This window comes from Erythrolamprus reginae, chromosome 11 (assembly GCF_031021105.1).
Source record: "Erythrolamprus reginae isolate rEryReg1 chromosome 11, rEryReg1.hap1, whole genome shotgun sequence".
NCBI lineage: Eukaryota > Metazoa > Chordata > Lepidosauria > Squamata > Dipsadidae > Erythrolamprus > Erythrolamprus reginae.
Genome location: NC_091960.1, coordinates 14,631,290 through 14,703,378, shown reverse-complemented (window position 1 = coordinate 14,703,378; position 72,089 = coordinate 14,631,290). Strand labels below are relative to the sequence as shown.

The window sequence follows — 72,089 nt, the reverse complement described above, 5'->3', positions numbered from 1 at the left end:
GTAAGGAGCAAAGAATCTCGCTCATTTCTGCTGACTTACTCATCTCTTGTCACGGAGAAAGCTATTACCAAACTTGGTGTAGGAGAGATGCCAACTGCAAACCAGTTAAACTCCCAAATTTGCATAACAATACCCTTGGCAGAAGAAAGAGTAATTGGGAGGAAGAGGGAGGAAAGGTGAGAATGAAGGAATGGCAAATGAAGAAATTGGTTTTGTTCAAAGCAAAAGTGTGTAAAGTGCTCACGCAAGATCATCTTTTAATCTCTCTTGGCATCCTTGGGCTTTGACTTATTATGAAGCTGGCCAATGAAAGGCAACTTTCATTGTATATAGATCTAAGTATTGCCCACAAGATCATATGCTGCAACGTTCTACCTGTCAATGACTACTTCAGCTTCAATCGCAACAACACAAGAGCAGGCAACAGATTCAAACTTAATATTAACCGCTCCAAACTTGACTGTAAAAAATATGACTTCAGCAACCGAGTTGTCGAAGTGTGAAACTCATTACCTGACTCAGTAGTGTCAACCCCTAACCACAAACATTTTTCCCTTAGACTATCCATGATTGACCTCTCCAGGATCCTTAGAGGTCAGTAAGGGGAGTGCATAAGTGCACCAGTGTGCCTTCCGTCCCCTGTCCAATTGTCTCTCCTTATCTCATTTATCTTTTCTTCCTTTCAAATATGTTCACCTATACTTTTATATCTTTTCTTCTATTCTTTTCTTTATTTATATTATTACATATCTATTCTCTTCAATGTGTATTATGTATTGGACTAAATAAATAAATAAACAAACAAACAAACAAACAAATAAATAAATAACTGCAACCCACATTCAAGTCATAATCTTATAATGGCTGCATAGAAACTAATGCAACCATATCAGGCTTTAAAAAAAGAAGAAGTCAAAAGTCTGCAAACTGATGAAGGGAAGTTGGATTTTATTTACGGATAGATAGGCCTCCTTGATTAACTGGCACTACAGGTAGTCCTTGACTTATGACCTCAATTGAGCCCAACGTTTCTGTTGCTAAGTGAGACATTTTTAAAACTGGATTTTGCTCCATTTTGTGACCCTTTCTTGCCACAGTTCTTAAGTGATCACATAATCCCAGGACACTGCAAACATTATAAATAATTAATAATAAATATTATTATTATTATGTCAATACAACACAGCAAACGAGATCACTATGCTGGATTTTGTATTTCATCACCAGTCGGGCGCTTCCCAAGCACCTAGGACTGTGTGATGTAGCGGCGAATTATGTTTGCCGATCCCAGTAAAGCGGCCTTTTGCAATTGACAGATAGAGATTTAGCTAATTCCAATGGTTTTCAAATGCCCACTGAGATCCTTTGGTACTGCGCCCAGCGTGCCAAGTACCACTGGGACCACTTTCACTGGCTTATGCCAGATTCGTTGCAGCTCGATTTAATAATTTAATAATAATAATTTAATAATAATAATAAATTAATAATAATAATAATAATAATAATAATAATTTATTATCAATATCAACTTTATTTGATTAGTCAATCGACCATATCAAAGCTAGAAAAAGGACCACATCGGTCGTCATAAAACTGTGACTGGTTAAAAAATTGGCTAAAATAGAGGGAATTTGAATAAATAATAAGTTAAAATGCAGTATAATATGCTAAAATTGAGTAGTAAAACATGAGAATATAACTCGTGCAAAGGATTATATTAAACAAATCTAAGATACTGATATAAAATATTCTTAAGTGAGTTCATCTCCTTTGCATGCCACCCCAATATGTTCTATAAAACGTATTCTCATCTGAACAGCCCTGACTATAAACTTAGCGGTTCTAGAAACTACATATATATTTGTACCCTGAAGAAAATATGATAATTGTTTATTACAGTCCCAATGTATGATATTGTCAAGTAGGGGCTATAAATACTGAGGTCTTACTGAGGAGTATAGTTTACAATTGAGTAGCACATGTGCAATGTCTTCTATTTCTGGTGCACCGCAAATGCATGTTCTCTCAAAATATGGTTAGATTAGATTTGTATGCCGCAACAATAATAACAAGTGACAAATCCAATATGCCGCACAAATCTCAGCGGCTGGTTAGGTCTCACAGAGTTGGCCTTCTCCAGGTCCCGTCGACTAAACAGTGTCGACTGGCGGGACCCAGGGGAAGAGCCTTCTCCGTGGCGGCCCCGACCCTCTGGAACCAGCTCCCCCCAGAGATTAGGACTGCCCCCACCCTCCTTGCCTTTCGTAAACTTCTTAAAACCCACCTCTGCCGTCAGGCATGGGGGAAATGAGACATCTCCCCCTTGCCTATGTAGTTTTATGTTTAATATGTTTGTGTGTATGTTTTTTATGCTGGGGATTTTAGGCTTTTTAATGTAAAATTGTTCTTTTAGATTTGAATATTAGATTTGTTACTATATATTGTTCTTATGATTGCTGTGAGCCGCCCCAAGTCTGCGGAGAGGGGCGGCATACAAATCTAATAAATAAATCTAATAAATATTTTTTAAAAACTGTCATTAAAAACCATACCACACAGTCATACCATACATAAACTATATAAGCCTGAGGGTACCTCAATTTCCTCATGCCTGGTGACATAGGTGGATCTTCAGTAACTTACAAAAGCAAGGAGGGTGTGGGTGGTTCTAATCTCCGGGGGGAGTTGATTCCAAAGGGCCAGGGCCGCCACAGAGAAGGCTCTTCCCCTGGGGCCTGCCAGACGACATTGTTTAGTCAACGGGACCCGGAGAAGGCCGAGTCTGTGGGACCTTATCAGTAGCTGGGATTCGTGTGGCCGAAGACAGTTCTGAAGGTATTCTGCTCCGATGCCATGTGCCAGGGCTTTATAGGTCATCGCCAACACTTTGAATTGTGACTGGAAACTGATCAGCAGCCAATGCTTCTATATGTTATAACTCAATCCTGACAAGACGGAGTGGCTCTGGGTTCTGCCTCCCAAGCACACTTCCATCTGTCCATCCATCACCCCGGGGAGGGGACTTTTGACCCCCTCAGAGAGGGTCTGCAATTTGGGCGTCCTCCTTGATCCCTAGCTGACCTTGGAATATCATCTTTTGGCTCTGGCAAGGGGGGGTGTTTGCCCAGGTTCACCTGGTGCACCAGTTGCAGCAGGTATTGTATTATATTTTAATTTGAGGTATGTAAATTGGAATCTCTGCAAGGTGTGCAAAACTAAAAAATTTATAACCCCCCCCCAAAAAAACAATAAAAACAGTTAAAATCTAATCATAAAAATCAATAATAACAATAATATAAAAAACATACGTACTTGCAATCAGCCTAATTCCAGGCCTGCTGAAAAAGCCAGATCTTCACAGCTTTCCAGAAGACCAGTAGAGTGGAGATAATGCAGATCTCTGGAGGCAATTGGTTCCAAAGGGATGGAGCCACCACACAGAAGACTCTTCCCCGAGGTCCCGCCAACTGACATTGTTTGGCGGACAAGACCTGGAGAAAGCCAACTCTGTGGGCCCTTTCTGGCAGTAAGGGAGAAGGGAGGAGGCAGTCCCATAAATAGTCTGGCCCTGAGCCATTTAGGGCTTTAAAGGTGCTAACCAACACCTTGAATTGTGAATTCTCTTCCCCATTTATCTGCCAGGAATTGAGAGGGCCGGATGGATATCCTATTTCCTAGTTCTTCACAGCTTCTCCTTTCCCTGGCATCTAACTTTTCTAACTTTTTTTCATCTGATGTTTTGCGGCACGGCAGATATGGGAATGTAATGCTCTCCAAGAGTTGCTGATAACTCAGGAGCCATTTCTTTGGAATCAGCCTACCTCCTAGGAATAATAATAATAATAATAATAATAATAATAATAATAATAATAATAATAATAATAATAATAATAATAATAATAATAATAATTATTATTATTATTATTATTATTATTATTATTATTATTATTATTTATTGGATTTGTATGCCGCCCCTCTCCGTAGACTCGGGGTGGCTAACAATAATAATAAAAACAACATGTACAATCCAATAATAATAATTAAAAAAACCAACTAAAACCCCTATTATATGTCCCGTAAAATCCAAAGAAAGTTTACATTCCAACTTAACTAAATCATATGTGCAGAAGACAAACATGATTTTCTTTTCCCACTTTTAGACAAAATGTTTCATGGATGATTTCCAATGAAATAATGAAAATCAAAGCTTGTCACTGTTAATTCTTTTCTCCAAGATTAAATATAAGTCAACTTTCATTGGCTTTGACTGAAATTAGGTCTGGAGCAATGTAATGTGTTCCTCGGTAGTGGATAATATTTAGGAAAGCCAGCCAGGCAAGCAGATTAGAGAAGGTCCTTGTTTCTAAGATTCCACATAGGAGCTGCCTTAGAGTAAGTTCATCCAACACACATCAATGTTAACTTATCGACTTAACAACTGTCGATAAGAAAGATAAAAAGACATTGCAGTATCTGGAGATGGCAGAAAAGAAGAAAAAGCACTGGAGAAAATCACAAAACACAAAGAGTAGAATAGAATAGAATAGAATAGAATTCTTCGCTGACCAAGTGTGATTGGACACACAAAGAATTTGTCTTGATGCACATGCTCTCAGTGTACATAAAAGAAAAGATAAATTCGTCAAGAGTCATAAGGAAGTGAGAAGTAAGTCTATGGCAAAAGAAAACAAAGAAAGTACTAATAGTAACAGATAAGCATGCGCGGAAGCAAAAAAACCGTCAAAATCTCACACTTTTTTCTCAACCAGTCACTCAGAGCTGCACACGCATCAGCACCAATAGCGGTGGTAAGTTGGAATTCCCGCCTGGTAGTAGCGATGCCTTCCTCTTTCCACTGCAAAGACTTGGAGCCATTAGATAGAAGAAATTAAAATACAGTGGTACCTCTACTTACGAACTTAATTCGTTCCGTGACCAGGTTTTTAAGTAGCAATTTTTCCCATAGGAATCAATGTAAAAGCAAATAATGCATGCAAACCCATTAGGAAAGAAATAAAAGCTCAGAATTTGGGTGGGAGGAGGAGGAGGAGGAGGAAAAGGAGGACAGTCGCTGCTGAAGGAAGAAGGTGAGGTGAGGGGGAAATACTCCGTTCGCTCTGGGCTGCCCAGAGCAAAGGTAGTGTTTCTTTTCTCTGGGCGCTGGCATAGGTTTATTCCCTCTCCAAGCACCCAGAGAAAGGAAAATGCTTTGTTCGCTCTGGACTGCCAAAGCCTCCTTAAGCGCCACAGAAAGGCTCCTCTGGCAGCCCAGAGATGTCTGGGGTTAAAAGGGAAATGGCAGGAAACTGGGCCTTCGTGCCGCTCTCAAATTTCCTGGGAAATTTTTCCGGCCTCAGGTTCTTAAGTAGAAAATGGTTCTTAAGTAGAGGCAAAAAAATCTTGAACACCCGATTCTTATCTAGAAAAGTTCTTAAGTAGAAGCGTTTTTAGATAGAGGTACCTCTATACACTGCTCAAAAATATAAAGGGAGCACTTAAACAACACAATATAACTCCAAGTAAATCAAACTTCTGTGAAATCAAACTGTCCACTTGGGAAGCAACACTGATTGACAATCAATTTCGTATGCTGTTGTGCACATTCAACATTGTACAGAACAAAGTATTCAGAGAGAATATTTCATTCATTCAGATCTAGGATGTGTTATTTGAGTGTTCCCTTTATTTATTTTTTTGAGCAGTATATTAGATTCTACTTTTCTGCTACTTTGAGAATATTGATTTTCAAGTCACAGAAATCATGAGTGAAGCCAATCATCTCAAGAGTTGTTTTCCATCACCGAACAGCTTTCCCCTTTTATAAATTGCAACTAAGCAAAATTACACCCAGCATCCACAATATAATCAATTACCCAGCCTTGGGCTCTCATATTTTCCGGTACTGTAATTATCAACAAAGTGACATTTTTAGAACCTTTTTTAATGACCTTGTTAAATTTTATATTAGGATTGGTCTCTTTATCCCATTGAGCTGATTGCAAAAAACACTCAATCCATGACAACAATATAGAATAAAAGTTAAACAATTCAGGGCATGGTGATAAAGTAAATCCTGTAAAAGCTTAAGAAAAGTGGAGAAAGCACTACAAAGTTGGATTTCCTCCAAGATCATAAGAGCAATCTTTTTGACGGATAATATGGGATACATTTTTAAAATGTTTTGCAGTTGGGATTGTGTGATTTGCTTTAAAAGCAGCTATATGCAAATCCCTTTCCACTATGCAAGATTCTAAAACAAAAGGAGTTTTCTTTGGAGGAATAACCTTATTTAAGGATCTCCATCATCATTCTTTCAATGTTTTTCTCTCTCTCTCTTCCTCTCTCTCCCCCTCTCTCCCTCCCTCCTTCTCTTTCTCTCTCTTTCTCTTTCTTCTTTCTTTCTCTCTTCTCTCTCTCTCTCTGTGTTCCCTTTTTCTCTTCTTTTTTCTTTCATTCGCTCCTTCCTTCTTTTTCTCTTTCTTTTCTTTCTCTCTTGCTTTCTCTTTTTTCTTTTCCTTCCTTCCACTCTTTCATCCATTCATCCGCCTAAAACACGATTTGAGTTTTGCCCACAAGATCATATGCTGCAACGTCCTACCGGTCAATGACTACTTCAGCTTCAACCGCAACAACACAAGAGCACGCAACAGATTCAAACTTAATATTAACCGCTCCAAACTTGACTGTAAAAAATATGACTTTAACAATCGAGTTGTCGAAGCGTGGAACTCATTACCGGACTCAATAGTGTCAAGCGCTAACCCCCAACATTTCTCCCTTAGACTATCCACGATTGACCTCTCCAGGTTCCTAAGAGGTCAGTAAGGGGCGTACACAAGTGCACTAGTGTGCCTTTCGTCCCCTGTCCAATTGTCTTTCCTTTATCTCATATATCATATATATTTTCTTCCTTTCATGTATCTTCTCCTCTATTTTTACATATTATCTTTATATATATTACTTCATCTCTATTCTCTTCCATATGTATTGTGTATTGGACAAATGAATGAATAAATAAAATTATTAAAAAACAATAAAAAGAATTAATATGTTTGAGAAAAACTGATCTCACTTCCAGGAGTCCCCACTCCTCACACACACAAAAAAAGGTTCAGCATTATAGATATTCACAAATGCATCTCAGCAGACAGTTATAGTTATGGCTTACTGTTCAGTTTCAGAATTCGGTGCTAAATTCTAATCTCATTGTGACCAGCTTGCATAAAGGTAGGAACGTAGAACTGATACACCCCCTTATTTAATGCAATAAACCCTGGGATCTGGGAATTGTCTATGGATCATAGACGTGTCTCTAGAAATAACAGAGCATAGCCCAGCCACATAATTTTTGCTCGATGTTTGATTATGATAATGTCTATGATTTGAAGCTCAGCTTCTGTACTTGCCACCTACTGGTACATGGAGGCATCATCTTCCTTCTTAATCACCTAGTTTTGCCTTGCTATATCCTACTGCAGTGTTTCCCAACCTTGGCAACTTGAAGGTATTTGGACTTCAACTCCCAGAATTCCCCAGCAAGCGAATGCAGCAGGCTTTCTTGTAAAAATATATTTACTTCTCTTTTATCAAACTGCTTCTCTAAATAAACTATCATACAATACTTTCTTAAAACTCTTATAATATCCACCCCTGCAACCACTAAGCACTCACCACTAAACTACAAACCACTCTGTAACAAACCACACCATGCAAGGGTGTTCCTCCTTATATAGGATACAGCCAATCAGGTTGCAGTATAATCAGCAAACCCATGATTACATGCTGATTATGGCTTACACCAGGCTCTCCCCTGGTTTCAAACCATTTACTTGCATTGTGATATTACCTTCAGAAATGAACTTATTTCTGACACCCTGGCAATGTTTAATAGTAGTAATAATAATAATAATAATAATAATAATAATAATAATAATAATAATAATAATAATTATTAGACTTGTATGCCGCCCCTCTCGGAAAACTTGGGGCAGCTCACAACAACAATGGAACAATACAGATACAAATCTAATAATTAAAAACTGTAACTAAAACCAATTACCTTAAAAACAATCAATACAGTGTTCCCTCACTTTTCACTGGGGATGCGTTCTGAGACTGCCCGCAAAAGTCGAATTTCCGCAAAGTAGAGATGCGGAAGTAAATACACTATTTTTGGCTATGAACAGGATCACAAACCTTCCCTTAACACTTTAAACCCCTAAATAGCAATTTTCCATTCCCTTAGCAACCATTTAGATTATTACTTACCATGTTTATTTATTAAAGTTTATTTAAAAATAATGTATTAAAAGCAGACGAAAGTTTGGCAATGACATATGACATCATCGGGTGGGAAAAACCATGGTATAGGGAAAAAACTCTCAGAGTATTTTTTAATTAATATTTTTGAAAAACCGTGGTATAGACTTTTCGCAAAGTTCAAACCCGCAAAAATTGAGGGAATACTGTACTACACAATCATAACCACACATAACTTTCAATGGTCAGAGGGGGGGACACTAGTTATCCCATGCCTGGTGACATAGATAGGTCTTAAGGCTCTTGTGGAAGACAAGGAGAGTGGGGGCAGTTTGAGAGCCGGGGCTGCCACAGAGAAGGCTCTCCCCCTAGGCCCCACCAGACAACATTGTCTGGTCGACGGGACCTGGAGAAGGCCAACTCTGTGGGACCTAACTGGCCGCTGGGATTTATGCGGCAGAAGGCGGTCCCGTAAGTATTCTAAATGAACTCTTTACAAGCCAACAACAGCTAATCCAGTCAACGTAGGCTAATTAAGATCTTACTGTCCTATAGATCAATCCCAGAAAACCTGGTGCTGTTGAACCACGGTCCTGTTCACCATTGATAAATACATCGACATAAGCATAGTCATTGTTTGAGAGAAAAAAAAAGTCACAGACATTCAGCCTAGTCTGCTTCGGGGTGGGGGTTGTATATTGTAAAAAGAATGAAATTTATTTATAGACTGTTTGCAGAGCTGACGAGCATAGCCAGGATTATTATGTAAGTGTGGGAAAGCACTCATTCACACTCATGCATGCATACCAGAAAATGGAGCAATCCACATTCGGGGCCATAAATACTTTTAAGTCACTTATCTGCTGAAGTATAAACTGTTTCCCACCCTTTTTCAATATTTATATCAGGAAGACTTCTGCAACAGGCAGAAACCTACTGTTGCTTGTCCGCCTTCAAAGCCAACTTCCTTCTCCTTTCCATCGGCAACGAAAGGATTTCAAAATGAAGTCATTGAATTGTCCCGTTTCCTCCCCCCCACCATGTAAATGATCTCTCGCAACCTCACCTACCTGCGCCCGTATTGCACCTGCCTGACTCAACTTGCCCTAGAAGGTTTGCGGTCTCTGTTAGGGAGGGATTACGTATTGTCAATTGAATCCTTTTACAGGTTTTCAATAACGTTCTTCTCATTTTTCCATCTCTCCTTTTGATCCTCCAGCACCTCCCAAGAATGGATAGTCAAGGATACTTTTTCCAAGTAAGGCATTTAATTGGAGAGTCTGTCCAGTGAAGGGCCACCAAATTTTTTACTACCAAACTGAGGGCGTGGCTTATGCAGGACGCCCTGCATGTTCTTTCAACATCTTTCAGTGCAAATTGGGTGCTCTGGGGTGGAGCTCCATTTTCGCTACCCCACTGTGTCCCCCCCCCCAAGTAAGGCATTTATTTGGAGAGTCTGTCCAGTGAAGGACCACCAAATTTTTTACTGTCCCCTTTCCCACCCCCTCCTACCTGCCCCTTCATTAAAAAATAAATAAATGAAATTATCATTCACTTTTGAACCTTAAATGGACTCTGAGTTTTATTTTTCTTAAATACTGACTCTAGCAGTTGACATTTTATTTTCCTGGGCTCCAAGATCACCACAGATGGGGACTACAGCCAATAAATTAAAAGATGCAACTACTAAGATACACTACTTCAGGCAGATGGATATCCAACAACTTCTTAAAAACTTCCAGTGTTGGAGCATTCACAACTTCTGGAGGCAAGCTGTTCCAACTGATTAATTGTTCTAACAGTCAGGAAATTTCTCCTTAGTTCTAAGCTGCTTCTCTCCTTGTTTAGTTTCCATCTATTGCTTCTTGTTCTACCCTTAGAATAATCTTAGCTTGGCAGAGCTCTTGGGAGTCCCTCATTATGTGTAACTTGGGTCCTTTCAATGATGGTTCTCGGGCTGAAAACAAGGATCTTCCAGCTCAGAGGTGTCAAACTCAATTTCATTGAGGGCTACCTTAGGGTTGTGTTTGACCCTCCAGTTTTTGCTGGCAAATGCACCATGGGCCAGTCCTTTATTATTTCCAGGGCAGCCTCTTGGACCATATCTAAGCGCCCTGTGGGCCTTGAGTTCAACACCCCTGCTCTAGCTGCACAAAGCATGCATTTCAACACTGAGTTGTAATTTTATTTGTTGATCACATCCACAATAGACCATAGATAATTGCCCTTCACAATAAACACCAGAGTAATCAACCTGGCCATTGCCCAACAGAGACAAAGCCTAGAGCAGTGTTTCCCAACCTTGGCAATTTGAAGATATCTGGACTTCAACTCCCAGAATTCTCCAGCCAGCGAATGCTGGCTGGGGAATTCTGGGAGTTGAAGTCCAGATATGTTCAAGTTGCCAAGGTTGGAAAACACTGGCCTAGAGAAATCTTAGCAATAGCATAGCATTTAGACTTATATACCGCTTCACAGTGCTTTACAGCTCTCTCTAAGTGGTTTACAGAGAATAAGCATATCGACCCCAACATGCCGCCCGTCTCCGAGTCCTCAGAGAGGGGCGGCATAGAAATCCAATTAATAATAAATCTGGGTCCTCATTTTACCCAACTTGGAAGGATGGAAGGCTGAGTCAACCTTGAGCCTACTGAGATTCAATCTGCCAAACTGCTGGCAGCCGGTGATCAGCGGAAGTAGCTTGCATTACTACACTCTAACCACTGCACCACCGAGGCTCTTCCATCACTTCACATTTTTCTTAGAAGCCCTTGTGAGACATAGATGCAATATGTGTGCCTAGCTCTCTCTCGCGCTTTGGTATCTTTCTAATCTCCTCTTGTAAATTGCTCATTTCATCCCTTTCCCTCAAGATCTGCTACTCACCCGCTAGAGATTTACTTTCCAAACCACAAGAGGCCTGGCATTTTGCAGAGGTCTCTCTCTGGCTTCCCTTCCCTGAACCACAAAACAAAGGAATCCTCTTATCGAGGTTACTATAAGGGCAGTGGCTTTGTGGAATGCTGGATCCACAACCTTGACCCTGTGTGGTGGAAACAAGAAGTGTGGTTGAGATCACACACCCCTTGGCTGGCAGAAGGGTGCAGCAGTGTTTGCAAATGATGCAATGACCCAAACAACAACAACAGCGTGGTTTCTGATGGCTAGCTTCATGCGCCGAAAACTTCACAGCTAAAGCTGGCAAGTACTTAAAAGTGTGGAACAGCCAAGGTTGTTTAACCAAGTGGGCCCAGGGGGAGAATCTAAGGAAGATATGGGCAAGTTGTGAATTTGGTTTAAGCTTGCAAATGTAAGCAAAATGAACACGCATGGTTCAAACTTCACTAGGCCATTCATTCAGTAACCTGGTACCGTTTATCAGCCTATCTGGACAGGCAGTGCTAGGATGAAACAGAAAGGAGACAGGAGTACACACTTAATCATCTCAAGGACTTTGAGAAGGTGCTAGGGCTAGGCCCTCATAGGACCTTTATGTGACTTGAAGGGATGAGGCTGCCCCCTGGGGACCAAACTGGGCAGGACATTAGATTTCCCCCCACCAGCATGGATTTCCTGCTGAAATTGCTCTTCAAAACCTTAGATACATTCTCCCCACTCCCTGGAACATTTAATCCCCAAACACTAAATGCTGAGATATCCATGGGGGGAAATGGGAGGTGGCACCTTATATCTCAATGTATATTAGCCTCCCTCCCTCTCTTTCCTTCCTTCCTTCCTTCCTTTCTTGCTTGTTTCTTTCCTTCCTTTCTTCCTTTCTTCCTTTCTTCCTTTCTTCCTTTCTTCCTTGCTTGTTTGCTTCCTTCCTTCCGTGCATAACCCAACCCCCCAAAATGTGACCCTTAGACTATCCACTGTTGATCTCACCCAATTCATGCCTACTGTCCCCTGTCCTATTGTTTCCTTCTTATTAGTACCCATATCATTATATAAACAGTGTTATATCTTTGCATACTACCAATACTACTTGACAAAATGAAATATATATATATATATATGTATATTTATATATATACATATATATGTATAATATATACATATATATGTTAAAAAAAACATATCCCACATAACCACAGGCATGGTGTATGTTGATTTGTAAAGTTGATTGCTGGGAAGAAGAAGAAAAGGGCTAGAGAGAAAAATGTAGTAGGTTGCTGGAAAGCACCCAAGCTGAATTATGGTGCAGGAAGGGGACATTTTACCAACTATCACCCACTCCTGGGATGAGAACTTGCCTTTCTTTCAAGTACTAAAATCAGGGGTCCCCAAACCTCGTACGTAACTTTAAGACTTGTGGACTTTAACTCCTAGCATTCTCCAGCCAGCATAGAATTATGGAAGTTCAAGTCCACAAGTCTTAAAGTTTGCCAAGTTTGGAGACCTCTGTAAAACTAAACCATTTCTTTCCAACCCAAACTCTCTCGAACTTGGGACTTCTCCAAAACGTCGCGTTGAAACCCCCACTCCTCCAGTCGGCAGGGCTGAGGACGATGGAACTACGCTCCACAATCCAGGCAACGAATCAGCCGGGGCACAGATCGCCGATCTTCCGCTGCCCCACCCCTCCTGCCTCTAAATCCCACCACACCCAGCCCTCGGGACCGTTTCTTGGACGAAGCCGAAGATACCCCGGAGGGAAAGGCGCAAACGTCTCCAAGCGCTGCTGGACAGTCGCTTGTGGGGAGAGGAGCGCAACTTGGTCAGCCGGGCCAGAAAGCGACGCCGGGCGGTGGCGGCTGCAGTGGCACGACGGGGCGGTTGGTTGGCTCGGTGCCCCCTTGGCTCGCCAACAACCGAAGGGCGCCCCCGTCCCAGGCAGGGAGGGCGAGGTGAGAGGCGTGCCCACGAGTGACGCGCGGCCGGCCGGGTTATAAAACACCTGCAGACAAGACCTGGGACCTCAGAAGCGGCTCTGGGGAGGGAAAAGGGAAGCAAATTGTCCGCCTCTTAAAAGGATTTTAAGATAGCCACGATGGTAAACTCTCTGTCCTGTTTCTTTTCCTTTGCAGTCGCCCTTTGCGTCCTGTTGCCAGAAGGTGAGAATCGTCAGGAATTTTTTTCTTTAAGCGTAACAGTTTCGGGGCTCTGCTTTGTGCCTGCTTTAAATCCAGCAAAGTTTTTTTTTCCAAAATGCATTTTGCTCGGGAAGCAGCCTTAGCTCTTGACCATCCCCCTCCCTCCTTAGTTCTTTCTCAGCCAGATGCCAAAGCACCATCGCCATCCTCCGATGATCTCTGCAGCCAGACCAAATTTTGCTTTCGGGCTTCGAGGTGCCTCCAGGCTTGGGGGAAAACAGCTCTGGTGAAATTTGGCTTTGCAGCGATGCGAGGGTCCCCTGAGTTTACTCCTAGCACCATAAAACATTTCTCTCTGTTGGCTTGCTATTTTTTTTTCTTTAACGGGGGAAAGGGAAAAAAAACCTTGGCTTTTGTTTGCAGCAAAAGAATAATATTTTTTTCTTTTTAAAAAAGGGCTCAGTCCTATTCATAGCTCGCCCACGCTTGAGATGATTGTGGCTGAATTTAGAAAAGAGCCAAACGCATCACCACGACCGCCCTCTAGCCAGGCTCTGTCAGTTCGCGGGGGAGTGTTGATCTTATTTGCTAATGAATCCGCCTCTTCGACTGATAACGGGGAGGCATTGCAAACACGGGCCAAAGTGTACAGCTTAACGAGACGTCCACTATCGCTTTCGGCATCTGGCTTCTTGCTGAGCAACAGCCCAAAGACTCGTGGAGTCTGTAAACAAATGGAGTGAATAAATGATCTTTCAATCTCAGGCATTAACTAAAGCAGTGTTTCCCAACCTTGACAACTTGAAGATCTCTGGACTTCAACTCCCAGAATTCCCCAGCCAGCATTCGCTGGCTGGGGAATTCTGGGAGTTGAAGTCCAGAGATCTTCAAGTTGTCAAGGTTGGGAAACACTGAACTAAAGCTTGCCGCTGCTATAAAACAATTAAGCTGGAAAACCTAGGGGGCAGGCTAATCACTCTGTTTATATACCAGGTTGTGTTCTTGGCTCTTCCCAGCTAGAGCTGTGACCGATTCATTTTTTTCTCTTCTTTCTTTTCCCTCCGGGCATATGAACAGGCCAAGCGGCAGCAGAATCCCATCTCTCAGCCAACAGCAATCAGCACCAGAGGACCAAGAGATGTTCTTGCACCAGCTGGATAGACAAGGAGTGCGTCTATTTCTGCCACCTTGGTATCATCTGGATCAACACACCAAGGTAAGCAGAGCTCTTAGGTTTTTTGACAAAGTTTGGAGGGGCCTTGTGTTCAGTAGGGCAAAAATCTTTGCATGCAGAAAATTCGAGTTCCGATCTACAACATATCGAGGTTGGTTGTAGGAAACACACTTATCTGAGCCGTGGTGGCACAGTGCTTAGAATGCAATATTTGCAGGCTAATTTCGCCAATTGCAGCACTTCAGTTTTCACCAGCTTAATTGTTGACTCAGCCTTCTATCTTTCCGAAGTGGGTAAAATGAGGATGCAGATTATTATTGGGGGCAATAGACTGACTCTGTAAATTGCTTGGAGAGGGTTGTAAAGCACCGTGAAGCAATATATAAATTTAAGTGCTATTGAAACCTTGCAGCAGCTAAGACTTCCAGTCAGTGTTCCCAGTACTGGGCCAAAAGGGCCAAATTTCTGTCTGATTCCATGATAAATTTATCCTACAAAATCCATGAGAATGACTAGACTAGCTACAAAGAGGTTTGCTTGTAATCTCAGCATAGTTCCCTCTAAGCTGAGCAGTGAGCAATCGCTCACTTAAAAATCATCCTCAACTCAGAGTTTTCCAAACCTGCCCAGAAGCCGAGAGGGAAAGAGAGAGAGGGAAGGAGAGAGAGAGGAAGAGAGGAAGAGAGAGAAACAGATAGAAAAAAGAGAGGAAGGAAAAGAGAAAGAAAAAGAATGGGAGTAAGGAAGAGGGAAAGAAAATCAGAATCTAGCTTGAAACTAGCTCAACTCTTTAAGTGGCATTTTGATATTGATAGAGTTGCCCTATTATGAGCTCACTGTTATAGACACACAGGACAGTATTTTATTTTGAAATTCTCTCAGGCAAAACAGGGTGGGGTTTTTATTTGTTTGTTTGTTTGTTTATTTATTTATTATTTCTGTGCCGCCCAGTCCTGAAGGAACTGCCGCTCAGACACTATACTTTTCCGCCCACCCCCCAAAAAAATTAGAGGGAACACTGAATCTCAGACAGGATGCCAGCAGACAAGCCATGTTCACTGCTCTCTCTCTCTTTTGCAAATAACACTCTGAAGAACCCTTCAACTTCTTACCCTATCTTGATTTTGTTTTTATATATATATATATATATATATATATATATATATATATGTATGTATGTATGTATGTATGTATGTATGTATGTATGTATGTATATATATATATATATATATATATGTATATATATGTATATATATGTATATATATATATATATATATATGTATATATATATATATGTGTGTGTGTGTGTGTGTATGTATGTGTGTGTGTATGTGTATGTGTATGTGTATATGTATGTGTATATATATATATATATATATATATATATATAATTTGTGTTTTTTTACAAATATGACATACAAGACAAAAGAAAAAACATACATAAAAACATACACATACAACATTTGGGAAATGAAAGTTTCCCCACTTTTTGGATGTTTGATCAGAGAATTACACTTCTTTTATATAATATTAATTTTTGAATTCTTTTATCTGACGTGTTGCTTTGCAAAAATTTTTATTTATTTCTTTATTGTTCTTTTCTTTAGCCACCCTATCTTGATTTTGGGTGATACTTAAAATATAAATGTTTCAAAGGGCTGATTGGTCTTTGTTAGGCAGTTTAACGCTGAATAGCCTCAGATAGATAAAATTATCAAGAAGGTGTTGGCCAGTTGCACGATATGGCAAGACCCCAAGAGCTCTCAAAAAGTCTTCCTTGAGCAGTTTAGGATCCAAGCCAAACAGACTACCCTTGCGGTGTAGGTGTGGCTCTAAGTATGCCTGCTAATCTGTGGCATTGTGTAACAATCCAGTGAGGAAGGTGGATGTCATTCTCTCCAGTTTTATTTTATTTACTTTTAAGAAGGGGGAAAGCCTGGCAGATGAGACTCACAGGCCCTGCAGGATAACCAAAAGGCAGTGCTCCAAAGTTGCAAACTTTATAAGAGGTCCTTGGTTTCTTTTTTAAAAACAATTGAGCTTCTTCAAGTCCAGATTGGTCAATATGAAAAGGTACCACTGAGCAGCAGTGAATATAGATAGTCCTCAGCTTAGAATCATAATTGAGCCTGGACTTTTTATTTTATTTATTTATTTTGTCCAATACACAATGAGGGTTTTAGTGGGTATATATCTATATACACATAGTAAAATACATGATGAAGGTTATAGAGGAGATACTCATGGTAAAATGTATCTATGAAAGAATAGAAAAGAAGATATAGTAATAGAACATATTAATGAAAGAATAGAAGAAGAGATATAGGAATAGAAGAAAGGTATAGGAGATATAGGAGAGCAATAGGACAGGGGACGGAAGGCACTCTAGTGCACTTGTACTCGCCCCTTATTGACCTCTTAGGAATCTGGATAGGTCAACCGTAGATAATCTAAGGGTAAAGTGTTGGGGGTTTGGGGATGACACTATGGAGTCTGGTAATGAGTTCCACGCTTCGACAACTCGGTTACTGAAGTCATATTTTTACAGTCAAGTTTGGAGCGGTTAATATTAAGTTTAAATCTGTTGTGTGCTCTTGTGTTGTTGTGGTTGAAGCTGAAGTAGTCGCTGACAGGCAGGACGTTGCAGCATATGATCTTGTGGGCAATACTTAGATCTTGTTTAAGGAGTCTTAGTTCTAAACTTTCTAGGCCCAGGATTGAAAGTCTAGTCTCTGCAACAATTTAGTCATAAATTGTTGCAGTCATTAAGCAGGTGAGTGCTGGGATGCTGTGACATTTGTAAGTGCAAGAACTGGTTGCTATTTAAGAAGAACACAATTGGATCAGACCCAAGGCCAAGCATTCTATTTCCATCCTGATCAGTTAAATGGTGATGGAAGCGCATCAAAAGGACCTGAGTGGACTTGCTGCGTTAATGTTATGCTTTCGTGCACACCACCTCTGGTTTTGGAAATAATTCCCTATCCAGACATTCCCATGCATAATATATGATAGCCTTATCCTCCAGAAATTTGCCTGGGGAACTTTAAGCTGCATGAATTAGTGGATATCAGAAGAGGAGGGTAAATAACTTTTCATTCCCTTCATCCAGTCCAAGAATGTTCATTACACTGATCGCAGATGCCAACCACTTCAGAAATGCCATTGACTGAAACTGCCTTTATGCACGAAGAACAAAAACTCAACCATTGTTCTATAGCCTTGCAATAATAATAGTAATAGTAATAGTAATAGTAATAATAATAATAATAATAATAATAATAATAATAATATAAAAACAACAACAGAGTTGGACCTTGGAGGTCTTCTAGTCCAACCCCCTGCTAAGGCAGGAAACCCTACACTACTTCAGACAGATGATTATCCAACATCTGCTTAAAGCTTCCAGTGTTGGGGCATTCACAACTTTTTTGGTTATGTTTGGGTCTCATTAAAATTAATTGTGTTCAAAGTAATTGCTTATTAATATGAATTCCAGAGAAACCCAATGCATATAACTTAATTTTGATTAGTGATGCTGTGCCTTTTTGTTCCTGTTAACTCCATGTAGCATGGCCTTTGATCAGGGATGATGGGAGCTGTAGTCCAACTGCCTTTAGAGAGTCCTCCATTCTTGGTTTGAGTCCAAGCATCCAGTGCAAGGAAAATTGCACTGGGTTTTCTGCCCTAATGTGAGATTAGGGTTTATTTGCCAAGCCATAAACCACAATTTGCCAATCTCTTCAGAAGAGTTTCCACATCGGACTTGTTCAAGGCCAATTGAATGGTTAGCATATCTGGAGCAAAGAGATTGCTCTCTCTCAGAGTGACTGCAGAGATATCTGGCTATTGTTCAATTTCCTTGACTACTGACCAACCTATAGCATAAATGTCTTTCCAATCAACCATGGGGATTAACTCAATTGTTGTTTTCTTCTTTCACAATCAGCCACTCGGTACCCTATGGGCTAGGAAGTCTTCCATCACGACACAAGAGGTCCCTCGGCAGATGTTCCTGCTCACATTTCAAGGATATCTTCTGTGCAACTTTCTGTCATGGCAATCCTCAGTAAGTAGGATAAGAAGCAAGAATATATCTCTAATCCTAACCTTGACATATACACAAAAGTGCTATTGGTTCTTGAGAGATTGATAGCGGGAGCTGTATATGGGATCCTACATTTCCTTGAATCAGCTTGTGATTAAATTTTCCCACTTCAGCAAGTATCTCAATATATTGATCCATTATGCCAAAATCCTTAGAGACATCAAACCAAGTTGAATTTAGCTCAATCGGCTAAATCCAGGTATTGAACAGATATACAGCAAGAGGCTGGCATCAAAGTTATTCCAGCTTTGGCGTATGCTCCAGAGGATTAACTATTGAGACCTTCTGTCCATCATACACATATAGTTGGGACTGAACACTACTAGCAGGCTACTAGTGATTTACTGTTGAGCAGACCCAGCTTTCGTGGAGCTCCTCCAAGCAAGTTAGCACCTTCCCATTTGGGTTTCCGTATTGTAATGGGTGGTAGGCTATGTGGAGTTGTCTCTGTTTCACAGTCAGAATCTACAGGGATGGTCTCTGTTTATGTCATGTCTCCACTGTATGGAGAAAAATGGGATGGTATCCATGTTCCTGATCAGCTCCTGATCTCCTTCTGAGAACAAGATCATCTCAATAAGCTGATAAAAGCTCACAATGGCTGGGCTCATACAGCATTCTCAACCAAACAGAAATAGAATCCATTGTAACTTTGTTCACACACAATTGCACCACTAAATAAGCTGCCCCATGGAAGTCATCATAGATGCTTGGTAGAAACCACAAAAGCATCCCTTTTATTATTATGTCACTTGCCTCTATGATGCATTCTCTCTGATGGCTGTAGATTAAATTGAAATCTCCTTTAAAAAAAACACAATAGAGTAGAATAGTTCGAGGCTAAGAGGGCTATTTTTAATAATCTCTTCTTTAGTTCTCTTAATCAGGCACACACATATTCTCTACAGTTATACTCTCTGAGAACGATGGCTGTGGTTATCCAAAACAGTGAAGAGAATTCAGTTGTCTATTCCTTCTTTAAATTGCTGAACATATATATTTTTCTTGACAAATTGAAATTTCTAGCGTCACCTTGTTCTTTTAGAAATCCAGCTAGGTCTTATAAAAAAAGCAACTTTTAAAAAAGTTTTAAAATTTTTTTTATTTAACAAATATCATTGTGTGAATAGTGTGGTACTGGAGTATCTTAAATTTTAGTATAAATAAGATAAAGCAATATTCTTCATATTTAGTACAATTGCACTTTTATAAACTTGTAGTAATAATACACATATTTTGTTAAATTATAATCCTTTGTTCTTTGATTATTTAATATTTCAATGTTATTTTATACCAATGTACAAATTCCAAACTTCACTCCTTTTATTGCCAATAAAATATCAATAATGAGATTTGTTGTGTTTAACAAATTAACAAACAACACAGACAAATTCTTTGCTTGTCCAATTATACTTGGTCAATAAAGAATTCTACTATATAGTTCTAAGAGTAGTATACAGATTTATATTAAATTAAAGTCTTGCTTTGATTATCCCCTTTCTAATTTTTAGTTATGCCACCATTATTTTAATTAAGAAATGAATGAAGAAAGCAATGTCATTTAAATATGTAGTATATAACAATACAATAACTGGAATGGCAATGTAGTAAAAATAATTATCTTTTTACCACTATGATAATTAAACTGGATGCATGGAAATTCTTGTATACGTAAATCAAAGCTATAAACTTTTCTAAGAATTGGATTCTGTCTTTGTTAAACACACATGCACACAAATAGATACACACAGGAGCAAGAGGGAGTGAGACAGAGACCCAGAGAGCGAGATAGATAGATAGATAGATAGAGAGAGAGAGAGAGAGAAAGAGAGAGAGAGAGAGACATAGACACACAAACAAAGAGGAGAAAAATGTGTGAAAGCTTGCAGAGTAAAATAAAAGCTTTTCAAAAAGCAATTTACATGTTTAAGAAATATTAATACCTTCTCTCTTTATTCTGCCATTCTCAGTACTCTCTTATGGGACTAATATTGGTCTTTTCTTTTTTCCAGAAATTCCATGAAAATGCAGCTGCCCAAAGGCACAGGAATATTGGCAAAGCTTCGCCAGCACAGAAATCCCAAGCTGGACAAGTTCAGCTTTGGAAAGTTTTCAGGTAAAAAGTTTGCTCGTGAATGTTTTAATATCTGTTTCGTGGAACGATTTTGCTGCATATCCAGTCCCATTGGGCAAATGCGAACATCCACAAAATGCTTTGGACCAGAGTTTTCACAGTCACTGCTCACCCTCCTCTTGAAATTCTGGACATGGAGGAGTTCTTTGGCTAATTCTCGGTCAGAAATCCATCTCTCTCCAGTTTAGAATATCTGTTTTAACAGAATAATAGATTTGGAAAGGATCTCGGACATCTTCTGCTCAAGAAGCAGGAGATCCTATACCCTTTCAAACAAATGGTTTTCCAAGCCTTGGGAAAGCACATCCCCTTTGCTAATAAATTCATTTCCTATTGATTTAGTGAGTTCTTCCTAATACAAAAATCTCATCTAAAAGAGTAGGGAAACTATTGACAACATGCCGCAACTTGCCTCAATGTGTGATGGGAACTAAGCCACTCTTGGTATATTTTCCAAATCAGGTCACTGCTTAAGCTAGTGGTTCTCAATGTGGGGGGCGGGACTAGTGTTAGGCGAACTGAACTTGTAAAGTTCGGGTTTGTGCCGAACTTTGCAGTGTTCGGCATACTGAACCCGAACCAGAACTTTTTAAAAAATTTGGGTAAAGTTCGGTTCAGGTTCAGCGTTCGCTTGAACACCGCGAAACGATGACGCCCGGGAGGAGAGTATGGAATTCCATTGTGGGATTCCCCACCTCCTTTTGCTTTCAGCGCTGCAAGCAAAAGGAGATGGGAAATCCCACGAAGGGATTCCGGGGGCGGGGCTTTGACATCACAGAGACTATTTCCTGGCCGGCCAAAAAGGGAGGAAGGAGTCTCCGTGACGTCAATGCCCCGCCCCCGGAATCCTTTTGTGGGATTTCCTACCTTCTTTTGCTTGCAGCACTGCTGTGGCATCCTTTTCTGTAAAAATAAAAGAAAGCAAAAGGAGGTGGGGAATTCCTCACCTCCTTGTTTATTTTTACAGAAAAGGATGCCACAGTGGCTTGCTGCTGCTCGGGTTCGGGTTCGGCGAACTCACCTGAACTTCACGGCAAATTTCGGGTGAATTCGCCGAACCCAAACTTTGTTGAGTTTGCCCAACACTAGTCGGGACCCCTTTGAGGGTCATAGGGCCATTTCACAGGGGTCACCTAAGACAAATTTCCCATGGTGTTAGGAACTAAAGCTTCTATTCTGATGCTTTGGAACATATTTTTATAATCCGACCAATCAGTCGTTTACAGTAGGGGTGTCCCTCTGACCTTCCTGCCAATCAGCTTAAAGCTCTGTTGGGAGAATTAATGTTAGACTTATGGTTGGGGGTCACCACAACATGAGGAACTGTATTAAGGGGTTGTGGCATTAGAAAGGTTGAGAGCCACTGGTAAGCCATAGCATGATTTTTTATGGGTTCAGTGTATAGCAGGCATCAGAATTATATTTGCTTGCATGGGTTTAGGATGTTGTGCGTTGTTTCTCTTGGGCTGCTGAGTTCCCCAAAGTTAAATACAATCTTCAGTGAATATTCATGGGCCCTAGGTATAACGCTGACTATTTATTTGGTTGTATAATTCACAGGTTCTTATGCTTTCCGGAATTGAAGGCTCTCTCCAAGATATCAAGGTCTTCCATGGGAAAAGAGTTTCCTGAAGGTAAAAGGATCAGCAGGAAACCCAAGGATGCTCCTTGTCTTGGTCAATGGAGTCCTCCATTTCCAAAGATGCTCCTCTTTTAAGGAGTCAAAGGAGAGAACACATAACATTGATGGAGAAGAAGAGAAAGTCTACAGAAAGCTGGGACCAGGATGAACAAGGAGCATCCTTGCCAATGAAACTTCCTCCCCCTGTAACTCTAAAGACGATAACAAAGAGGAGAAATTATCTCACTAGTTTTCTCCTGTTCCTTGATGTTGCTCCTCCTCCTGAGCCTCTTTGTTGGGTGAAGATTGTCCACGGGGGTCCCAGAATGTCCTGGTGGAGAACTGGCAATTTATGCACCCAGAAGGATTTTGGGGGGAGGGGAGAGATACACAATACGTACAACCCTGAATGTAACAATGCAAACCGCTTCCCTGGAACTTGCTTGGGCTGTTTCAGCATTTGATTTTAGAGTTAGTTTGCTTTGGGGGAATCAAACAGTTTCCCCCACCTCCCCAGTTCTGTCCATCCAAATTCCTCTTTATTTTTCTGACAGTACAGATAATCCTCAACTCGCAACTACACAGCTGAGCTCAAAATCTATGTGGCTAAATGACAAATTGATGAAGGGCCCCATTTTACGATTTTTCTTGCCACGGTGGTGAAGTGAATCACTGCAGTTGTTAAATTAGTAACACAGTCATTAAGTGAATCCAGGTTGCAAAAGGCGATCCCATGACTCCAAGGAACGTTGCAACTGTCGTAAACGCGAGCCAGTTGTCAGACACCCCAAATGTAAGTCATGTGACCAGGGAGATGCTGTGTGAAAAATGGTTGTAAGCAGCGAAGGTCTGCCGTCTTCGGCGCCCTCCCAGGCTGTCATGAGAACACATGTGTGAGCGAGACTTCGGTGATTTTCGCCGATATTTTTGCTTCTGTGGATGCGCAGAAGCAAAAAAATTGAAAAAAATTGCCAAAATCTCACTTGCATGAGTGTCTTCATGTGGGATTCCTCTTGCTGCGTATACGCAGAGGACAATTTCACACAGACACGCACATGTGTGCATTGACGGCGCACAAATCCCAAAAATCGCTACCGTAACATAGCATTTTACCGTTCTGATAGCAGGCCATCACCGGTAGCAGTCACTTTTTTCAGTACCGTAATTTCAAACAGTCACTGTTATTAGTTGAGGACTATCTGTACATATCTGGAAAAGAAACAGATGCAACCTTCTGTTGGGTACCTTTTTGTCCCAAGACTTTAAAATAAAAGAGGAAGGGGAGGTTAAGTTGAAAAGTTCTGATTTAAAATGTCATAAGGCAGTGATGGCAAACCTTTTTTTCATCAGGTGCCGAAATAGGGTGCGTGCAGGCTATCGCACATGCGCGAATGCCCACACCCATAATTCAATGCCTGGGTTGAGCAAAAACAGCTTCCCTTGCCCCCTGGAGGCTCTCTGGAGGCCAGAAATGGCCTGTTTCCCAACTTCTGGTGGGCCCAGTAGGCTCATGTTTCACCCTTCCCAGGCTCCAAATGTTCCCTGGAGCCACGGGAGGGTAAAAATGCTCTCCCCTTCCCTTCCCGGAGGCTCTCTGGAAGCCAAAAACGCCCTCCCAGAGCCTTTGTGCAAGCCAAAAATCAGCTGGCTGGCACACACATGCACGTTGGAGCTGAGCTAGGGCAACAGCTCGCATGCCAGCAGACATGGCTCTGCGTGCCACCTGTGACACCCGTGCCATAGGTTTGCCATCACTGTCATAAGGTATCAAGAACAGTTTAACCAGGTTACTTGCCACAACTGCACTTAAGAATCTGGGCATTGTCCCCATACTTTTGTATTTTTTTTTAATATAATTTTTTATTGATTTTTAAAGAATTTTACAAAAAACAAAACAGAAAACATAAGTGTACCATCACCATACAGAAAAAAAATCCCCTTTATTTTCATTAAGGGCATTCGTTCCTTGTCTAAAACACGGACACTTTAGCTCTTTTCTTTAGGAAATGTAGCTTCGGTTCTAAACCATAATGCCCATAGAAACACCTGATGGGATAGACATTCTGACCGAGCAGCTCTTATCCTAGCTTGTTTCCATGGTGATTGTGGTTTAAATTTCTCTGTATAGCTGTTTGAAAATGTTACTTCACATGTTTGTCTTGTATGTGGCCGCTTAAAGCACAATGTATATTTTTCTAAAATCCATGTGGCTCTCTTTTACTTTTGCACTTGGACAGATTTTGCTCAGTCTCAAAAAAAAAAATCTGCTTCCTTGCACAAAAATGAGTAAAGGGGCCTCACTTTGTACAGTCCTCAAGTTCTGAAACCAAAGATGTTATGGAAAAGTGAACTTTACCTGCCATCTTCCTCGGTTCATATTTGTGTGCACTTTCTTTATGTAGCATTCCAGTGCCTGACTAGATATATTGTAGATATATGTAGATATATTTATTTTTTCAGACTTTTTTTTTACTATGAAATACAAACTTTTTTTGGTTAACAAAATAATAATTAAAAAAAATCCCAAACCAATTTTTCTGTCCTACTGATTTGGAGGGGGGGGGGGGTTATGAGAGTAGATTCCATAAATGAAAATTTTAAAGAGAGGATGTTTTTGAGCTGCATTGCACAAGAAACATATACAGTGGTACCTCTATTACGAATGCCTCTACTTACAAACTTTTCTAGATAGGAACCGTGTGTTCAAGATTTTTTTGCCTCTTCTCAAAAACCATTTTCCACTTACAAACCTGAGCCTCTGAAACTGTAATTGGAAAAGGCAGGGAAAAGCCTCCATGGGGCCTCTCTAGGAATCTCCTGGGAGGAAACAGGGCCGGAAAAGGTAGGGAGAAGCCTCCGTGGGGCCTCTCTAGGAATCTCCTGGGAGGAAACAGGGCCTCCACCCTCCCTGTGGTTTCGCACATTTTTTGCTTTTACATTGATTCCTATAGGAAAAATTGCTTCTTCTTACAAACTTTTCTACTTAAAAACCTGGTCACTGAACGAATTAAGTTTGTAAGTAGAGGTACCACTGTAAATGGAAAGGCTTTTGATATGGTTATGTTAACCCATCATAATTGTTCCAGCCTTACAAGGTACTCCAGATAAGAAGCACAATCAGGACTAGTAGCCAAAACCACTGGTTCTGTGGGCTTGGTTTGGTGGGTGTGGCATGGCTTGGTGGGTGTGGCAAGGGAAGGCTACAGCAAAATCCCCATTTCTTCCAGAGCAGTTGGGACTTGGGGGGCGAAGAATAGATGGAGCGGGGTCAGTGGTGGTATTTACCGATTCTCGGAATTGTTGTGGTTATCTCTGGCCCAGCTCCTGCCCCAAGGAATGTGCAAATGGATGTGGGGGAGACATCCACATGCCTCAGGCCTGTTTTGCTCCCGATGGAATCTGCTGATGAAGCCTCCTCTGACCAAGGAAGCATGAGTGACAGGGAAGAGGGGAGTTTGGCAGACAGCCCAGGAGGAGATCAATCATCTGTATCATCCTTGGATTCTGAACAAGAATTAATGACACATCCATGCATGCGTAGAGTGACGCATAGGAGACAACAACTGAAGGATTATTACAAGAGAAAATGAGGCAACCTGTGGTTGGGTGGGGCTCCAGTAATTAGGGCTGCTGCTGTAAATAGCAGTGTGTGGGTTTGGCTGTTGTGAAAGAGTATCTGATAGCAGTTCTTCAGGAATCGTGTGTTGCTGTTTTCTGGACTTTGTTGATTTTTCACGCCTTTGAAACCACAGCAGAGCAACGTGTGTGTGTGTGTGTGTGTGTGTCTCATTTCGTTGGAAGAAGAAGGGCTGTGAAGTTTCTTCACAGCTGCTAGCTAAGTACTTAATGACTGCTTCAGGGAAATTGTACAGACTACTCGGTTGTTTTGGGACGAGTGCTCTTTGCAATACAAAAAGAGTGCTTAGTTTATTTTGAATTTTGTGATAAAGAACATTGTTTTGAATTTTCAAACGTGTGTGCGTCTGCAATTTGTATCCTTGAATTTTCAGGAGGCTCCTACCAGAGAGCCCGGCAGAACACGGAACTACTCAAATTTTCCTCTACTGGTTCTCCAGAACTGGTCAGAACCTGCTGAAACCCATCTCTGCTAATAGCTCTATCTTTATTGCAAAGTTACATTAACAGAATCTTGCAAGAGTGAAAGTATTTATCCCTTCTTTTCCTTTTCCTTTCCAGAAAACTAGGGAGGGTCTCTTCAGAAGAGTTTCTCACATACTCCCACCTTCTGCGCTCAAATACCTTTTACACACCTCTTGTACAATCTGGGACTCTCCCTTCTGTCTCCCAAGGCCATTTCCAGAGAAAATGGCAATGACACACTTGAAAATGAAGTTGGACGATTTGTGGTTGCTGAGTGTGCTTTGGGAAGCCAGACTTTGACCTAGAATGTGTCTGCATCAGGCCATTAAATTAAACCATAACATAGCTTATTTGCTTAGGCATGGCATGTTATGTGAACACAGCAATTATATTTGCTAACCTGGGTTAGAATTTAGGGTGGTGTGCAAATTGAACCGTAGAGACTCTTTAATTTCATTATCCATTTTTTATTTATGAGCAGATTTCACCCTCCATCCCCATTGGCTCCAGGCAGTTTGCAGATATTGCAAGAGCAGCAATAATAAATAATCAATGTTAAAATGTTGATAGCAAAAATATCTCTTATCTTGGACTTAGCTTGGTCAGCTCCCTAAAGACAAACATTAACCAAGGCCTTGACAGAGGTACCATTTTGCTGTTTACAAACCTGAGGAATTTTTGGGGGATACGAACCCGGTCAATATTTTTCAACCAGCCATTAAAGAAATGGAGCCAGAATGGCAATTTCCTTGAATCACCTTCAACTTTCCCCTAATTAAGTTAAGTCTTCATTCTTAATACACAATTAACAGTCCATTCCAAACTGGTCATAAAGACTTTGGCATTGCTAATAAAATGTTGATCCACTAATCAGGTGAGTCAATTTGAAATTAATATTTTCTTTAGTATTAATGAGAAAGCCTCATAAAAAGCCTGCAAAAGGATGGGAAGAATGTGATTAGCTTCAAATGCCACAGTTTCTTAGTATCTTGAATGCAGTCTCTTGAAGAAGGATGTGCAACTCTGGGAACAAGTTATCCACTGAACAAACAGAGCTCTTTGCCATAGCTATAAAGTGTATACTAAGATATTGAGCAGGTATAAATCAGTAGCCTTCAGGATAGCTTTGGAGTCTCCTGAGTCATGTTCTTATATTTATTCAGTAATAAGGATATACATGTATATGTGTATGTGTATGTATATGTATATGTGTATGTACAGTATATGTATATGTATATGCATATGCATATGCATATGTATATGTCCATGTCCATGTATATGCATATATATGTATGTTTGTAACATATTTTTGCTGATAATGAAAAGGAATGGAGACTACTATAGATCATATATATATATGTATGTATGTATGTATGTATGTATGTATGTATATATATGTCACATGATTTTTTGGTGAATTTGAAAATTAAGGGAGACTAGGATAGATCTATTTTGGCCTTATTTTGGCCTCATCAGCTAGCCATACCCACTGGGACTTGAACCTGCAACCTTTGCCTTGTAAGGCAGAGAATTATCCTCTAGGCTACAGCATCCAATCCCTTCAGCTCTGCACCAGGGAAGGGTTACATATTTTTGTGTCGAATCACCCTGGTGTATTGAAGGAACATCACAGCTCCTTATTTGCCTCTCGGCCCAACCCAGGGCCATTTCCAAGGCAGTTAATTTTATTGATATTGCATATTTTATTTTATTGATACTGTATATATATATATAGTGTGTGTGTATGTGTTTGTGTGTGTACTTGTGTGTTGGGGGCAAAGAGAGAGAAAGAGAGAGATGGTGGAATTTCCTGTTTTCTATTAACAGATTTAACAGATTAAAGGAGTTGGAATGGGATCTTGTTGGGCTTCTAGCCCAATCCCTTGCCCAAGCAGGAAACCCTAAGCCATTTCTGACAGATGGCAATCCAATCTCTTCTTGAAAGCCTCCAGTCATGAAGCTCCAACAACTTCCGAAGGAAACTTTGGTTCCATCGGTTAATGGTTCTTACTGTCAGAAAATTTCTCCTTATTTATTTATTTTATTTATTTATTTATTCATTTGTCCAATACACAAATACATAGGAAGAAAAATAGACATGTGGTAATATATATAAGGGTAAAAGTGAACTTAGAGGAGAGGATATATGAAAGGAAGAGAATATATATGATAGGTGAAAGAAAGGAAAGACAATTGGACAGGGGACGAAAGGCACACCATGCACTTATGTACGCCCCTTACTAGCCTCTTAGGAACCTGGAGAGGTCAATCGTGGAGAGCCTAAGGGAGAAATGTTGGGGGTTAGGGGTTGACACAATTGAGTCCGGTAATGAGTTCCACGCTTCGATAACTCGATTGTTGAAATCATATTTTTTACAGTCAAGTTTGGAGCGGTTCGTATTAAGTTTGAATCTGTTGCGTGCTCTTGTGTTGTTGCGGTTGAAGCTGAAGTAGTCATTGACCGGTAGGACGTTGCAGCAATTGTGGGCAATACTCAAATCGTGGTTCAGGCGCCATAGTTCTAGGCTTTCTAGGCCCAGGATTGTTAGTCTATTTTCATAGGGTATTCTGTTTCGAGTGGAGGAGTGAAGGGCTCTTCTGGTGAAAATCTTTGGACATTTTCAAGGGTGTTGATGTCTGAGATGTGGTATGGGTTCCAGACAGATGAGCAGTAGTCTAGGATTTCTAGGTTGAATCTCCCCTTGATCAGTTTCCAGCCATTATTCCTTGTCTGTTTGAGAGTGTTTTTTTTCTTCAGTGCCATTGCAATTTCCAATAATTGTACATTGAGGACTACCTGTTTAAGAAGAACATAATTGGATCAGACCCAAGACTAAGCATTCTGTTTCCATCCTGATCAGTTAGATGCTGATGGAAACCCATCACAAGGACATGAGAGGACTTTCTGCTTCATGCACACCACCTCTGGTTTTGGAAATAATCCCCCATCCAGACATTTGCCTGGGGAACTTTAAGCCACATGAAATGAATGGGCATCAGATGGTGAGACCACAGTTCTGGTCACCACACCTCAAGAAGGATATAATGGAACTGGAAAATGTGCAAAAAAGGGCAATGAGAATGATCAAGGAAATGGAGCACGTTCCGTATGAAACCAGGTTGCAACGCCTGGGTCTCCTCAGCCTTGAAAGATGGTGTTTAAGGGGTGACTTGATCGAAGTGTATAAAATCATGCATGGGATAGAAAAGGTGGATAGAGAAAAATTATTTTCTCTATCACACAATACTAGGACGAGGGGGCACTCCCTAAAGCTCATAGGTAAGAAAGTGAGGAAAAATAAAGGGAAATATTTCTTCACCCAGAGGGTCATTGGTTTATGGAATTCACTTGCAGTAGAGGTAATGACAGCTGTCAGCCTGGATAGCTTCAAGGCAGGATTAGAGAGATTCATGGATGCCAAGTGTATCGGTGGTTATTGAAACGGATGTCAATGTGCCGCTTCTATGTTGCTTGAGGCAGGCAAGATTCCCTTGAGTACCATTTGTTGGGGGTCAGGGGAAAGGGAGGGTCTTGCCTTCTCTTTCTGCTCAAGATCCCCATGGACAATTGGTGGGCCACTGTGTGACACAGAATGCTGGACTCGATGGGCTTTGGCCTGATTCAGCATGGCTCTTCTTATGTTCTTTTCTTAAGAGGAGGGAAAGCAATTTTTTATTCCCTTCATCCAGCCCAAGATTGTTCATTTGATTGATGACAGATCCTGACCACTTCAGAAATGCCAGTGACTGAAACTCTGCCCTTATGTATAAAGAACAAAAAAGCGCAACCATTTTTCCATAGCCCTGCCCTTTCGTTATGCTTAGGTTTCATTAAAATTAATTGTGTTCAAAGTAATTGAATGCGTATAACCCAAATGCATATAACTTAATTTTGATTAGTCATGCTGTGTCCTTCTGTCCCTGTTAACTCCACGTAGCATGGCCTTTGATCAGGGATGATGGGAGCTGTAGTCCAACTGCCTTTAGACAGTCCTCCATTCTTGGTTTGAATCCAAGCATTCAGTGCAAGGGAAATTGCATTGGATTTTCTGCCCTAATGTGAGATAAGGGCTTATTTGCCAAGACGTAAACCATAATTTGCAAATCCCTTGAGCAGTGTTTCCACATCGGACTTGTTCAAGGCAATTGAACAAGGGAACTGCTCTCCCTTATAGTGACTGTACAGACATCTGCAGAGTCCATTTTGGAGTTGGGCGGCTCATAAGCCTAACAAAATAAATAAATAAATACATCTAGCTATTGCTCAATTTCCTTGATTACTGACCAACCTATATCATACATGTATTTCCAATCAACCATGGAGATTAACTTGATTGTTGTTTTCTTCTTTCAGAATCAGCCACTCGGTACCCGATGGGCTAAGACAGTGATGGCAAACCTATGGCACAGGTGCCACAGATGGCACAAGGAGCCATATGTGCTGGCACACGAGCTGTTGCCCTAGCTCGGCTCCAATGTGCATGTGTGTGCTGGCCAGTTGATTTTTGGCTCACGCAGAGGCTCTAGGAGGGGATTTTTGTCTCCCAGAGAGCCTCCAGAGGGATGTGGGAGGTTGTTTTTACCCTTCTTTGGAGCCTGGGGTGGGTGAAACACAAGCCTACTGGGTCCACCAGAAGTTGGGAAACAATCCGTTTCCGGCTTCCAGGGGGCCTCCGGGGGCCGGGGGAAGCTGTTTTCACCCTCCCCAGGCATTGAATTATGGGTGTGGGCACTCACGCATGCACGATAACGCACACACACACTCTTTCTGCATCCAAGGAAAGAAAGGTTCTCCATCACTGGGCTAGGAAATCTTCCAGCAAAACACAAGAGGTCCTTTGGCAGATGTACCTTCTGTGCAACTTTCTGTCATGACAATCCTCAATAAGGATAAAAAGGATAAGATAGGATAAGAAGCAAGAATATATCCCTAGTCCTAACCCTGATATATACACGAAAGTGCTAATGGTTCTTGGGAGATTGAGAGAGGGAACTCTATATTAGATAGAAATTTCCTTGAATCAGCTGGTGATTAAATTTTCTCACTTCAGCAAGTATCTCAATATATTGATCCATTATGCCAAAATACTTAGAGACATCGAACCAAGTTGATTGTAGCTCGATCGGCTCATTTGGCAAAGCCGTAGTCATAGTCCAGTCCAGGGTTCAAAGTACACAAATTCTACACTAGGAATCAAAGTTCCTAGGAGATGTTAAGGCTATGTTACTTCCAAGCAAAGTAAATCCAGGTATTGGATGGACACCAAGTGGCTGGCATCAAAGCTATTCCAGCATTGGTGCATGCTCCAGAGGATTCTGTCTGTCATCCAGGTATAGTTGGGGCTGAGCATTACTACAATCTCAGCAAAACTGAAATAAAGTCCATTGTAACTTTGTTCACACCCCACTGGGCAAAAGTAACTGTGCACAAATTAATTGTGCTCAGAGTAATTGTTTTTTTAATATGCATTTCAGATTTACCCAATGCATATATTTAATTTTGATTAGCAATGCTGTGTCCTCCTGCTTCTTTTCATTCCATATAGCAGTGATGGCGAACCTATGGCAAGGGTGCCATAGATGGCACAGGGAGCCATATCTGCTGGTACTTGAGCTGTTGCCCTAACATGCATATGTGTGCTGGAAAGCTGATTTTTGGCTCATACAGGGGTTCTGGCAGGTTGTTTTTGGCTTCCAGAGAGCCTCTGGGGGGGTGGGGGAAGGCATTTTTACCCTGCCATGGCTCCAGGGAAGCCTTTGGAGCCTAGGCAGGCAAAACACGAGCCTACGGAGCCCACCAGAAACAGGCTGTTTCCAGCCACCAGAGGGCTTCTGGGAGGGAGGGTGAGGGAAGTTGTTTTCGCCCTCCCTAGGCATTGAATTATGAGTGTGGGCACACACGCTTGTGCAATAGCGTGTGCTCATGCTCTTTCGGGCAAGCAAGGGGAAAAAAGGTTCGTCATCACTGCCATATAGGATGGCCTCTTCTTGAGAGCATCCAGCGATGAAACTCCCACAACTTCTGAAGGTAGGGTGTTCCATTGATTGATTGTTCTCACTGTCAGAAAATTTCTACTTATTTCATATGGAAAAAAACCCCAATTGCTTTGAGCACAAAGTACGGCTGGTCAGTCAGGCTTGGGAAGATCTACTCCATTCTGGTTGCTGTGATGCCTTTCAGTGGAGGACTGGATTCAAACCCAATTCTGGCTCAAATGGAGGGAAGACCATGCTCTCTGCTTTCACAGGTTGTAGAGTCATTTTGTGCAGGGCGGAAAGATATTGAGAACAGGGTCCCCTCCCTCACAGAAAAGGCATTCTAAAGGGATTAGTTATTTGAAGGAGGTTATTATTATTATTATTATTATTATTATTATTATTATTATTAATTAGATTTGTATGCCGCCCCTCTCTGTAGACTCAGCTCACAGCAATAATAAAAAACAAGGAATGTGGAGGTGGATGTGGGGGAAACATCCACATGCTACAGGCCTGTTTTGCTCCCGATAGAATCTCCCGACGAAGGCTCCTCTGACGAAGGAAGCGTGAGTAGCAGGGAAGGGGGGAGTTTGGCAGACAGCCCAGGAGGAGATCAATCATCCTTATCATCCCTGGATTCTGAACAAGAACTTATGACAGATCCACGCATGCGTAGAGTGATGCATAGGAGAGAACAACTGAAGGATTATTACAGGAGATAATTAAGGCCACCTGTGGTTGGGTGGGGCTGCTGTAATTAGTGCTACAGATAAAAAGAACAGCGTGCTGGTTTAGCCTAGTGGAAGTTTATTGGATTTATAGTTCATCAAGATCATGGTTTTGCTGTTTCCCTGTTCAAGACTGTGTGTGGACTTTCTGGACTTTGGAATTTGGACACAATTTCCCAGTTATTGGGTGAGAAATTGGATTGCATTTAACCTGTGCCTTGTGTGTACCAGAAAATCCCTTTGACATTTAAAAAGGGATTTTTTTCTGCTTTTCTGTTGATAAAGCCTTTTGGTTTTCCTTCTATCGTGTGGTGTGTGTCCTTCTGGACTAATTACCCTGTAATTACAGGCGGTTGGGACACGCCGGCAGAACAGTAAGAATAGTTCCGAGTTGAATTCAACCATTATTCCTGTTATTTCTTGTAATCATCTATGAAGGTTTTTCTAATATTTTTTAGCTGCGGGTATTTCCATCTCAGCAGAGAATTGGCATCCATTAAACATTACAAAGGAGCAATATTTAAAAAAAAACTGTTTGCATTTACATACAGTAAAGGTAAGAACTAAATTTTCCTGTAAATTAACTTAAAACATTCCCTCTTAAACTTAGGGTTTCTTAAAAGTATGGAGAGAAAAGAAAACTGAACTCTCCCAGCCTAGTTGGCCAGATCAAACTGGGGAAAGACATTTTCTTTACTTTTCAGTGCTTTAAACGCCTTTCTAACCATTTAAAATTTATACCTCTAGGGATCAGAGACGTTTAAAGTTGCAATTACCTCGAGGGCAGACAAGGAAACACACGCACAAAAACAAGTACAAAGAGGGGATAACTGGACTCTCAGGTTTACACACCCACAAGTCATTCCCACCATAAAATCTCAGTTAAATTAGGGAAGGCACAAATCTTAACAAAGAAACCAAGTGGCTACATAAAAGAGAGAGAAGAAGAGAGAGAGAGAGAAACAAAAATCTCCCTAACAATTCCACTTTTCTTTTAAGTACCTTAAGTACCATTATTTAGCCAAATGGATAAGAGTGATACTGAGATTGATGAGAGATATTGAGTGATATTGAGGAAGAAATTGTGGTTTTGAAGCCTTATTCAAGCACCCCCCGCACTCTACAACCTCTTCCGTTGAATGGTGTTGAAACCCCACCCCCAATTACCCCAAATCCTTTGCTTTAATACTGCCTGGAAGTGACATCACACCCCAAAGAGGCCAAGGCTGTAAGCTAATACCTTTTACTATGCAACTCCTCTTGCCTTCTCAGCAATCTTCTATAGCGAGGATCTATCCACTGACTATCCACCCTAATGTCTTTCTCATCCTCTGACTGGGACCACTCCTCCATTGTCATATTAGCCCCCTCTAGTGGATCCTTGGGTTCACGCAGGTCACTTTCTTCCTCACTCTCTGCATCAGCTGGCAACCCCCCTGACCCAGGGTATCCAGAGGGGCCTGGCTAATCATACTCAGAACCTGACATGACCTGAGGTGGACAAGGAACACTCACAACACTTACCATCCATTGTTTCTTGCCTTGTCTTTGTGTGCTTTGGAGAATAGGTTGACCCCCATCTTCTTTATGGTAGCCTCTCAAGTTGGCTTGAATTGGAAGGTCTAGTCATAGCTCTCTTATATTTGAGCAAGGGTTAAATCTCAGGCCCATATAAATGGTGGGAACACTGAACCCAGGACCTTCTCCATGTACAACTTCTAAGTCTGGATTCCAAGTAACTTCTCAAGAACGTTCATGACAAGCTTAAGGCTCTCCTGGTTCCTTGCCAGTGTTTTAAGGGAGAGAGCTGAACACTGTTGCCCAATGCCCTATTTCCACCTAAAAACACATAAGTCACTATATGACATGAATTTATGACCTCCGGTATGATAAAAAAAATATTTTTTGTCCTTTCTTCTTTATTTTTTGCAAAGTTAGCAAAATGAGTCTAGCAACAAATTAGCACAACTGAAAACACAGGAGGAATAGAGGTCAGAAGTCCTTTGCAGAGGGCGTATCTCTCTTTTCCTTGTTTGGATCAGTGGCACCATTGCCAAACATTCTGCCGGTTTCCTGGCATGCATGCCATGCTTAAGGAGCAAACAGCCCATCTCGGAGGGTGGTTTTTGCTGCCAAATTGTCTGGGAAACAAGGAAATTGTGAAAATCATATTGTGCTTTTTTGTTCAGATATTTGAGAGAGGGGATTAAGCAAACAAGGGAGTAAGCTTCAGTCTGAGGTCAGTAGCTTGCTCTTCGGTAGGCAAAGAACATGCTTTGCTTTCAATCAATCAGAACAGAACTGGAAGAACCTGGAAGTCTTCTAGTCTTTAGAAGAACTTGGAGGTCTTCTTTTGCAGCCCAAACAGGAGGTCCTATACCAGTGATGGGGAACCTTTTTTTGCTCGAGTGCCAAAAGGGCACACGTACCCATACCCATAATGCAATGCCCTCCCTCCACACATGAGTGCACAAATACCAACACCACCCTTGTAACCCTCACCAGTTACTAATGGTTCTAAAGAACTGGTTAGAACTGGTAGGAACCTACCTCTGATGTAGATTTATAACTGTGCTGTTTAAACATGTTGAGAGAACATAGCCTTGTAATTTGGCTGCCAATAACATTAAGGATCTATTCAGGAGAAATGTTTACACGAGGAAAGGCAAAAATGTCTCTAATGGACTTGTTTTATCCTGGAGTAGCTTAGTGGATCTCCAGAACCTGTGGGCCCACCTCTAGAAATTCTTGGCTCTTCTTTAACTATGATTCTGGTTCTGTCTCAGGATTCTAGTCCTTGATAGGACTTGAAAAATTTATTATAGAAACATAGAAACATAGAAGACTGACGGCAGAAAAAGACCTCGTGGTCCATCTAGTTTGCTCTTATACTATTTCCTGTATTTTATCTTACAATGGATATATATTTATCCCAGGCATGTTTAAATTCAGTTACTGTGGATTTACCAACCATGTCTGCTGGAAGTTTGTTCCAAGGATCTACTACTCTTTCAGTAAAATAATATTTTCTCATGTTGCCTTTGATCATTCCCCCAACTAACTTCAGATTGTGTCCCCTTGTTCTTGTGTTCACATTCCTATTAAAAACACTTCCCTCCTGAACCTTATTTAACCCTTTAACAGATTTAAATGTTTCGATCATGTCCCCCCTTTTCCTTCTGTCCTCCAGACTATACAGATTGAGTTCATTAAGTCTTTCCTTATACGTTTTATGCTTAAGACCTTCCACCATTCTTTTAGCCCGTCTTTGGACCCGTTCAATTTTGTCAATATCTTTTTGTAGGTGAGGTCTCCAGAACTGAACACAGTATTCCAAATGTGGTCTCACCAGTGCTCTATATAAGGGGATCACAATCTCCCTCTTCCTGCTTGTTATACCTCTAGCTATGCAGCCAAGCACCCTACTACCCTTAAATCCTTCTCTTCTGAAGTTTTTGCTAACACAGAACTCCCAATGCAATACTCAGATTGAGGATTCTTTTTCCCCAAGTGCATTATTTTACATTTGAAAACATTAAACTGCAGTTATTATTATTATTATTATTATTATTATTATTATTATTATTATTATTATTATTAATTAGATTTGTATGCGACCCCTCTCTGAAGACTCGGGGCGGCTCACAACAGTAATAAAAACAATATAGTAGTGGAACAAATCTAATATTAAAAAACATATAAAACCCTATCATTATTTTAAAAAACCAAACAACACATTCATACGAAACATAAAACAAAGTATAAAAAAGCCTGGGGGAAAGGTGTCTCAACTCCCCCATGCCTGGCGGTATAAGTGAGTCTTGAGTAGTTTACGAAAGACAAGGTATCTTAAACTGAGAGACTAAACTGGGTTATTAGGTTATTAGGTTACTTTTCCTTGAGATCAAAGAGCTTCAAATCAGTGTGCTTTGGAATTCCTTTACATTCAAGCTAAAAAAACACAGTAAAAAAAACCCCTAGAGTATTCCAGTTCCTCTTTCTAGTTGTAACTGATTCAAAGTGGGAAAGTCCCATTTGCTCCCTTTTGATGTTGTTTAGAAAACAGGATTATCAATTTCTTACCAAACTATTCTCCTGCCCTTCTCAAATTTAGATGGATAACACGTTCTAGAAAATCTAGAGATAGATGGATGGGTGGGTGAGTGAGTGGGTGGGTGGGTGGGTGGATGCATGGATGAATAGATGGATACTGTATTTTTTGGAGTATAAGACACACCAGAGTATAAGATGAACCTTAGTTTTTGGGGAGGAAAATAGGGGGGGGGGATCTATCTACCAGGTATTCATCTGGCTAGCATCCTTAGTCCGGTCAGCTTCAGCACATCATTTTATCCCCTGGTTAGGGTAGAAAAAAGAAGCTTTTTCGGAGGGAGTAGCAAAGAAAACAAGCCTGCAAAGACTTAGGGCTAGGGGAGAAAAAACCTTCAGAGTAGCAATGAAAAAATCCTGAAGCCGGGAAGATCGCTGGCATCTCATTAGGGCTGGGGGGAAAGGTTAAAAGAACCTACATTTGGAAATAAGATGCACCCAAATTTTCAGCCTCTTTTTGGGGGCGGGGGGCGGTGCATCTTATACTCAAAAAATATGGTTGTTAGATAGGTAGGTTAGGTAGGCAGGTAGATAAATGATAGATGGATGGATGGATGGATGGGTAGATGGGTAGATGGGTAGATGGGTAGATGGGTAGATGGATAGATGGATAGATGGATAGATGGATAGATGGATAGATGGATAGATGGACAGATGGACAGATGGACAGATGATAGAGAAAATCACTGGATTTTCTAAAATGTAAGGCTATATATATAAAGAAATCTCTATCTCTCTATCTCTCTATCTCTCTATCTCTCTATCTCTCTCTCTCTCTCTCTCTCTCTCTATCTCTCTATCTCTCTATCTCTCTATCTCTCTATCTCTCTATCTCTCTATCTCTCTATCTCTCTATCTCTATCTCTCTATCTCTCTATCTCTCTATCTCTCTATCTCTCTATCTCTCTATCTCTCTATCTCTCTATCTCTCTATCTCTCTATCTCTCTATCTCTCTATCTCTCTATCTCTCTATCTCTCTATCTCTATCTCTCTATCTCTCTATCTCTCTATCTCTCTATCTCTCTATCTCTCTATCTACTGTATATAGTCTCTTTCTATAGAGTCTACACACACACACACATACAGACACACACACAAACGATAGATTTTTTTTAAATGGAAGACTATATCTTCCATTTTAGAAAATCCGGGGATTAATTTTGGAGAGAGAGAGAGAGAGAGAGAGAGAGAGAGAGAGAGAGAGAGAGAGAGAAAGCCTTCCATAAGAGAGCCAAAGTAAATACTATAATTATTGACATAGAATTTTAATGTTGATTGCAAACATTGAGTTTATCACAATGAAGGTGAAATAAGAGGTAAACAATCTGATTTTACTCTTCAGGTATTTGACTCAATTACATACAAGTGAACTGATAAGAGAATAGCAGACAGGCAATAGGCTGACCCAATCTACTTCATCAACTATTTTAGTCCTCTTAAGTAGCAATTTAATTAGAATCTCCAATTCCCAATGTGTAATTATAGCTTCTTCACTTTTGAGTACATTTCAGAAGGCAAGCATTGACAAAAGTGTGCAAAGCCTCACAAGGTTGGTGTGTGGCAAGATTTTGTGTCTGGCTCCAGGTTCTTTTGGAGTTCAATACAGAGGAATACCCTGGTTGAACACTATATAATGCTACATACAGGTCAGTAGTGGGTGTCATTTACCTTTGTTACCAGTTCAGAACTGTGAGCACAAAAGTGCGCATGTGCTTGCTTTACTCATGCACAGTGCTTCTGCACATGCCCAGAACCTCTACATGGGGCTACCTCTAAAGAGTGTTTGAAAACTTCAAATTGTGCAAAATGTGACTGCGCAAGCAGTTATGGGTCTTCCCAGATACACCCATGTTTCTCCAACACTCCGCGGCCTGCACTGGCTGATGATTGGTTTCCGTACACAATTCAAAGTATTGGCAATGACCTATAAAGCCCTACATGGCATTGGAGTAGAATACTTATTGGACCACCTTCTGCTGCACAAACCCCAGGGGCCAATCAGGTCCCACAGAGTTGGCCTTTTCCATGTCCCGTCAACCAAACAATGTTGTCTGGCAGGGCCTAGGGGAAGAGCCTTCTCTGTGGTGGCCCCATCCCTCTGGAATCAACTCCCCCCGGAGATTCATATTGCCCCCACCCTCCTCACCTTTCGCAAGAGTTTTAAGACCCATCTATGTCGCCAGGCATGGGGCAACTAGTATATGCCCCCCCCGCTTTCTGACCATGAAGTGTTGAGTAAATTGTCTGTTTTTTAAGTTAATGGGATTTTAGCTTATAGTTTTTAACTATTAGATTTGTATACGTATTGTTTTTGTATTGTATTTTGTGAGAGGGGCGGCATACAAGTCAAATAAAATAAAATAAAATAAAATAAAATAAAATAAAATAAAATAAAATAAAATAAAATAAAATAAAATAAAATAAAATAAAATAAAATAAAATAAAATAAAATAAAATAAAATAAAATAAAATAAAATAAAATAAAATAAAATAAAATAAAATAAAATAAAATAAAATAAAATAAAATAAAATAAAATAAAATAAAATAAAATAAAATAAAATAAAATAAAATAAAATAAAATAAAATAAAATAAAATAAAATAAAATAAAATAAAATAAAATAAAATAAAATAAAAAAAATAAAAAAAAATAAAAAATAAAAATAAAATAAAATAAAATAAAATAAAATAAAATAAAATAAAATAAAAAATAAAATAAAATAAAATAATAAAATAAAATAAAATAAAATAAAATAAAATAAAATAAAATAAAATAAAATAAAATAAAATAAAATAAAATAAAATAAAATAAAATAAAATAAAATAAAATAAAATAAAATAAAATAAAATAAAATAAAATAAAATAAAAAATATGAAATGAAATGAAATGAAATGAAATGAAATAAAATAAAATAAAATAAAATAAAATAAAATAAAATAAAATAAAATAAAATAAAATAAAATAAAATAAAATAAAATAAAATAAAATAAAATAAAATAAAATAAAATAAAATAAAATAAAATAAAATAAAATAAAATAAAATAAAATAAAATAAAATAAAATAAAATAAAATAAAATAAATCTTCTGCGCATGCATAGATCATCTGTGCGATATCTGTGTGACTGGGTGGAACTTTCCTCCACCGCTGCTACTGGTTCACCTAAACTGGAGCAAATTGGTAGCAACTCACCACTGATGCAGATACAAACATACTAAAACTACATATTTTCTTCCCCCAGTCAGTGTGCAGTGTGTCCATAAAACAAAAGAAGACATGAAAAGACATGAAGCATTTGAAGCGTTGAGGTCAAGTGATCTCAGTCGGAGCAGGGAATGTTAAGGCATTGAGACAAACGGTAAACGCATAATATGACCTACAAAAAAATACAATGACATAGTCCTATGTGGGTGTTTGTGACTAATACACTAATACTTCTTTTGGAACAAGTATTGTGAAACTAAATAAATAAATTAAATAATTAAAATGAAAAAAAGGAAAGAAAATGTCTTTTCTTTACATCAAAGTAAAATATTTTTGTCTAATGATCAGAAAGGCAAATTAAAAAAATTACAAAGAACAGATTTTGGTTTGCTATTCATGAGAACATGAAGTAAAAAAAAAAGGTTTCTTCACTTATCCATAAATTAATTTCAACCATTTTAAGTTCTTAGACATTTCATCCTGGAGCTCCATAGGTTCTCTTCTGTCGGTTTCTCTAGTGTGTAAGTAGGTATATGCAAGATGGCAAAAACAAGATAGCTGTTAAGTGAGGATTACTACCTTGGTCAAGAAAAATAGCCAACTGTGTCCATGAAATCATTAGGAGTGAAACTTAAGGCAAAGAAGTTGCGATGCTACTTTATATCGTAGATACAAAAAGAGAAAGTACTTGGTTTGTTGATAAAAAGTGAACCCTCAACTTTATTAAAGGAAGGTAATTAAGAAAAATGTTTACTTTTGTCTTTATCAAACAGGTTAGATTTCACATCTAAGACATGCTTGCAAAGAGAAAAGTCCACTCCCATGAGGATGGCAAACATAATAATGTGAAAAACTTTCACTTTCAAGAAAGAAAAAAGAGAGAAAGAAAGTGAGAAAGAAAGAGAGAAAGAGAAAGAAAGGAAGGAAGGAAGGAAGGAAGAAAGAAAGAAAGAAAGAAAGAAAGAAAGAAAGAAAGAAAGAAAGAGAAGCGTTTACATTGTTAGGAATTACAAGTATTGTTTTTCTCAGTGCTAAGAAGGAAATGTAAGAAGGGCTGGTCACAGAGTAAATTGCACAAAAGTTCAGGTATTGTGAAAACAGCGTTCAATTGCCAGTGAACCTTTTCAAAGAATAGGGACCTATGACCTCTGTGCTTCTTGATTAATTTAAATTGGAAAGGTAAATGGAAAATTTCCAAGTGGAATTGAATTTTTAAAAACAGCCCATAGCAAATTTAATTATTCCATATTCTTCTTCTCTCCTTCCCCTCCCCATTCTTAGTAGCTCAGAAAAAAATAAATTGCATTTCCCATGAAACCTATGGGGGTACATTAATCCATCCATCTTCCATCATTCATTTTGCTGTACATTACTAAACTGAGATAAAGTTGATATTATTAAATGGTGACCATACATTTTGGAAGCTGCTACAGTGAAAGAGTAAAGAACCCGAGGTCATCAGGAAAAAAAATCTGGCTATCTCTGATTTTGGGCCAGGATCTTATTTCTTGGAATGTCCTGCATTCCAGTAAGGAAGAGACAGCCTGATCAAAGCAATGGCTCATAAGTCTTATGGCCCTATCAGATTTCTATTCTGGACTTAGCAATAATAAACACAACTGCCTTGTTAGATTAGAGCAGTATTAAATTACATAATTACTTCCCGGATACAGGAAAAAAACAATATTATAAAGCAGTGTCAGGCATTGTAAAAACTGCATTCAAGGTGCACCAGTTTGCAATTCTTTTCAAGCTGCCAAGATCAATTATCTTCCACTTGCAGTCCCTGAACGGCAGATGGAAGTTGCAGATAATATTACCAATAAAGAAGACTATTTGTAGCTCAGAGTTGAAATGAGCGGTCCTCTCTGCTCTCTGAGTTTGCATGCTTTCTTGCAGATGTTTCCTTACCCAAACTTTGCTAAGAAAAGCTCTATCTTCCACATTGGCAAAAAGAATCAGAAAACAAAATACAAACTTGGTGGAAATGAACTTGTAGATGACCCTCACTCTGTCAAAGAACTTGGAGTACTCATATCCAATGACCTAAGTGCCAGAGGTCACTGTAACAACATTGCCAAAAAAGTATTAAGAGTTGTTAATCTAATCTTACATAGCTTCTTTTCCAAAAACATTGACCTGCTACAAAACTTTTGTAAGACCAATTCTAAAATATAGTTCACCTGTATGGAACCCGCATTGTATATCAGACATAAATACAATTGAGAGAGTCCAGAAATATTTCACAAGAAAAGTCCTTCACTCCTCCTCTTGCAACAAAACAACTTACTCCACCGTACTTGACTGCAGTTAGACAATTTACAACTACTAAGGTCAGAGGGACACCCCCACTGTAAACACTGGATTAGTTGATTGTAAAAATATGTTCCAAGGAACCAGAATAGAAGATTTAGTTCCTAAGACCATAGTCTTAGGCGACCCCTGTGAAATGGTCGTTCAACCTCCCAAGGGGTCCTGACCCCAGGTTGAGAACCACGTCTAGAGTCTCAAGATCTGAAGTGAGATGCTGCTGTATAAACCTATTTTCCTCTCTAGAAGAGGTTTATTCCAGAAAAGGAACTATGGAGCAAAGTAAAACAGAGTTAACTAAATTAAGTAGCAAATAAATGCAAAGGATTAAAAGTCATTAGGCAAAATATTTGAGGAGCATAGTGGGAAGAAAAATCTTTGAAAAGCAAGATCAGAGTTAAACTACACAAAGTTGGCCAAGAACCTCAAGCCACCCTTACAAACATTTAAAGGTTATTGTGCAAGTAACCACAATGAACTGTACCATAAACTCCTTTTGCTTACGTTAGATAGAAGGCTCATTATTTGTGCATTACTTGGGAATGGTTGGAACCAGATCAGGGGACAGATTTTGGCTTCTGTGTTGTGTAATTTATTGCAGTGGACTTTTGAGCAGCTCATAAATCCTGTGGGGAGAAAATGGGAGACTGGCGGAGCAATGCATGAATGAGGCTCCAGCGAGGAAACTGCAATTGGAGGAATTATTAAAGGGCAATTCTACTTTCCTTTGTGGCTGCTGTGGCTTGGCCCCTTAACTTTTATTCTTTTGGGGTAAAACAGTGACAAACGGGCTGGAATCTTCTTTTCCTAAGAGTGGCACATCCAATCCCCAGTTGGTGCTGTGGCCAAATAGCAATAGCACTTATATTCACAGTGCTTTTACAACCCTCTCTAAGCGGTTCATATTGTGTGCTCTCTAAGGCATTGCTTGAATGCCTGTCAAATCAGGGAAGGATGATGATGATGATGATGATACTGATGATGATGATGATATAAAACAGTGGCTGGGAGTCGGGACTCCCTTGGGGGTTGAATGACTGCTTTTATTTGTTTGTTTGTTTGTTTGTTTGTTTGTTTGTTTGTTCGTTCGTTCGTTCATTCATTCATTCAGTTAGTTAGTTAGTCCAATGCACAATAATACACAATGAAGGTTATAGAGGTTATACTTGAGTAAAATATATTAGAGAAAAAATAGAAGTGAAAATTTAGAAATAGAATATATCAATTAAAGAATAGAAGGATATTATGAAAGTAGTATAAGAAGAATAGAATAGAAGAATAGTGGATACAATATATGAGATCTAGGAGAGACAATATGTTTCATGGTGGTCACCAAAGATTTCCCACAGTCTTAAAAAAAGCTTCTATTCTGGCACTTTGGAACATATTTTTACAATCTAACCAATCAGGTGTTTACAGTGGGAGTGTCCCTCTGACCTTCCTATCAATCAGTTTCAAGCTCTGTTGGGAGAATTGGCGCTAGACTTAGGGTTGGGGGTCACCACAACATGAGGAATTGTATTAAGGGGTCGCAGCATTAGAAAGGTTGAGAACCACTGATATAAAATAAGCATCATATGAATATGACTATATGGATTGGTGTTTGGATGTTCCCACAACCTGGTCATTACAGGTACTTTTTCAAGAGGCAACTGGACTTTCTTTGTTGTTTTTTTTCCTTGAAGATGCTTTGCTTCTCATCCAAGAAACTTCTTCAGTTCGTCTTTGGGAAGAACTGCACACCTTCAGCACATCCTTGTAACAACTATCACCAGGATGGCTCTCAACAGACATAGCACTTAGACTTACATACTGTTTCACAGTGTTTTAGTGTAAACGGTTTACAGAGTCAAAATATTGCCCCCAACAATCTGGCTCTTCGTTTTACCCCTCTTGGACGGATGGAAGGCTGAGTCAACCTTAAGCCTGGTGAGATTCAAACTACCAAATTGCAGTCAGCCGGCAGTCAGCAGACGCAGCCTGCAGTACTGCATTCTAACCACTGCAGCACCATGGCTCGTAATTATGCTACAAATGAATTACTTCTTTATGCTGGTCAGAAGCCAGCCATTTAAGATACAAGAACTAAAAGGACATGTTCTTGTACAACAGTGCCCCTCCCCAACCTTTTGGGCATCAGGGACCAGTTCAGTGAAGGGCTACAAAACCTTTTACTACCACACTGTGGGCGTGGCTTATGCATTTTCTTTCAACATCTTTCAGTACAAATTGGGTGCTCTGGGGTGGAGCTCCATTTTCGCTACCCCACTGAGTTCCCCCTCCGTTCAGGCAGTAGCCCACCCCTGGACCAGTTCCATGTAGAGATTTTTCTGCAGACCAGAAGGGGCAAGGTTTCACACAGTGCCTGCATCCTACAGATTTAATTCAATTCAATTCAATTCAATTTATTAGATTTGTATGCAGCCCCTCTCCGAAGACTCGGGGCGGCTCACAACAATAATAAAAACAATATTCCAGCGAAAACAAATCTAATATTAAAAAGCACGTAAAACCTGATCATATTTTAAAAAGCAAACAACATATACATACCCGTAGATAAATATAAAAAAGCCTGGGGGAAAGGTGTCTCAACTCCCCCATGCCTGGCGGTATAGATGGGTCTTGAGTAATTTACGAAAGACAAGGAGTGTGGGGGCAGTTCTAATCTCCGGGGGGAGTTGATTCCAGAGGGCTGGGGCTGCCACAGAGAAGGCTCTTCCCCTGGGGCCCGCCAAACAACATTGTTTGGTCGACAGGACCCGGAGAAGGCCAACTCTGTGGGACCTTATCAGTCACTGGGATTTGTGCGGTAGCAGGTGGTTCCGGAGGTACTCTGGTCCAATGCCATACAGGGCTTTAAAGATCATAACCAACACTTTGAATTGTGACCAGAAACTGATCGGCAGCCAATGCAGGCCACGGAGTGTTGCAGAAACATGGGCGAATCTAGGAAGCTCCACGATGGCTCTCACGGCCGTGTTCTGCATGATCTGAAGTTTCCAAACACTTTTCAGAGGTAGCCCCAGGTAGAGAGCATTGCAGTAATCGAACCTCGAGGTGATGAGGGCATGAGCGACTGTGAGCAGTGACTCCCTGTCCAAATAGGGCCGCAACTGGTGCACCAGGCGAACCTGGGCAAACGCCCTCCTCGCCACAGCCGAAAGATGATGTTCCAATATCAGCTGTGGATCGAGGAGGATGTCCAAGTTGTGAACCCTCTCTGAGTAATGGACGGACAGATGGAATTGTCCTTGGGAGGCAAGACCCACAGCCACTCCATCTTGTCTGGGTTGAGTTTGAGTTTGTTGACACCCACCCAGGCCCCAACAGCCTCCAGGCACCAGCACATCACTTCCACTGCTTCGTTGACTGGACATGGGGTGGAGATGTATAACTGGGTATCATCGGCATGTTGATGATACCTCACCCCATGTCCTTGGATAATCTCACCTAGTGGTTTCATGTAGATATTAAATAGCATGGGGGAGTGGACGGACCCCTGAGGCACCCCACAAGGGAGAGACCTAGAGGTCTACCTCTGACCTCCCACTAACACCGACTGCGACCGACCGGAGAGGTAGGAGGAGAACCACTGGAGAACAGTGCCTCCTACTCCCAGCCCCTCCAGCCGGCGCAGAAGGATACCATGGTCGATGGTATTGAAAGCCGCTGAGAGGTCAAGAAGCACCAGGACAGAAGACAAGCCCCTGTCCCGGGCCTGCCAGAGATCATCCATCAACGCGACCAAAGCAGTTTCCGTACTGTAGCTGGGCCTGAATCCAGACTGTTGAGGACCTAGATAATTGGCTTTTCCAAGGACCGTTGGAGTTGGAGTGCCACCACCTTCTCGACAACCTTCCCTATAAAGGGAAGGTTGGAGACTGGACGGTAGTTATTAAGCATGGCTAGGTCCAGGGAAGGCTTCTTGAGGAGGGGGTGCACAAGTGCCTCCTTATAAGGAGCCGGATCTTCACTTCTTTGTGTGGCGTGGTTTCTGGCATACCATGGCCTGGTGCCAGTCCATGAACTGGGGTTGGGAATTCCTGTTACACAACACATATTAGGACTCACATTGTCCTTGTGAGGCATGATGACGTAACAAATATTTCCCTGAACACTGTCACACTATTTACTACGTCTACACTACTATTAATCTTCTCACTGTTCTCATCACCAATCTCTTCCCACAAATGGCTGTATGACTGTAACTTTGTTGCTTGTAACCTTACAATTTATATTGACTGGTTCCTAACATGATTTGATGGCTTATTTGTAGCCAGAACTTGTCTTTTCATTTGTGTACACTGAGGAGCATATGCACCAAGACAAATTCCTTGTGGGTCCAATCACACTTGGACAATAAAATTATCTATTCTATTCTATTCTATTCTATTCTATTCTATTCTATTCCATTCCATTCCATTCCATTCTATCCTATTCTATTCTATTCTGAGTCAATGGACTTTGGGGCGGGGGAAAGGCTGGACATATGTCTCTTTCTGATGCATTTGACCCCACCCTCCACCTCTGTCTGGTCATTGCTTATATTCAGAAAGTAACCTGCCTAACTTCTCAGGCTGCAAAACAGACATCAGGGCATTTGTATTTTCAGACAAGGTTCTGTTAATGTAGCTTTACAATAAAGTAGAATTATTTCATCTGGTTATCTCTCCTCTCTAGTTCACCTGGGAAGGCTGAGACAGACAACAATGCAGCTGTAAATGATTTTTGAGTGGTGTAACATGCTCCCCATGTGCATTCTAGATAATATTCTCTTCAAGTCTGGACTTCAGCACACATTTCCTAGGTGTGTACATATAATTAGCTAAAAGGCTAATGCTTGAACAGGATTGCTATTGAACTCTTATCCTTCAACTGTTAGAGAAAAATGCAAAGGTTCATTTTAGCATAGTTTACACATATCAAAAATCCCCAGGTACTGTCCCTACCTTCTCCAGCTGAAACCTGGGAGAAATGTTTGCCTCTGGTCAGAGAATTCAGTTGTGATCTGGATAGTTCACCAGAAGAATCCTTCACTCCTCCACTTGAAACAGAATACCCTACAAGACTAGACTTTCAATCCTGGGCCTAGAAAGCCTAGAACTAAGACGCCTTAAACATGATCTATGTATTGCCCACAAGATCATATGCTGCAACGTCCTGCCTGTCAGCGACTACTTCAGCTTCAACCACAACAACACAAGAGCACACAACAGATTTAAACTTAATATTAACCGCTCCAAACTTGACTGTAAAAAATATGACTTTGTCGAAGCGTGGAACTCATTGCCGGACTCCATAGTGTCATCCCCCAACCCCCAACACTTTACCCTTAGATTGTCTATGGTTGACATATCCAGATTCCTAAGAGGTCAGTAAGGGGCGAGTACAAGTGCACTAGAGTGCCTTCCGTCCCCTGTCCTATTGCTCTCCTATATCTCCTATACCTTTCTTCTATTCCTATATCTCTTCTTCTATTCTTTCATTGATATGTTCTATTACTATATCTTCTTTTCTATTCTTTCTTAGATATATTTTACTATGAGTATCTCCTCTATAACCTTCATCATGTATTTCACTTTGTGTGTGTGTATATATATATATATATACACACACACACCCACTAAAACCCTCATTGTGTATTGGACAAAATAAATAAATAAAATAATAACAATAAATAAATAAATAGATCCATCACTTTTGTTCTCTCCTTTGTTTATTCCTTGGCTCTGGCTTGATGGGATGGTGTGAAAGTGTGAGCAAATAAAATGCTGAATAATAAACCAGTGTTTATTGCTCATAAAACAGTATCACCGAGTGATAAAAACAAAAAAAATAACCTGAAACTGAATCCCAGGGAGAGAATGACATGAATTGGCATGTCAAGGTGACAAAGGAAAGGAATAGAATGTGTGTGTGTGTACATACACCCACATATATCAGATACTGCAAAGCCTCCTCCTAGAACAGTGATGGCAAACCTTTTGTTCCTTGGGTGCCAGAAGAATGTTCATGCACGCTGTTGTGCATGCCCAAGTGCCTACACCCATAATTCAATGCCTGGCGAGGACGAAAACAGCTTCCTTCCCTTCCTAGAGTCAGTAAAGCAGTCACGAAACACAACGATCAGATAATCCTCCACAATAGCCGAACCCACAGGCTGCTCTTTATAGCAGCCTCACTAATTACCACAGCCCCACCCAACCACAGGTGGCCTCATTTTCTTTGATAATAATCTCTCAGTTGTTGTTGCCTATGCATCGCTCTCCACATGCGTGGCTGTATCATTAACTCTTGTTCTGAATCCAAGGAGGAACTAGATAATTTATCTCCTTCTGAGCTATCTGCCACACTCTCCTCCTCCCTGTCACTCATGACTTCTTGGTCAGAGGAGCCTTCATCAGCAAATTCCACCGGGGGAAAAACAGGCCTGCAGCCTGTGTATGTCTCCCCCACATCCACAGTCCTTGGGGCAGGAGCTGGACCAGAGCTAACTACAATATTTCCCAACTTCTGGTGGGCCCAGTAGGCTCGTGTTTCACCCTCCACAGGCTTCCCTGAAGCCGGAGAGAGTAAAAATGCCTCCCCATCTCCCCAGAGCCTCTGTGTGAGCCACAAATCAGCTAGCCGGCACATACATGCACATTGGAGCTCAGCTAGGGCAAAGGCTCACATGCCAACAGATATGGCTCCATGTGCCACCTGTGGTACCCATGCCATAGGTTTGCCATCACTGTCCAAGAAGGTAAGAAAGAAAACCGGTCCCAGAGAAGATGTGTAATGTTCCAGACAATATTGCAGACCCTGGTCAAGCATGGCTCATGTGCCATGAACTGGATAGAAGGACAGTGAACTTCCAATAATCTTTTCTGTCATCCTCACCACTTTCTGCACAACCTTCCTGTCCAAAACAACACTGTAATACAATATAACAGGATGCTTTCAATTGTCCCCCTATTGAAAGTGATAACCCACCCAAACTTAATACAAGAAGGCAAGATCTGGAAATTAGCAGATAATCAGTGGAATTTAAAAACGAAACAGGAATTGCTGGAGACAGGTATTATTATAGATTGGTGGCAATATACACAGATAAAGTCTAGGTTTCAGAAAGATAAAACAACATATATACTTAGAAAGGACAATAACATTTTAGGTAAATTATTAACAACAAATCAAAAGAAGTTAATTGGAAAAATATATAAATTTTTAATTAATTGTAAAAATATAGAATGGCCATTAAAGGGCAATATGATAAGCTGGTGTAGAAACTTAAACAAAGAGATAGACTTAAATACTTGGGAAAAGGTATGAACACATAACTGGAAAATAACAAGGTCAACTTCTTTTAAAGAAAATCAAATGACAGAAAAACAAATTTTAATGCAATGGGAGAATATTTAGATAATGAATTAAAGGGGAGGGATAAAATGGCAGGAGCGAGCATCCAGTGGACTGTATTAAAAAAGGCCATCTTAAAAGCCACTGGACTGTATGTAAGACAAATAACTAAAGGTAAAAGGAAGAAGAAACCGCTATGGTTTAGCAATGATGTAAGGGCTATAGTCAATGAAAAAAAGGCTGCCTATAGGAGGTATAAAGAGTCTGGAAGTATAGCTGATAGGGAGGTATATAAAATGAGACAGAAGGAGGCGAAACAGATAATATATGCTGCTAAAGCCTCAAAAGAGGAAGAAATTGCCAAATCTGTAAAGAAGGGGGATAAAACCTTCTTCAGATATATTAATGATAAGAAGAAGAAAAACTGCGGCATCACGAAGCTTAGTACCGGGAATAATACATGCATTAATGGGAATAAGGAGATCGCTGACCATTTCAATAGCTACTTCTGTTCAGTTTTCTCAAAAGACACCTTACAAAATAATACTATAGAGAGATATAGCATTGCTTCCAGCTGTACGGATTCAGCTCCAGTGATCTTAGAAGCCGATGTCTTAGAAGAACTTGAACGATTAAAGATAAATAAGGCAATGGGTCCAGATGGCATCCACCCCAGAGTTCTTAAAGAACTCAGATCTGTCATTGCTACCCCCCTGACTGATTTGTTTAACCAATCCTTGTTAACAGGAGAAGTTCCCGAGGATTGGAGAATGGCCAGTGTTGTGCCTATTCACAAGAAGGGCAGTAGAGAAGAAGCTGGTAACTACAGGCCAGTTAGCTTGACATCAGTTGTAGTTAAAATGATGGAGACTCTACTCAAAAAGAGGATAAATCAGCACCTAAAAAACAATAACTTATTAGACCCAAATCAGCATGGCTTTACTGAAGGCAAATCATGTCAGACTACTCTCATTGATTTCTTTGACTATGTCACAAAGGTGTTGGATGAAGGTGGTGCCGTGGATATTGCCTACCTGGACTTCAGCAAAGCCTTTGATACGGTTCCACATAAAGAGCTGATAGATAAATTAGTGAAGATTGGACTTAATCCCTGGATAGTTCAATGGATTTGCAGCTGGCTGAAGCGTAGACATCAGAGAGTTATTGTTAATGGCGAGTATTCTGAGCAGAGTCAGGTTACAAGCGGTGTGCCACAAGGATCTGTTCTGGGTCCTATTCTTTTTAATATATTTGTGAGTGACATAGGGGAAGGTTTGGTAGGGAAGATTTGCCTATTTGCTGATGACTCTAAAGTGTGCAATAGGGTTGATATTCCTGGAGGCGTCTGTAATATGGTAAATGATTTAGCTTTACTAGATAAATGGTCTAAGCAATGGAAACTGCAGTTTAATGTTTCCAAATGTAAAATAATGCACTTGGGGAAAAGTAATCCTCAATCTGAGTATTGTATTGGCAGTTCAGTGTTGGCAAATACTTCAAAAGAAAAGGATTTAGGGGTAGTGATTTCTGACAGTTTCAAAATGGGTGAACAGTGCAGTCAGGCGGTAGGGAAAGCAAGTAGGATGCTTGACTGCATAGCTAGAGGTATAACAAGCAGGAAGAGGGAGATTATGATCCCGCTATATAGAATGCTGGTGAGACCACATTTGGAATACTGTGTTCAGTTCTGGAGACCTCACCTACAAAAAGATATTGACAAAATTGAACGGGTCCAAAGACAGGCTACAAGAATGGTGGAAGGTCTTAAGCATAAAACGTATCAGGAAAGACTTCATGAACTCAATCTGTATAGTCTGGAGGACAGAAGGAAAAGGGGGGACATGATCGAAACATTTAAATATATTAAAGGGTTAAATAAGGTCCAGGAGGGAAGTGTTTTTAATAGGAAAGTGAACACAAGAACAAGGGGACACAATCTGAAGTTAGTTGGGGGAAAGATCAAAAGCAACATGAGAAAATATTATTTTACTGAAAGAGTAGTAGATCCTTGGAACAAACTTCCAGCAGATGTGGTAGATAAATCCACAGTAACTGAATTTAAACATGCCTGGGATAAACATATATCCATCCTAAGATAAAATACAGAAAATAGTATAAGGGCAGACTAGATGGACCATGAGGTCTTTTTCTGCCGTCACACTTCTATGTTTCTATGTTTCTATGTTTCTAAATCAAAATGTTTTATAGATGGCATCTGTCGCCTAATAGAATTTCAAAAATGTTCCAAACTGCGTCACCCAATTGTTGGAAATGTAAGGAAGAAATAGGTACGTACTACCATGTTTGGTGGACATGCCCAAAAGCAAAAGAATACTGGAATTTAATAGAAAAATGGCTAAAAGAAATAACCCAGCAAGAAATTAAGAAAACACCAGAATTTTTTTTATTAGGCATTTCAAATAAGAAACACAAAAAAGACACATATTATTTAATAATCCACATTTTAGTAGCAGCTAGGATAGCTTTTGCTCAAAAATGGAAAGACTCTGAGACCCCAAAAGAAACTGATATATTTAACTGAAATAGGGTCTTATTATCACCAATGGTGGACATGTAGCAAAGCCAGAATGTATTGGAAGATGATAGAGAAAATAATGAAAGAAATAGTAAAACAAGATATAGAAATTACTCCGGAATTCTATCTATTAGGAATTACAAATCAGATCTATAAGAAAGAAATTTTATATTTAATTATACATATTTTAACTGCGGCTAGGATTATATATGCGCAAAATTGGAAAGGGGAGGATATCCCCAAAGAAGAAGTCATCACAAAAATATTGGACTGCGCCGAGATGGATATGATGACAAGACGCTTAAATGATCAAGAAGATACGAAATTTAACGAAACATGGAACAAAGTTTATATATGGATAGATAAGAAAAAACAATAGAATATTAAGATACAAATGTATAAATTGTTTTGGTTATAATAGCGTTAGATAAACTAAGTTTGGTTTTGAAATATAATAGAATTAGGTTATATACAAGGAATTATTATGAGAAGAACTTTTTTTAATGAAAAGTTTAACAAATCTTTTTTTAACATTCAATTATATATTCAATTATGTATTATTTTTTATGTACTTAACTTCATACTTTTGAGATAAGCGGGGAAAATATATCCCCACCTTTTATGTTGAATGTATGTATGTCTATTTGGCTATTTTATGAAAATTAATAAAAAAATTATAAAAAAGAAAAAAGAAACTGATATATTTAAGAAAGTCTTAGAATGCGCTGAGCTTGACATGATGATGAGAAGGTTGAAAAATCAAGAAGAATCAGAATATTATGAGGTTTGGCAAAAGGTATTTATCTGGTGGGATACAAAGAAACAGAGATAACCTTATTTTTACACTATTTTAAATATATTTGTACCTAGTCGTTATATTGTATTAGACAGTGATTATTAACAATATAAAGATAAACTCCTTCTTTCCTCTTCTACCATTTCTTTTTCTTCATAATTCATGCCAAGTCATAATTTTAAAATTTCTATATATTTTTAAATATTTTAGATGTGTTTTTACTTATTATCTTATAATTGATATATCTAAGTAAATAAATAAATAATGATAAAGTTAGTTTATTTTTAATTTTAATTTTTTTTACTTATTATAAATATAAAGATGACTTCAACTTTGAGAGGAGCGATTGTTGCTCCACTAAATGTTAGATGTAATGTATGTTTTGTCTGTCTTTGCAATTTAATAAAAAATATTTTTTTTAAAAAAGAAAGTGATAAGGACAGTGGGAAGAAAATGTGCTTTTCTTATGCAATAGAGAAAATGCTGACACCGCTGCGCCCATTTCACCAGTGTCCCATTGTTGTGCAACTAAGCCAGTGTTCCTCAACCTTGGCCGTTTGAAGATGTGTGGACTTCAACTCCCAGAACTCCCCAGCCAGCAATGCTGGCTGGGGAATTCTGGGAGTTGAAGTCCACACATCTTCAAACGGCCAAGGTTGAGAAACAATGAACTAAGCTAACATGCTCATTGGCTGCACACCCAGAAACTTGATACTACTGACCATACTACTGAGCCAAGGTGGCGCAGCAGGTAGAGTGCAGTACTGCAGGCCACTAAAGCTGACTGCTGGATCTGCAGATCAGCAGTTCAAATCTCATCACGGGCTCAAAGTTACCCATCCTTCCGGGGTGGGTAAAATGAGGACCCGGATTGTGGGGGCAATATGCTGGCTCTGTTAAAAAGTGCTATTGCTAACAGATTGAAAGCTGCCCTGAGTCTAAGCAGAAGGACAGCATTAAAATAATGAATAAATTTTAAAAAATTGAATAAATCGAATGAATAGCCACCTCCACAGTCATATTGTTAATACACAGAAGTGTACAGCTCTGTCTGCCTTCTCTGAAACTGACAATGATCTCTTTTGTTTTTCCCTACCTTTAAAACCAGGCTGTTTTTATTACACCAGTTGATCAAAACCACGATGTCTTCCCAGTAATCAACCTCATTATCATCTGGGGGAAAAATAATAAGAAAATCAGAAATTTCTTCTCAAGAGTCTTCCCATCCCACATCAATATTTCAGATTTTCTCCATTGTTTCTGCAGAAAACCAGGGGGACTGAGCACCTTCCTCCATCTGAGTGCAGATAGCACTGGCTTAATGATATCCACACCATGACTTCGTGAAGTGGATTTCCTTGTGCAGTAGTTTATCCCAACCAGGTTTTAAATAGAACCTTGCCCTGATACTTGTTGCATACAAGTCTGCTTTGTCCAAGTGCTGCCTCTATGTTGGTTGAGGCAGGCAATATTCCCTTGGGTACCTTTTGTTGGGGTCAAGGGAAAGGGAGGGTTTTGCTTTCTCTTTTTGCTCAAGATCCCCATGTATAATTGGTGGGTCACCGTGTGACACAGAATTTGTTTGTTTGTTTGTTTGTTTGTTTGTTTGTTTATGTATGTATGTATTTATTCATTCATTCATTCATTCATTCATTCATTCATTCATTCATTCATTCATTTATTTATTGGATTTGTACGCCGACCCTCTCCATAAACTCGGGGCGGCTAACAACAATGATAAAAACAGCATGTAACAATCCAATCCAATACTAAATTAACTAAAAAAACCCTTATTATAAAAACCAAACATAGATACAAACATACCATGCATAAATTGTAAAGGCCTAGGGGGAAAGAATGAGGAGGGTGGGGGCAATTCTAATCTCTGGGGGGAGTTGGTTCCAAAGGGCCGGGGCCGCCACAGAGAAGGCTCTTCCCCTGGGTCCTGCCAAGCGACATTGTTTAGTTGACGGGACCTGGAGAAGGCCCACTTTGTGGGACCTAACTGGTCACTGGGATTGGTGCAGCAGAAGGCGGTCCTTAAGATAATCTGGTCCGGTGCCATGAAGGGCTTTATAGGTCATAACCAACACTTTGAATTGTGACTGGAAACTGATCGGCAACCAATGCAGAATGTTGGACTCGATGGGCTTTGGCCCAATTCAGCGTGGCTCTTCTTATGTTCTTATGCTTGTGGCTATTTCTGGCTTCCTTAGCATTTCTATACTGGTTTGCTGAATGAACCAATTCATTTTACTGCAAACCAGTGGTGGGTTGCTACCACTTCCCCCTGGATCAGGTGAACTGGTAGTAGTGCTGGCACCTGGACATCATCTAAAACACTCTGCACATGTGCAGAAGCATTGCACACGTGGAAAGTGCACATAGACCCATGCGCTCCCCTTCCCAAACCGGTAGCAAAAGTAAGTGAAATTCACCACCGCTGCAAATGAGGTCAGAGAGGGCATCATATATTATTATTTTTATTTTTATTATTATTATTATTATTATTATTATTATTATTATTATTATTATTATTATTATTATTTAGATTTGTATGCCGCCCCTCTCCGTAGACTCGGGGCAGCTCACAACAGTGATAAAAACAATACATAATGACAAATCTAATAATTAAAATCTAAAATAGCAATAGTACATTTAAAAAAGTCTAAAAAGCAAGGAACCCCAATATATAAAACATACATAGTCATATCATGCACAAAAACTACATAGGCAGGGGGAGATGTCTCAGTTCCCCCACGCTTGACGATAGAGGTGGGTTTTAAGGAGTTTACGAAAGGCAAGGAGGGTGGGGGCAGTTCTAATCTCTGGAGGGAGCTGATTCCAGAGGGTCGGAGCCGTCACAGAGAAGGGTCTTTCCCTGGGTCCCGCCAGACGACATTGTTTAGTCGACGGGACCCGGAGAAGACCAACTCTTTGGGACCTAACCGGCCGCTGGGATTCGTGGGGCAGAAGGCGGTCTCGCAGATATCCTGGTCCGGTGCCATGAAGGGCTTTACAGGTGATGACCAACACTTTGAATTGTGACTGGAAACTGATCGGCAACCAATGCAAACTGCGGAGTGTTGGAGTAACATGGGCATATTTGGGAAAGCCCATGATTGCTCTCGCAGCTGCATTCTGCACGATCTGAAGTTTCTGAACACTCTTCAAAGGTAGTCCCATGTAGAGAGCGTTTTCTACAACTTATTTTATTTATTTGTTTCATAGCATTATAGCATTTATAGCATATAGACTTATATACTGCTTCACAGTGCTTTACAGCCCTCTCTAAGCTGTTTATATTGGCCCCAACAATCTGGATCCTCATTTCACCCACCTTGAAAGGATGGAAGACTTAGTCAACCTTGAGCCTACTGAGATTTGATTTGCCAAATTGCTGGCAGCTGGTCATCAGCAGAAATAGCTTGCAGTACTGCACTCTAACCACTGCACCACTGAGGCTCCATGTTTATTCCTCATTTCTTAATTTATAGCTATTCCAGGTGGGAACACATCTAATGCTCCTTCTTCCTTCTGTTTTTCCCAACTACAACTCTACGAGGTGAGTTATGCTGAGCCGGGATGACTTGCTCAAAATCGTCCAGCTGTCTTTCATTTCTAAGGCGGAACTAGAACTCACAGTCTCCTGGTGATTGGCCCAAGCTTACCCAGCCAGCTAGCTTGCCCAAGGCGGGACTAGAACCCTGGCAACTAGGTCTCTTGGTTACCTGGCCAGCACCTCGATCACTACAACAAACTTGTTTTATTTGCCAGGCTTATCAGAGATACTGCGTTGGCTAATTCCAATGAACCTACTGGCGAATAAAACCCCTCCCTCCACAGTTTATAAGCACTAGGAATAGAGGATAATACAATTAAACTGCAAATTCAGGAAGTGAGCCAACCAATGGGTATTTGAGGCATGGTGCTATGAGTCAGGGAAAGATAGCAGAGGCTATAAGTTTTGATTTGTTTGGTTCAAGGCGATAAAGCAGATTATCAAACATTGGGGCAAAGGCATTTTTTGAGAAGTAAAATGCTATTGAGCCCCAAACTTGTGCACATACACAATCTAAGGCAGCGCTGAAGATAAGATTATACTTTTTCAATCAACTGGAGATTAAAACTGTATGTTTTAGGAAAACTTTATTTAATGGGTGGGAGAGGGAAGGAAGAGCTTTCGATCTGCTATATTTGCAGACGAAACTATTTCTTGCTGACCACTCTATTCAGTATCTTTTCATTCTTTATATCTTCATATTGATATGTCGGTGCCTTATTGCACAATTATTATTATCAGGGGAGGGGATTGTTTTTTAATTCTAACCATCAAAATCTTGCTTTCTCTGTGAAATAATTCATTTTGTTATCATGGCTTCCCCAGTTGCAATGGGCAGGTGGAGCATTCATGAAGTATCCTCTAACAGTGGGTTTATTTCAGGTGATTTTAGGGTGGAGATACATTAAAAAAAAACATATTGGACTTTGGTTAACTCAGTTTGGATGGTTAGCATCAGGCCGTGACTCACAGCAAGAAAATGTCATCTTCTAAGTCAGTGATTTTCAACCTTTTTTGAGCCGCGGCACATTTTTATACATTTACAAAACCATGGGGCACATTGAGTGGGGGTGGGATGGGGGGTGTTAAAAAAAAGTTTGGACAAAAAAATGCTCTCTCTCTTCCTCCCCTTCGCTCTATTTCTTTCTCCCTCCTTTCTCTCCTGTCCTTCCTCTTTCTCTCTCTCTCTCTCCATCCCTCTTTCTTTCTCTTCCTTCCTTCCTCTCTTTTTTGCTCTCTTTCTCTCTCCCTCCCTCTCTCTCTCTCTCTCTCCTTCCCTCCCTCTCTTTCTCTCTCTCTCTCTTTCTTTCTCTTGTTCTCTTTCTTGCTCTCTTGCTTTCTTTCTCTCTTGTTCTCTTTCTCTCTCGTTCTCTCTCTCTTTCTTTCTCTCTCTTGCTTTCTCTCTTGTTCTCTTTCTCTCTCGCTCGCTCTTTCTCTCTCTTGCTTTCTTTCTCTCTTGTTCTCTCTCTCTCTCTCTTGCTTTCTTTCTCTCTGGTTCTCTTTCTCTCTCTTGCTTTCTCTCTCTCTTGCTTTCTTTCTTTCTCTCTCTTTTGCTTTCTTTATCTCTGAGCTTCGCAGCACACCTGACCATGTCTCACGGCACACTAGTGTGCCATGGCACACTGGTTGCAAAACACTGTTCTAAGTAATGGACAAATCCAGGTCAATTCTGCAAATATGCAAGTCCATGTTGACTAATTTCTACATTGTTGTGTGACTTAAACTCTCATGAGTGTTTGGGGTGTGTGCATGCTGCACAATTTTCGCTATTAGATAAATATTTAAAAACAACCTCTGATAATTTATGCTCTTTTAAATATTGATTCCGAGTTGCAGACTCTTGCAAACGTCCAGGAAATGCATATTTGATAATTGCTCAGATTCATTTCCTTCTATGGAGACATAGAAATGACCCAGATTCATATAAAAAGAGAAATGATATTATAGATTCAAATTATTGTTTTCAATTCTTTCTGCCCAAAAGTAGCTATGTATTCAAAGCAGACTAAATAATTGATCTCCTGTTGTTTGGATCCGTTGATCGTTTAGATGTGATTTCGTGCTTGTGATGAGTTATTTGTATAGCATTGTGTTTTGATTGGCTTTAAAATCTACTTATGGCAGAGAGAAAAAAGAAAGATACATAGAGAAATTTATTTTTAGTGTAGGATTATTGTCGTGTGGTATCATATTAACATGTGGATAACATTTATAAACAAAAGACAGGAAAACAAATTTGAGCAATATTAACATCACTTTTTATGATTTTTTTTAAAATGATGGGTAGAAACAGTTGGACCAATAATCAGTTGACCACACATCATTGTTCTTAAAATAAAATGTCCTGGCCTTTGTATATTATCATGACTACTGAATTTGAAGTCAGATAATATTGTTAAAAAATTTCCCTTTGAATTTCCCTTTTAATATAACAAAACACCGAATATATAATGAAATAAATTACAATTCATTTGCGCATGACATATAAGCCTCCCAAGTTTGCCATATTGTCCTACACTTCTGTCATGCTCCTTTGTCCCCCAAAAGACCAATTCAAGTGTTGACAATCTGTGTGGATTAACAATCCAGTGCTTCAAATGAACTATTAATTTCTTCTCCCCAGATTGTATGAACCTTCTGAGTCAAGCCTCAAAAAGGAGCTCCTTTTATCCCAATGGCTTGAAGAGGTGGAATCAGAGAAGATAAATGCTGTTATAATTTAGGATTGAAGAGCTGAAGTGGTTAGAATGCAGTATTGCAGGCTGACTCTGCCCATTGCCTGGAGTTCGATCCAGATGAAGCTCAAGGTTGACTCAGTCTTAAAAACAGATAAACGGGATGAAGAATAGAAAATTAATCTTTATAATGTGGAATAGGAGTGACTTAAATAAACTAATAGGTCCCATGAAAGGGACTATGGAAATTTGGAAAAAATGGCAGGGGAAAATAGGATTATATAAATCAAAAGTGTCATCGATTTATGTAATAAATAAAGATAATGAAATAAATTTAAATAGAGGTATAGGAGAGTTGAAGGCAAGAAGGATAACTAAGATAGAACAGTTATATGGGAAGGATGGGAGGCCAAGTAGAAATCGTATAGATTGGTGGTTGGGTAAGGGAAGATGGCTACAAATAAATGCAATATGTAAATATCTGAATGAAAGGGAGAATAAAGAAGCACTATTTAGGGAGGAGATAGAGTTAGAGAAAATAATAAGAGAAAAAAACTGAGGGTACTAAGGCACAAGCAAGCAATATATATAATATGTTAGTGGAGTCAGACAGGGATGTGATCCAAGGATTGACTAAATGGTGGCAAAATGAGATACAAGTAGAGGTGCAAGAGATGGAAAATACAGTAGAGAATATAAGGAAAACCAAGAATACAAGAGTTAGGGAAATGAGAAGGAAAATATTACATAAGTGGTATTACACACCCGTTCAACTTGCACACTTTCAGCAGAACTTTAAAGGTATCTGTTGTCATGGGTGCCAAGATAAAGGAGTGTTTATGCATATGCTCTGGGAATGCCCAGTGGTGCAGAACTTTTGGCAAAAAGTGCAAGAGGATATTAATAGGATATTAAATATAAGATGGGCGATTACTAAGGAAACGGCAGTATTAGTAAAAAGTAGTGAGATGGGAGAATACAGAGAAATAAAATAAGCAGTGATAGAAAGCGCTCAGGCGATAATAGTCTTGGGGTGGAAAGATGCGACAAAATGGACAATGCAAAAAAATTGGTATAGGTATATGGTGGACCACATTCAATTCGAGATTATGGATAAAAGGATGAATTCAATTAATGAAACTGATTTGCAACAGCTGATGGGGCGATGGGACAAGGTAAGACAATATATGGTGAGTAGGATCCGAGACCAAGCTATAAGAAACAAGTTGGAATCTATGAAACAGTATATACCATATTTTTCAGACTATAAGACGCACCAGAGTGTAAGACGCACCTTAGTTTTTAAGGAGGAAAATAGGGAGGAGAATCTGCTTACCAGATATTCTGGCTAGTATCCTTAGTCTGGTCAGCTTCAGCACATTATTTTATGCCTTGGTTAGGGCATAGAGTAACAATGAAAGAGCTTGCAAGCTAGCAAGAGCTGGGAACATTATTAGCACCTGGTTAGGGCTGGAAAGAAACATCTGGAGCAAGTTAGAACAATGAAAAAATCCCTGCAAAGACTTAGGGCTTGGAAAACATTCTTCACAAAGAGTAACAATGAAAGAGCCTGCAAGCTGGTAAGAGCTGTGAAGATCGTTAGCACCTAGTTCGTGCTGGGAAAAAAACCTTCGAAAAAAAGCTACATTCAGAGTATAAGAAGCACCAGAATTTTCAGCCTTGTTTAGGGAGGAAAAAGGTGAGTCTTATAGTCTCAAAAATATGGTAATCTAACTACTATTGCTATTAAAAATAACCAAGGTATGTTACAGACATAATTCCCCAATTCATCGGTGGGATGGGGAATTTAAAACCAGGAACCTGACAATCCAATGCCCAGAATTCAAATACCATTCCTTACTGGAGGAGGCAGTAGTTCCTAATGGCCAGATGAAATTATGGTATTTTTATGTACTTTCAAATAGCTAGCAAAGAAGAGACCATTCAGATGTCTAGGAATATGCTATTGCAGAGGAGAGGTGCTTCCCCCAGACCTTATAAATAGCAATCCAGGAGATAAGGGACTAGATATTATTGGGCAAGCAGATTATTTAGGGAGAAGTGAACCAGGTCTTGCATCATGAATGTCTTTAAGGTGATAACCATAATCTTGAATTGTACCCAGAAGCTCTGAACAGGCACAGATTCCCAAACCAGTAGCACTACTAGTCATAAGTGATGGATAAACTCAAAAATCTACATTGCTGATTTCAACACCTATGAATCAGTGAAGGGCTGCAAGAAATTTTACTACCATACTGTGGGTGTGGCTTATTTTGTGGGTGCGGCTTGCCAGCCATGTGGCCAGGTGGGAGTGGTTTGATGTTCATGTGACCAGGGGTGGCTTAAAGGTCATGTGACTGGCTTAAAGGTGGTCAACTTGATGTCACCTATGCCAAGGATTTGGGTTAGGGTGCCTGGCCTCTCCTCGCCTCAAAGAGAAACAATTTACCTATCTATTTACTATTACTGAACATCCAAAATATACTATTTAATTCTATATATATATGCCATATGTATACATACATATTACACAAAGGCTCACAAAAATATACATTATCTACTATATAAACTGTATGTGTATGTACATACACACATGCATAGCTCTTCTAAAATTATAAACGTTCAACCTCATTTATTGCTATAAGAAAAACATACCCAGAGCCCAGATGGGGGGGAGGGGGGATTCAAAATTTTTCTACTGGTTCTGCGTACCGTACTGGACCCATAGGAGCCCATCAGGTAAATGGAACCCACTCACTACTGGTCTTAAGTGATGGCTAAACTGAAAAAGCCACATAGTAGATTTCACACCTCTGAATCTAGTGATGTACAAAATATTTATTGCAAGTTGTATATTTTCACGTATCACTGCCTACAGCATTCTGATTTTAAAATGTTTCATCTATTTATAAAAACCTGCATTACAAAACAGTTTTATTTATTTATTTACTTAATTGGATTTATATGCCACCCCTCTCCGAGGACTCCTCATTTTAAGGAAGTGTTTTCATTTGGAGGATTGTTTTTTGAAGAGGATTTTAAAAACTGCAAATCAATAGAAACGTAGAAGCATAGAAGATTGACGGCAGAAAAAGACCTCATGATCTATCTCTGCCCTTATAATATTTCCTATATTTTTTCTTAGGATGATGGATATATGTTTATCCCAGGCATGTTTAAATTCAGTTACTGTGGATTTACCAACCACGTTTGCAGGAGGTTTGTTCCAAGTATCTATTACTCTTTCAGTAAAATAAGTCTTTGGAGAGGGGCGGCATACAAATCTAATGAATGAATGAATGAATGAATGAATGAATGAATGAATGAATGAATAAATAAATATTTTCTCATGTTGCTTCTAATCTTTCCCCCAACTAACCTCAGATATTCCCCCTTGTTCTTGTGTTCACTTTCCTATTAAAAACACTTCCCTCCTGAACCTTATTTAACCCTTTAACATATTTAAATGTTTCGATCATGTCCCCCCTTTCCCTTCTGTCCTCCAGACTATACAGATTGAGTTCATGAAGTCTTTCCTGATACGTTTTATGCTTAAGACCTTCCATCATTTTTGTAGCCCGTCTTTGGACCCGTTCAATTTTATCAATGATGAAACAAAACAGGATAGACAAGGAATAAACTATGCAAACTCTCTATTGGCTAAAAATAAAACCTGGAGTGAAGAATAGAGGAGAAAAATGTGGAGATTTGCTAGTTGCAGCATATCTTATAAATGACCTCAAGAAACTGATTATGGCAAGTGAGTCATCAACCTATTTCCAGGCACCATGTAATGCCACAAGAATTTCAGCTATGCCCATCTCTACCCCACCAAGGTCTGATTAGCATGCTAACAAAACAATGTGCATTGCCAAAATCCCCTCTTCCAGCGTAATTCTTGCCGCTCATCTTGCCTAACTTCCTGCTAACATTTTTTTAAAAACTTTTTTTTAAATTGTCACTTTGTTTAAGTATCTTGAAAGAAGGATTAGGAGGTAGCTATTTGCATGCAGTTGCAAAGAAATTGGGAAACCAGGAACAGAAACCAAGGTTTGTTCAAGGGAGTAAATAATAACTAAATTGGAGAATGAAACACGAGTGGAAAGAAAAGCAATAATTTTAAAAGAAGAATATCCTTTTGAACTGTAAACGTTACTAGATCCAAAGACCAGCATAAAACTTTACAGTATAAGAAATTTTAAAACCATATGATGAAAAGAGGACAACTTTTTTTAAAAAAACAGCCCAAACTGCCAAGGTAGGTATTAAGAAAAATAGTAAACATCTATCTATCTATCTATCTATCTATCTATCTATCTATCTATCTATCTATCTATCTATCTATCTATCATCTATCTATCATCTATCTATCTATCTATCTATCTATCTATCTATCTATCTATCTATCTATCTATCTATCTATCTATCTATCGGATTTACCGTATATGCCACCCCTCTCTGAAGACTCGGGGGAAACAATATACATCCTAAATCCAATTAATTAAAATTAATAAATCTAAAAAACTTAAGAACCAATTAAAATACTCGCATACTTAAAATATTCTCATTTATCCCATTTATTACTGAACTAGTATAAGAATTCCACCCATTAGATCCAGGGTATCAAACTCAAGGTTCAGAGGCCCGATCTGGCCTGCAGGGTACTTACTGTAGATCTGGCTTATGGGGCTGCTCTGGAATCATTGAAGGGCCCGTCTGAGGTGTTTCTGCTGGCAAAAATGGAGCTCGGGAAGGCCACAAGCCGCTCTTCCATTTTTGCTGGCAAAGGGTTGCAGGAATCTGTCGCAGTCAAAAATGGAGCCCGGGAGCCCATTTTCACTGGCAGAGCTCTTGGGCCACCAAAATGATTGACATCGAGCTAGTCACATACACCCTGCCCCCCCGATCAAACACAACCCTGATGCAGCCCTCAAATGAAATTGGGTTTGCCACCCCTCCATTAGATTGTTACTGAAAACATCTCTCTTCTAAATTGAACGGCAATGGATAGAATGTTTCTTTGCAAAGGGGGAGGCCTTAATTCTGAGGAACCCCTAAGGCCGTGATGCCGAATTTATGGCAAGCATGCCACAGGTGGCACACAGAGCCCTTTCTGCGGGCATGCCAGCCATTGCCCCAGCTTAGCTCCACTGCGCATGTGCGTGGGCCTCCTGCCAGAAAGATGGTCTTTGGGTCTCTTGCGTGCATGTACGGGGCATAGGGCGCATGTAGGGGACGTGTGCATACATAGGGGGTGCTTGCATTGCATTTGGGGGCCTTGCATGGTACCCCCATGCTCTGTTTTGAAGCCAAAACAGGACAGGGAGAGTTAGGATGCATGTACGAGGGCCTGCACAGGTGGTCATGCATGCATGCGCAGGAGCAGGGCAGGCAGGAAGTGTTGCACATGCATTGTATTATGAGTGTGACCGCATGGATGTGCTTTAGGAACGTGATGACAAAAAGGTTAGCCATCAGTCTTCGGAGAGGGGCAGCATATTATTATTATTATTATTATTATTATTATTATTATTATTATTATTATGTCAATACAACTCAGCAAACAAGATCACTATGCTGGATTTTGTATTTCATCACCAGTCGGGCGCTTCCCAAGCACCTAGGACTGCGTGATGTAGTGGCAAATTATGTTTGCCGATCCCAGTAAAGCGGCCTTTTGCAATTGACAGATGGAGATTTTGTCAATTCCGATGGTTTTCAAATGTCCCCTGAGATCCTTTGGTACTGTGCCCAACGTGCCAAGTACCACTGGGACCACTTTCACTGGCCTATGCCAGAGTCATTGCAGCTCGATTTTTAGATCTTCGTATTTCACTAATTTCTCTAGCTGCTTCTCCTCAATTCTGCTGTTCCCTGGGATTGTGATGTCGATGATCCATACTTTCTTTTTCTCCACAATCACAATGTCTGGTGTGCTATGCTTCAGAATTCGGTCAGTCTGAAGTTGTAAGTCCCACAGTAGTTTTGCTTGCTCATTTTTGACCATTTTTTCAGGCTTATGATCCCACCAGTTCTTTGCCACTGGTAAATGGCACTTCCGGCACAAGTTCCAGTGGATCATCTGTGCCACAGCATTGTGTCTATGCTTGTAGTCAGTCTGTGCGATCTTTTTGAAGCAGCTGAGTATGTGATCAATTGTTTCACCTGTTTCTTTACAGAGTCTGCACTTTGGATCATCTGTTGATTTTTCAATTCTGGCTTTGACAGCATTTGTTCTAATGGCCTGCTCGTGTGCCGCCAGTATTAGTTCTTCTGTCTCCTTTTTGAGTGTTCCACTTGTAAGCCATTATCATTATTATTATTATCATTATTATTATTATTATTATTGCTGCTATTATTATTATTATTATTATTATTATTATTATTATTATTATTGTGGCAGTCCTGCCCATTATTGCCCTGAAACCGCTGCTTACAAGACCAGCCAGCAATTAAATTCATTTGCTAATCACTTGGGCCAATTATCTTTCCTTTCCGTAGCAGTAATCTTGATCTCAGACAGTGACCCATTAGTCATATCATGCAAAGAATTCAAGGTTTACCTACCCAGTGAGAATGCATATTATCTCTGCCCAAGGAGAATTTTGCTGACTTTCCATTGTTCTGCTTAAGACTCACAAGTTTGCTTCTCTCCCGTTTTTTTTGAAGATGCTTTATTTGAGGGATGAGTGAAGACCTCTACAGCTTTGGGGGTAAAGGTGGATGGAAAGGACATCCAGTAGACGAAAGAAATTTTAAGGGAATAGAGCTCAGAGTATTTTCCTCCTTCTTTTTAGCAATGATCTATTGCAGTGATTTTCAACCTTTTTTGAGCCGCGGCACATTTTTTACATTTACAAAACCATGGAGCACATTGAGTAGGGGCAGGGAGCGGGGCTAAAAAAAGTTTGGACAAAAAAATCCTCTCTCTCTCTCTTCCTCCCTTTCGCTCTATTTCTCCCTCCCTCCCTCTTTCTCTCCCTTCCTCTTTTTTCTCTCTATCTCTCCATCCCTCTTTCTTTCTCTCTTCCTTCTTTCCTCTTTTTTGCTCTCTTTCTCTCTCCCTCCCTACCTCCCTCTATGTCTTTCTCTCTCCCACCTTCCCTCCCTCTCTTTTTCTCTTTCTTTCTCTCTCTCTTTCTTTTTCTTTCTCTTGCTCTCTCTCTTGCTTTCTTTCTCTCTTGTTCTCTTTCTCTCTCTTTCTTTCTCTCTCTCGTTCTCTTTCTTTTTCTCTCTTGGTTTCTTTTTTCTCTCTCTCTCTTGCTTTCTCTCTCTCTCTCTTGCTTGCTTGCTTTCTCTCCCTCTTGCTCTTTCTCTCTCTCTCTCTTTCTCTCTCTCTCTCTCTCTTGCTTGCTTTTTCTCCCTCTTGCTCTTTCTTTCTTTCTCTCTCTCTTGTTTTCTTTCTCTCTGTCTTGCTTGCTTGCTTGCTTTCTCTCCCTCTTGCTCTTTCTCTCTCTCTCTCTCTCTCTCTCTCTTGTTTTCTTTCTTTCTCTCTCTCTTGTTTTCTTTCTCTCTCTGAGCTTCGTGGCACACTTGACCATGTCTCACGGCACACTGGTTGAAAAACACTGGTCTATTGCACCAGTAATATTCTGGCATATTTATTCTAATTATTCTTCTATTAAGCAATAGAATGTAATGTAACAGTACTTTTCAAATTAGGAAGTAATTACAGGTTATGAAAGATTATGTTATAATAAAGATTAGGCTGTGTTGAGAAAAACAGTGAATGCAATGTACATCTACATTTAAACACTTCCATTAACTATTAATCATCAGTGTTATTAATGCTTCTAATCTTTAAATGGTAGTTCATTCTTGAACTATTGCACTATTGAACTGTTCGCTACTTTTGTAATTGACTTAACGCAGCAGGTTGTCCCCAACTCCCACCAGAGATTCGCACTGCTTCCACCCTCCTGGCCTAGAACTGAACTTTTATAGCAATTAAAGAAAATTGATCTACTTGCCTAATCTGTTATCATAATGAACCTTTTCGGTTCAGTACAAAACCTTGAAATGTTACTGTGCTCCTCAGCAAATAATGCTGTTTATCATTTGTCCTTTTTGTGGCTATTCAAATACAGTGGTACCTCTACCTAAGAACTACTTAAGAACTTTTCTAGATAAGAACTGGGTGTTCAAGATTTGTTTTGCCTCTTCTTAAGAACCATTTTCTACTTAAGAACCTGAGCCCAGAAATATTTCCCAGGAAATTTGAGAGCGGCATGAAAGCCTGGACAGTTTCCTGCCATACCCTCTTTAATCCCAGCCATCTCAGGCTTTTCTGGGCTGCCAAAGGAACCTTTTGGTTAAGGAGGCTTTTGCAGCCCAGAGTGAACGGACCGTTTCCCTTTCTCTGGGCGCTTGGAGAGGGAATAAACCACTTTGCTGTGGTGACTCCCTCACGCTGTCTCCCATACATCCGACGTGAAGTTGCCGGATCAACTTGGCTTCAGACAAACTGAGGAGTCATCACATTGAAAAAAAGGTGCCAGCTACAAAGCGAGCGAGCGACAGGGGAGGGGAGCCCTTCAGCATGGGAAGGAAGAGGAAGCAAGTAGCAGCAGCAGCAGCCTCCACATTTTGGTCAAAGGAACGGGAGGTTCCCCCCTCTCACTGGCACAGTGTATGGGAGGCAGCCTCGTGACGGGTGTATGGGAGGCACATGCTCCTCCTTGCCACTTCAGCGTCCTTCTTTTTTTTTTAAGCCTTAAAGTTTTGGATTTTTTTGATTCCCCTCAACACACCTTCTTCCTTTGGCAGCAACTGTCCTCCTCCTCTTCTTCCTCCTCCTCCTCCAACTCAAATTCCGAGCTTTTATTTCTTTCCTAATGCGTTTGCATTATTTGCCTTTACATTGATTCCTATGAGAAAAATTGCTTCTACTTACAAAGCCAGGTCTTGATGGCCTTATGGAAGGCCAGTAGAGTGGGAACAGTACAGACACCGTGTGTGTGTGTGGGGGGGGGGGGTTTGGTTCCATAGAGCCAAGGCAACTACAGAGAAGGCCCTCCCCCATGGTCCTGCCAACCTACATTGCTTATTCAATGGATGTGCCCCCCCCCCATTTAATGTTTCCAAATGTAAAATAATGCACTTGGGGAAAAGGAATCCTCAATCTGAGTATTGTATTGGCAGTTCTGTGTTAGCAAATACTTCAAAAGAAAAGGATTTAGGGGTAGTGATTTCTGACAGTCTCAAAATGGGTGAACAGTGCAGTCAGGCGGTAGGGAAAGCAAGTAGGATGCTTATAACAAGCAGGAAGAGGGAGATTATGATCCCGCTATATAGAATGCTGGTGAGACCACATTTGGAATACTGTGTTCAGTTCTGGAGACCTCACCTACAAAAAGATATTGACAAAATTGAACGGGTCCAAAGACGGGCTACAAGAATGGTGGAAGGTCTTAAGCATAAAACGTATCAGGAAAGACTTAATGAACTCAATCTGTATAGTCTGGAGGACAGAAGGAAAAGGGGGGACATGATCGAAACATTTAAATATGTTAAAGGGTTAAATAAGGTCCAGGAGGGAAGTGTTTTTAATAGGAAAGTGAACACAAGAACAAGGGGACACAATCTGAAGTTAGTTGGGGGAAAGATCAAAAGCAACATGAGAAAATATTATTTTACTGAAAGAGTAGTAGATCCTTGGAACAAACTTCCAGCAGACGTGGTAGATAAATCCACAGTAGCTGAATTTAAACATGCCTGGGATAAACATATATCCATCCTAAGATAAAATACAGAAAATAGTATAAAGGCAGACTAGATGGACCATGAGGTCTTTTTCTGCCGTCAGACTTCTATGTTTCTACGTTTCAGTTTAGCAACAAGGCAGAGAATCGGTTGCTAACACTTTTGAATCCCACCCTTGGTTGCAAGTCAAGAAATACCTGCATTTAAATTGTAGAAAACCATAAGGCAAAATAAGATCAAAATGTTACACACACACCCCATTTCAGTAAAGGAAGTGGCAGGTAGAAATTTTGCACTGATTTCTTCCCATGGTTCCATCATGTATTGTTATGGAAAATTGTCTTGGGACAATTGGGTAGGTGGGAAGCAGAAAAAAATTGCCCAAGGGAGAAAGAAATCTCACCTTAGACTCCTTTTTCTTTCAATTAACAAAGGACTGTCCTGGGTCCAAAAGTTTTTCTTCTCTAAATGGAAGGGACAATGGATTAGGAGCTTTGTATGGTAAACCACTTTTGAAGGTCACTGGAAAATTATTCACCCCTATTCTGATGATGTATGTTTTCTACCAACATAGTATAGTATGGTAACTTCTGATCAATGAAGGGAAACCATTGAGAGGAACAACAGACAAAACGGGAGAAAAATAAAGAAACTAGATAAACTAGATCAAAAGATTAGGGATGTTTTTAAAAAGAGGTACCTGAATAATTTTCTATGAAGCAAGAATATACTACACTGCTGAAGCCATATTTGGTGGTCCTTTACTTGTATTTTAGATTTTAAAAAAAATTCAAGTTCCGTGAGAAATAAATTAAATTGCACTCCGTCTAAGAGATTCTTGAATTGTGCAAAAGTGTGGCCTGAACAGGAACTGGGGTGGAAAGTTTGCTACTGTAGGAAACAATCTTAGGCCATCAGAAGTCTGAAGTCTTTCCCCACATTCTTATTTGCTTACAACGAATTCCAAAGCAGAATAGGGGTGTTTTCTAACTACATATTTGCTGAAACTAAACAAGGAAGGTTGTGTTTTCGCAGTCCCCTGCTTCACACACTGATAAATGCTGGCCTTTAAAGAATTTTGCCTTTTAGGGTGACTATGTGTGAGTGATAGATTTTAGTGTCTTTCTTGCCCCCACCTCTAAGATACCAGAGCAATGGAATTTTGGAGGAAATTCCAAACAATTAGAATCAAAGCCAAGTTTGCCAGCTCCTCTTTATGGTGCAATTGACTTTCCAAGAAAACCCTGTATTGATTCCTACCTAGACCATATGCTTTGGCAATTTCTGGGAGGGGTATCATTGTAAAAAAATTGGTCACCTTAGTTTTACCTGAAATAATCTGATCAGAAACAAAACTACTGACTTGTTCTGTATAGTAAGCTATGCTTGCTTAGTTTATTCCTTTTTCCTTACCTTTAATTTTTTGTTTTTTTACTTTGTTCTTTTATAATTCCTTTATAAAGGAATTATTTTTAAGTAGGTTTAATAATTTGGTTAATTTGGCAATATTTTGAGATACTATTCGGGTTTTTTCCCCTTGATTGTTATTGGAAGGGTTTTGGGGGGTATTTTTTCTTTAGAGATTTTCTTTTAATGGGCATTTACTGCTAAAAAAGGTTAATAACTATGAAAATTGATACTGAGGAGTTATAGAGAAATTTGAATTATTACAGCCTAATTAATCTAAGATGAATAACATTTGAAACAGCTTAAAAGGTGTATTAGCTGATAGCGTATTAGTACAATATAAGAAAGTTGAGCAGCTATTTTTTATCCAGATGTCAAAAGTAAAGGAGATAGCACTCGATCTGCATACCATATTTTTAAAACTGAACTTTTGTGAAGCAATTTGATGTTGTTGGTATTTTACTTTGTATTGTGATTGGAGAAAAAAATAAAAAAAATTATTTGCCGAGAGATGAGGACAAATCTTGACATGGGTTTGGTGATATAATCATAAAAGCATTGTGACTAGCTGTGTATTTGCATCATGGATTGACAGACAAATACATAACAGCAGGATTTGGAGAAGGCCACTGTGTGTTTATCAAAGTCACTCCATCTGTTGAAGACAGTCCTAGTGTTGATTTTTAAAAAACTATTATCTGTTCTGCCAGCGTGTCTCAACCACCCGTAATTACAGGGTAATTAGTCCAGGAAGACACACACCACACGATAAAAGGAAAACCCAAAAGTTTTTATAAACAGAAAAACAGAAACAGCTCCCTTTTTAAATGTCAAAGGGATTTTCTGGTACACACAAGGCACAGGTTAAATGCAGTCCAATTGCTCACCCAATAACTGGGAAATTGAGTCCAATTCTAAAGTCCAGAGAGTCCACACACACATTCCTGAACAGCAAAAACCACGATCTTGACAAAACAATGAATCAGATAAACTGCCATGAGGCTAAAACACCAGGCTGCACTTTTATCTGTAGCACTAATTACAGCAGCCCCACCCAACCACAGGTGGCCTCATTTTCTCTTGTAATAATCCTTCAGTTGTTGTCTCCTATGCATCACTCTACGCATGCGTGGATGTGTCATTAATTCTTGTTCAGAATCCAGGGATGATACAGATGACTGATCTCCTACTGGGCTGTCTGCCAAACTCCCCTTTTCCCTGTCACTCACGCTTCCTTGGTCAGAGGAGACTTCGTTGGCAGATTCTTCTGAGAGCAAAACAGGCCTGCGGCATGTGGATGTCTCC

At 40.0% G+C, this 72,089-nt stretch overlaps 1 protein-coding gene and 1 long non-coding RNA gene across 2 annotated transcripts; one reads left to right on the top strand and one right to left on the bottom strand.

Moving 5' to 3' along the window:
* The first annotated feature begins 13,197 nt into the window (after nt 1-13,197).
* Nucleotides 13,198-24,848, top strand: EDN2 (endothelin 2). Its single transcript, XM_070763685.1, has 5 exons — nt 13,198-13,313; nt 14,370-14,508; nt 18,417-18,536; nt 20,588-20,691; nt 22,270-24,848. The coding sequence occupies exons 1-5, from the start codon at nt 13,250-13,252 to the stop codon at nt 22,290-22,292; spliced, it is 450 nt and encodes a 149-aa protein (XP_070619786.1). The 5' UTR covers nt 13,198-13,249; the 3' UTR covers nt 22,293-24,848.
* Nucleotides 24,849-35,065: 10,217 nt separating this feature from the next.
* LOC139174297 (uncharacterized) lies at nt 35,066-56,975 on the bottom strand. The gene is made up of 3 exons (XR_011560344.1): nt 56,776-56,975; nt 54,532-54,608; nt 35,066-35,279 (listed from the first exon to the last, which is right to left on the bottom strand). It is a non-coding gene; the product is annotated as an uncharacterized lncRNA (long non-coding RNA).
* Nucleotides 56,976-72,089: the final 15,114 nt, after the last annotated feature.

What these genes read in the sequence shown, in the direction of transcription:
- EDN2 (XM_070763685.1), top strand. Translation starts at nt 13,250, where the DNA reads ATGGTAAACTCTCTGTCCTGTTTCTTTTCCTTTGCAGTCGCCCTTTGC. An exon ending in TTCTGTCATGGCAATCCTCA is followed by an intron (nt 18,537 to 20,587) that starts GTAAGTAGGATA and finishes TCTTTTTTCCAG; the next exon opens with AAATTCCATGAAAATGCAGC. An exon ending in CAGCTTTGGAAAGTTTTCAG is followed by an intron (nt 20,692 to 22,269) that starts GTAAAAAGTTTG and finishes TATAATTCACAG; the next exon opens with GTTCTTATGCTTTCCGGAAT.